A 72,089-nucleotide genomic window follows, 5' to 3' on the forward strand; every position below is an offset into this window, starting at 1 on the left:
ACATGTTAAAGAATTTGAATGGGATTTTACCCAATTCCTAGGGTTCAAACATAGAAACCAGTCTGACCAGAGTGATCAAAGAGTACACCAGGGAATTGAAATCTAGCCTGAGCATTCCAATCTTCCATTAGCCAACCTTGATTTACAATCACCTTGTCAAGCTTTCACCAAACTCTTCCGTTGGACCAAGTGAGAAAGGACCCAGTGGAATTTAAATCACATAGCCCAGCTTCATTGAGACAGTCTGTGTTGAAGAATGAAGGAACCTGAACCTAGTGCAGGTAGCTGCGCATAACCGTTCCTGCACAATTCTTGTTATTATTTCATTTATTTAATTTGTTTTATTCTTTCTCCATTCTGTTACAGGGATTAGTTAGCAATAACTGTTTCCTTTATTCTTGTAGTTAGCCTCTAACCATTTTGATTCTTTCATTTTACTGTATATATACTTTGCTAATTCAAACACAGTAGGCATGCGAGAGAATTACACTGCCATCTCGTCTTCCCTCTGTTCTGCATTTCCTTCTTCCCTTCTCTGTCTGATTCATTGCAGTTCAGCCCCACTACCAACAGCAGAGTCAAATTCTTACATGGTATCAGAGCACGATGGATGAATCCTTCAATACCAGCCAAACCACTCCTCCAAATCCACCACCAAACATCAATTTACCAGCAGCTGTTCCTCACGACCCAACGCAACCCCCCAGTCCCTATTTTATTGGCAGCAGTGATGGTTCAGGTGCCATGCTTGTCACACACACTTTGGACTGCAGCAACTACCATTCTTGGGCTAGATCCATGAAGAGGGCTTTGCGGATCAAGAACAAACTCGGATTCATTGATGGTACCATCTGTGAACCTTCTGACCCCAATGATCCTCTGATGGAACATTGGCTGAGGTGCAACGATATCGTGATAACGTGGATGCAGAATACAATGACGGTTGATATCAAATCCAGCACCACGTATGCAGAAACTGCGCATCAACTTTGGTTGGAGCTAGAGCAACGCTTTGCTCAGCAAAATGCTCCCAGAATTTTTGAGGTGAAGCAGGGCATCACAAACCTCAAACAAGTTCAAGACTCAGTGAGCATTTACTTCTCTAAACTCAAAACCTTGCTTGATGAATTACTCAACTATGAATCAATTCCTAACTCTACCTGTGGAAGGTTAAGGATTGTCGTTCAAAATCAGAAAAGGGACTGCGTAATGAAATTCTTGATGGGGCTCAATGATACATACAAAACTATTAAAGCACAGATACTGCTGATCAAGCCCTTTCCCAGCCTAAATGAGGTTTACTCCATTATTCAGCAAGAAGAAAAGCGAAGGGAAATCTCTACAAACAACCTTGGGAGTGACTCTATGGCTTTGGTGAGCAAAGGAAATTTTGGCAAACAATCTGCTGGGATGCAGAGGAAGGATAGGTATTATTGTACCTTCTGCAAGATACCAGGGCACTCTCTGGAGACATGTTTCAAAGCAAATCCGAACAAACTCACATATTCTCATTGCCAAATGCCAGGCCACACAGCAAATAAATGCTACAAATTACATGGATACCCAGCAGGGTACAAAGGACAAGAGAAATACAGATCTGTCACAAATCTGTCAAATGTGAATGCAGCTGTTGGTTCTGAGCAAGGGGTTTTGAAAGACAAATCTCAAATGTCATTGACACCAGAGCAGTATGCTCAACTTCTAGCTCTTCTCAAACCTATCTCAGGCAACCAAACTTCCATTCCCTCGGCAAATCATGCCATATTCACACCTTCATCCTCAGATACAAATAATCACAAAATTTCTCGTATATCTCTATGTTCTTCTGTTTTACTTCCAAAGCTAGCAATGTCTCAGAATTCCCTTGGATTATAGACACTAGAGCAACAAACCATATGATCTGCTCCAAATCTTTATTTCATTCCATCCAGAGCAGCATTTCCTCATCTGTAGCTTTACCAAATGGTCAGACTGTTCCTGTTACTCATATAGGAACAGCCAAGGTCACCAAGAATCTTACATTGCACAATGCTCTTTCTGTACCCAGTTTTTCTTTTAATCTGATCTTAGCAAAGAAAATGACTCAAGAACTAAACTGTTGCTTTGTTTTCTTTTTTGATTGCTGTTATGTTCAGGACCTTCTGACTTGGACAATGACTGGGATGGGTAAAGTGAAGCAAGGACTCTATCATTTGCTGCAAGAGGAAGTCTCTCCTTCAGCCTTATCTGATGCTTTATCCAAACATGACCTCAAAACTGGCCTCTTAGCTTCTGTCAGCAACAGCAGTGATCCCTTTGACCTTTGGCACTATAGATTAGGTCATTCCTCTTATTTTGACACGGATACCAAAACCAACATATCAAAATCTTCTGATGATAATCCATGTCTCATTTGTCCTTTGGCTAAACAACACAAACTACCATTTCCAACTAGTCAACATCAATCTAAAAAATGCTTTGAGCTGATACATTGTGACATATGGGGTCCATGTAATGAAAGTAGTCATGATGGCTGCAAGTATTTTTTGACTATTGTGGATGATTTCAGTAGGTGTACCTGGGCTTATATGTTGAAGTTGAAATCAGAAGCAAGCACCAATTTACAAAATTTTTGTGTGATGATAGAAACCCAATTTGAAACAAAAGTAAAAATCATTCGAAGTGATAATGGAGGTGAGTTTGACATGAAAGAGTTTTATCTAAAACATGGAATTTTGCACCAAAGAACATGTGTGGAGACACCTCAATAAAATGCTACTGTTGAAAGAAAACATCAACATATTTTAAATGTTGTAAGAGCCCTAAAACTTCAAAGTGGCATTTCATTGAGATATTGGAACCGCTGCATTCTTACGGCTGTATACCTCATTAACAGAACTCCATCTCCATTATTAAATCATAAAAGTCCTTTTGAAGTTTTGTTCAAAAAGAAACCCAGCTATGACCATCTAAAGGTTTTTGGGTGCTTGGCTTTTGCTACGACTTTAGTTAATGGAAGACAAAAATTTGATCCAAGGGCCAGAAAATCTGTTTTTATTGGTTATCCTTTCGGAGTAAAAGGATATAGACTTCTGGATTTAGACACTAAGAAGATCTTCATCTCTCGAAATGTCGTGTTTCATGAAAAAAATTTTCCATTCGAAACGAATAAAATCAGTGATCCTAATGCTGGTTTTAGCAACACCGATTCACCACCAAGTCCAAATGAGTTAAGCTTCACTCAAAACCCTGTCATTTCCATTCCTACTTTGCCCATTCATAGCCAATCCATAGACACTGTTAGCCCCCATGTCAATCCAGAAGTTGAACAAATGCCTGCTGCATTATCTAATTCACAAAGCAATGAACAGATCAGTTCCCAAAACAACTCTAGACCAGAAACAGAAGCTGGTAACAACACTCATACACACTTACCCAGAAAATCGACCAGAACAAGGAGAGCACCCAGTCATTTGCAGGATTTCATATGTCAACAGTCATCCTTCATTTCCCCATCTCAGAACTTGGACAAGCAGAAGGACCAGATCTCATCAGGTAAGCCTTCTCCTCTAAATGCCACTATATCTTATGATAGATTGTCTACACCTCACAAGATTTTCGTAACCTCCATAACTTCACACACTGAGCCTACAACTTACCTAGAGGCAAGTACATCATCCAACTCGGTCGAAGCCATGAAGGCTGAAATTGCTGCCCTTGAACTCAATGACACTTGGATTGTTATGGATTTACCTCCTAACAAGGAACCAATAGGCTGTACATGGGTCTACAAAATAAAATTTCTTGCTGATGGTAGCATAGAAAGATATAAGGCCAGACTTGTTGCTAAAGGGTACACACAGCAGGAGGGGTTGGATTACCATGAAACCTTCTCCCCAGTGGCAAAAATGGTTACTATGAGAACCCTGTTAGCAATTGCAGCAGTAAGAGGGTGGTTCTTACAACAATTAGATATCAATAATGCCTTCTTACATGGGGACTTGGAGGAGGAGGTGTACATGGAATTGCCCCCGGGGTATCCCAATGAAAATGGAAGAAAAGTATGCAAGTTAAACAAAAGTTTGTATGGCCTCAAACAGGCCTCACGTCAATGGTACTCAAAACTTTCAAATTTCATAACACACCAAGGATATGTTCAATCCAAAGCAAATTATAGCTTGTACATAAAGGCAGCTGAGGGCTCTTTCACAGCCATTCTTGTATACGTAGATGATATAATCATTGCTGGAAACAACATGGATGAAATTGATCAATTGAAAAGGTCTCTTGATGATCGATTCAAAATTAAAGACCTTGGCAAGCTGAAGTATTTTCTGGGTATTGAAGTGGCAAGAACAGCAAGGGGGATTCACTTATGTCAACTCAAATACACTTTGGACATTCTAAGAGACTCGGGTACCATTGGCTCCACTCCAGCAAGGATTCCCTTGGATCAAAATGTGAGACTGTCCAAAGAAGAAGGGGAATTACTTCCTGAGCCTGCTCTTTATAGAAGATTGATCGGTAGATTATTGTATCTGACAATAACCAGGCCTGAATTAGCTTACTCAGTCCAAATTCTAAGCCAATTCATGAAGGATCCAAGGGTGCCACACCTGCAGGCAGCCCACAAGGTACTGCGGTTCATCAAAGGATCACCAGGACGGGGTTTGTTCTATCCAGTGAACTCGAAAATCCATCTTAGAGGTTTTTCTGATTCAGATTAGGGGGCTTGTCCAGACACCAGAAGATCTGTGACAGGCTATTGTGTGTTCCTTGGGAGATCCTTAGTGTCTTGGAAATCAGAGAAACAAAGTGTGGTCTCTAGGTTTTCTGCAGAGGCAGAGTATCGCGCGATGGCAAATGTGAGCTGTGAATTAACTTGGCTGAGGTATCTACTCAGCGATTTGCAAATTACTCATTCACGGTTAGCTTCCCTGTTCTGTGATAACAAATCAACTATACACATTGCCACAAATCCCATATTTCATGAGAGGACAAAGCATATAGAAATAGATTGTCATTTGATTAGAGACAAGATTCAAGATGGCTGTATCTCAGCAAAACATGTGGAAAACAAGTTGCAAGTGGTAGACATTCTCACAAAGAGTTTAGATTCCCAGGCCTTTTATTCATGCTTATCCAAGATGGGAGTAGAAGACATCTACTCTCCACCTTGTGGGGGGCTGTTGAAGAATGAAGGAACCTGACCTGGTGCAGGCAGCTGCGCATAACCGTTCCTGCACAATTCTTGTTATTATTTCATTTATTTAATTTGTTTTATTATTTCTCAATTCTGTTACAGGGATTAGTTAGCAATAACTGTTTCCTTTATTCTTGTAGTTAGCCTCTAACGATTTTGATTCTTTCATTTTACTGTATATATACTTTGCTAATTCAAACACAGTAGGCATGCGAGAGAATTACACTGCCATCTCGTCTTCCCTCTGTTATGCATTTCCTTCTTCCCTTCTCTGTCTGATTCATTGCAGTTCAGCCCCACTACCAACAGTAAAGTCAAATTCTTACAGTCTCTGAAGTCCTTTACCTCATAATCTGAAGGAGGAATTCCATTTCTTTTCTCCTTTGCATCTAGGACACAATTAAAATCACCCATTAGTAGCCACGGTCCTGAGTATCCACTTCCATAATGAATTATGTCTCTCCACAGTTCCCTTCTTCTTACCACTGTATTAAACCCATATATAAAGGTCACAACAAACACCTTCGAGGTGACTTGACATTTAACTCTGCAGTGTACAGCTTGAGGGTTCATCTAGTGTGCTAAGACTTGCACTGTCTGTGGGTTCCACAACACCACAATTCTCCCTCCCCTATGTGCCTCAAAGTTATTTATTTTTCCAATCGTTGAATTTTCTATTCATCATCCCCTTTAGCTTATCATCAGATAACTTGGTCTCTAAAATTCCCATCATGTCCAATTTATTTTTCTTAATGAGATCAAAGATCCCATTTTGTTTCAGGGGCCTATTTAAGCCCCTGATGTTCCATGCGGCTAACTTCATTGATTAGGATGGGAGCCAGCCCCCCCTCTTGTTCTGATGTGTTTGCCCTACCCCTTTCTTGATGCTCTTCTTACCTTAAACTACTATGAAGCCATCATTTTCCTCCCTCCCAGCATGTCGAGCTCTTCTTACAGTAGAGCTACCTACCTGAGCACCCTTAGCCTGCAGTGCACATATCACTAGAGGATCCTTATTTCGAGATAGCCTAGATGTATTGTCTCGAGCCTGTGTTTGTGTGTTTTCGGAAGACTGAGCATGGCCGGCTAAAGGAATACAGACCTCCAATGACTCCACAATTCTTTCACCCTCTGACATAGGATAATTGGATTATTTTTGTTTACAACCTCCCTCCCCATGACCTCTTCTGCCTCTATATTTCCTTTAGCTCCCCCAGATTGCCCCACACACCTTGAAACACTTGACTTACCCCCCAGCCTGATCTTATTTATCTCATTTCAGGTGGTTATGATCAGGGATCGTGAAGGTCGTTCAATTTTTGGCTGCAACAGTTGGCGTCGTTTGTTGGAACTTCTTGAGAGGTTTTCTCTTTCAATTCTTGATCATGACTAATCAAATAATTGAAGGTCGGCGTATTGGCTCGATAAAGATCGTCCGAAATGCCACCGTCCGACACCTAGACGTACTCGATGCCGTCCAATCCATTGCCGATCGGGACCCTACCCAGTGTAAGCTCTTCATTCACGGCCTTGGATGGGACACTACCATCAAGAACCTCCGCAATCTCTTCTCCACCTACAGTGACCTCAAAGAAGCTATCGCGATCCTTGGCAAGGTCACCGAGAAAAGTAAAGAGTACTAGTTTATCACGTTCAAGCACTTCAATGGCACTTTGCTCGAGTTGAAGACGCCAAGTAAGAAAATTTACGGACGAATAACTGAGACCCAGCTTCCGATATTAGGAAATTATGGATCTAATGCGAATCCGACTACAATGGATATTTCTATGTGCAATATTTTTGTAGCCAATGTGCCTATTCTCAAGGTATGATTTTTTCTCCATTATACAATAATAATTCTAAAAAAAAAAAATAGATGTCACAGTTTCAACGCTTGAAGAGATCCATCTTGATGGCTAATAATAATTAATAGAATGTTCAAGTTATTTAATTGATTGAACAATGACCTATGCCCCAAATGCATAATGGGGTCATGAGAGTTGCACTTCCAGTCAAATAAATGAAGTCAAGTTTTGAAATTCAAATGGGTTGACCGAATCCACCATGGGGTCGGCAATAATGACTCTTGCATATTCATGTGCGCTGAACAGTAAATTTGAAATTGTAATTGGAAATTTGAGTTGAAATTTCAACGCACACTAAAATTGCACTATTGTAGTAACTGCAATAGGCAAAACCCCAAACAGCAAAATCGAGCTCCTTAGTGACATTTTGTCGAGCACCTGGAGCCCAATCAACTGAACAATCCATACCATAATCAAAACAAACAGTAACAAAATCACCGTTGTCAATGGCAGACATCTCGCAAATCTCAATCTCAAACTTCAATCTACCACGGGTATGACTTCCAAGTCTGCAACCCCATGTCCTAAAAATCCAACTGAGAATAGCTTTCGATTGGAAACAAAGGCAGAGCAACCATAAAGTTGGTGCAACAAACAATCGGACATGAAATCCAACAAGAAAAGAAACTGAAACATCTACAAAACTCAAAGCTGCAAATGGTCGAACACATGGTGCACACACAACCATCGTACACACAACTTTAACCCCTAAGAAATCAAAACTATAAATACTTCTCGGATTGAACAACCATCTCGGCATTAAAACCATCAAAATATAAAGCAAAATCAGATTCAACAATTCCACGGTCCCCAGAATATCTGAGATGGAGAAAACACCGTCATCCTCATCCTCGGAAGACAACTTACACTTTATCTCCATCAACAAATTGGAATTGGAACTCAAATGAATCATCCACCCCTCATCGGATGACGCAAAGAGCATCCAGCACCATCAAACACTGAATCTTCAACTTTGAAATAAAAAAATCACCCATTTGTTCATATCGATTTAGGGTCCGGGAGCTCGCAATTTTCAGACTAAAAAATTTTTGTTGCTACCTTTTTCAAAACCCTAGAACAGTAGAGAGAACGAGGAAGGGAAAAAACCCTAGGTAGAAGTGGAAAAACAGGATCTTGTTGATAGAATTAGAGGTTTTGGAAATGGAGTCTCAAGAACTGAACGGATCGATTAGGCGATTCTCCCTTGATTAACCTCAACTGTTGAAACCATACTCGCAAGAGATGCATCGATAAAAGCAATACCTTCTTTGTGAGGTTCACAGACTTGCAGGATTTGCGTCCTATAGTCCGCAAAATCAAAATTTAGTGAGCGTGGAATCGGCCCATGGGGAGCGTCCCTCCCAGATAGGTTCCTTTGATCAAGTTAGTTTGTCAGAACAAAACCATTCTTCTGATGCAAGAATGCTTGTCAAGCCTCCTACCAAATCCAATCTTATTTGACAATGCAAGATGTCCATGGTTTGTAATAAGTTTGTTTCAAATCCAATATGATTATCACACTTCAACATCTTCAAAACATGAGTCTGGTATTTCTATTGGAGAAGACAATGTTGCTACACATCCCAAGGACCTACAGGAGGAGAGATGCATGGATGTATTGAAGTGTTGAGGCAGTCATCCTTGCCTGATTCTCAAGGTATGGACTTTTCTCCTTCAAACTAGTTTCTTTTAGTAAGAACCTTTTTTTTTTATGTTGATTAAATAATGAATAATGGGAGCAACTTGTCCTATCATTTTAAAATCACAGTAAAGTTCTCTATAGTAGGTAAACAACCCAAAAAATGAATACAACTCATTACAAAGAAAAATCAGCTCAACTGAGGCCTGAAGACGGCCCAACAGATGAGCAATGCTCACGAGGCCTGAAGATGCTCAGAAGATGAACACGACTCATTAGGCAAAGAAGACCAACCCAACTGATGATCAACGCTCATAAGGCCAGAAGATGCCCAAAAGATGAGTACGGATCATTAGGTAAAGAAAATCGACCTAACTGATGAGCAATGCTTATGAGGCTTGCAGATACCCAAAAGATGAGCACGACTCATGTAGCAAAGAAGACCAGTCCAACTGATAAACAACGCTCATAAGGCCAGAAGATGCCCAAAAGATGAGCACGACTCATCAGGCAAAGAAGGCCAACCCAATTGATGAGTAACGCTCATGAGGCCCAAAGATGAGCACGACTCATTAGGCAAAGAAGACTGACCCAAAATAGCTGCTCAACACATATGCCCCACGAAGAGTTGTTCGGCACAAATGTCCCATGAAGAGTTGTTCAGCACAAATGCCCACGAAGAGCTACTCGACACAAATGCACCACGATAAGCTGCTCGGCGAAAATGCCCCATGAAGAGCTGCTCGGAACAAAGGCCCAATGAAGAGCTACTCGGCAAAGCCAAAATTGCAGTTGGATCGACTTGAGTAAGCTGAAGCGCACCCTAAACCCAACTCGGCAAGATGTAGATAAATAAGCAACGAATTAGGGTAAAAAACAAAAAAAAATAAAACACGAAACATTATTTCGGATCAGGTCATCATCCGGATCAGACATAATTAGGCTCCACAAAGCCTAACAAGAACAATTTTCGAACTTTGGAAACGAATTTTGAAATTCGAAACTAAAAGGGGGGCAACCGATATACCCAAAATATATCACCTACCTAGAGGAGACCAGGGCACAACATTAATTAAGGGAGTTACTACCCATGTCAACAGCCACACTAGATCAATTGACGCCTGCCTTATAAAGGCCAGAGCGATCCACACCAACGGGGTAATAACATGAGAGATTCACGCCCACGCTATGTGTAACAACCCTCAATAAAATCTAACATAATAAATAAAATGGTCAATCCGAACCCGTGGGTAGCGGGGACACCTGTCAATCACAGCGAAAAACCTAGTAGCAGTAACATAAAATTTAAATCATCCATCCATAAAACTTAACATCAAAAGCATAACACCAGAGTTTACTACATTTCCAAATATTGTACATATATACAACCCTCAAAATATCAAAATGACCCTAGGACCATATAACAAAAATCTACTGATCCTAGTACCAAGCTTACCCTTCTAGTAGGGAAGCACCAATCACTCAACGGTGGTCTTGACTCGCCGGTCTCTCTAGGTTTCCTGAAAATCATTTAATGTTAGGGGTGAAACACTTCTTAGTAAGGGAAAATAAACTAAATACAGCCGTGTGACTACATGAACATTTAAAATGCTTATACATATACAATACATTTCATAACTCTGGAAATAATCATAATATCATACTGGATAATCATGTACTTTCATATTGGTTAATAAATCATAACATACATAAGCATCCGTTATAACTGTAATACTGAAAATAACTCAGGATAAATAGCTAGCTAATGTCATGTATTACCTCCCATGACGGGTTGTGCAGCCCGAAGGCGGGACCCGACAATGGCTGACCGATCACTACGGAATCAAATATGTCTGTAAGTACGATGGGCCCGCCACACCCTAGTTCGGACTGCCAGGTGGACGTCCACACTCTACTGAAAGTCACATCGACTATCCATCTCCCATCCCCTCGTGGGATGGTTAGCACTAATCTGACGTAGATATATGATCTACAATATAGCTACGGTACCGAGCCCTGAACTGAATTAAACTAACATCCTAGTCGTAATAACATATAATACATGAACATACATAACATCATCACGGCCTCGTGCCGAAAACATAGATACGGCCTCGTGCCGAAATCATAAATACATGGCCTTACGCCAAAATCGTAAATACGGTCTCATGCCGATAATATAAATACATGGCCTCGCACCAAAACACAAACATAACCTTGTGCCGATAACTTAAAATACATGGCCTCGTGCCAACATCGTAAATACGGCCTCGTGCCGATAATATAAAATACATGGCTTCGTGCCAACATTGTTTCAGGTATATATATTCTGAAAATAATTCATTTATCATACATTCGTCAAAATGATCATAACATAACATACAACAACAACAACAAAACCAAGCCTTAGTCCCATTAAGTGGGGTCGACTATATGAATCCTTTTCCGCCAATTTATGCGATCATGGACCATTTCTTTTGATTGATTCAAAGATATTAAATCCTTACTCATTATCTCCTCCCGAGTTATTTTAGGTCTACCCCTACCCCTTCTACTGCCCCCCACAGTAACTAAGTCACTCTTCCTCACAGGTGCACTATAAGGCCTACGTTGCAGGTGTCCATACCATCTGAGTCGTCCTTCCCTTATTTTATCTTCTATAGGAGTTACACCTAACTTACCACGAATATGTTCATTCCTTAATTTATCTTTCAATGTTATACCACTCATCCATCTAAGCATCCTCATCTCGGCAACTTTTACTTTTTAGATATTATGTTTCTTCATCGCCCAACATTCTGATCCATATAGCATAGCTGGTCTTATATCTGTTCTATAAAACTTCCCTTTCAATTTTAAGGGTATTCTACGATCACATAGAACACTTGAAGAACTTCTCCATTTTACCCAACCTGCTTTAACTCTATGCATTACATCGTCTTCAATTTCTCCTTCAGCTTGCATAATAGATCCAAGGTATCGAAATCTACAAGTGCTATTTATTTCTTCATCATCAAGTTTAACTTTGTCTCCAATATTCCTCCTATAATTACTAAAATTACATTTCATATATTCTGTTTTATTTCTACTTATCTTAAAGCCTCTAGATTCCAAAGCTTCTCTCCATAATTCTAACTCAGCCTCTACTCCATCCCTAGTTTCGTCAATTAATACAATATCATCTGCAAACAACATACACCATGGAACCTCCTTTTGAATACTCTTAGTCAATTGGTCCATCACTAAAGCAAAAAGATAAGGACTCAAAGCAGATCCTTGATGTACACCTATGGTAATTGGAAATTCTCTAGTTTCTCCATCTATAGTCTTTACACTAGTCATTACTCCATCGTACATATCCTTAATGACATCGGTATACCTACAACATACACCCTTTTTTTCTAAAACCCACCATAAAACTTCCCTAGGTATCCTATCATATGCTTTCTCAACGTCAATAAATATCATATGCAAGTCCCTCTTCTTTTCTCTAAACTTTTTCATTAATCTTATTAACATAACATATCTTTTCATAATACCTGAAATCATACTTTGTTCATAAAATCTTTTATTTCATAATATATTCACATAACATAATATTCATGCCACGCGTGCACTATATAAAATTATACTTTTTATTCTAAAATCGTAATTCTCTGGCATCTCATTCATACATATATGTTTTAATCATCATAGCAGTATTTTCCCAATCATACATTTCATTCATAATACACAATATAACATATGCTTTTTCTGAAAATAGATTTACTCATAATCAATAATAATTTGCATGGAAAATTACTGCTTTAGTTTATTCCCTTACCTGGCTACTAAGAAAACCCCTAGAATATCCTAGCCTAACCCCCGTATGACTTCCTGATCAATACCTTGAAACTCAAAACTCTCAGCATTAAATATCAGTATTTTCATGCGTACATCAATTTTTATAACTACCATAGAGTTTAATTTGGCTTAAAAAGTCTTACCTCAACTCAGGGATGATTTCCTACTTCGTTTCCCCAACGATCCGCTCTGACAAACTTGTAGGGAACTTCGCCAGGAGCGTTGTGGTAACCTCAGATTTTTGATCCGGCGTACAACTAGCCCAAAATCAAAGAGAGAGAGTGAGAGGGCCGAAGAGGAGAGAGAGAGAGAGTGAGAGAGGAAGCTTCAAATGAAATAAAAATTGGATTTTTCATATATATATAGACAGCAGAATTCATTGACGAGCCCGATCTTCGTCGACGAGTTCTTCATAAGTTTCGTTGACGAGACCCTATATTCGTCGACGAAATTCAGGCTACTTTAGAACCCCTCTCGGTACTTTCTTGTCGACAAAGCCCTGTGTTCGTCGACGAAGTTTACGGCCTCCTTCTGTTTCTGTCTCTATTTCCCTCTCTCTTTTTTACTCAAATTTCCATTTTAAATTCGGGTCGTTACACTATAACTCACCAATAAATGGTGTATCACCCTTGGGTCAAACTGCTTCACTATAAATAAGGATTCGAAGAAGAAGATAAGATATCACATTCTAAACTCTACTTTACTATTATATAAAAAATCTCTCTAACCAATCCCTGCCTTAGGCATCAGAGAGATCCCCCGGAGTACACCTTGGGTCCTCCAAATCTTACTTATTTATCTCTTTTCAGGTGATCATGATCACGGATCGTGAAGGTCATTTAATTATTGGCTGCAACAGAAGCCAACACTTGAATGAGGTAGGAAACCATGTTCCATTGACAGCACCATAAACTTGACCTAAGAATCAGCATCAATGAACTCATTAGGTATGACAAACTATACAATAGGAATGTTTGAAGGACTTTGGATGTCTTAAAACATTAATTTCCTTTCTTGTATTGTCTTTGAATTGAGTATTTATAACTCATTCTTTGTCTTGGTTCATTGGTAGAGTGGACTTTAAAATGATTTTCTTTCCATTATAGTGAAAGACATATATGTTCTCGTGTCCTTGAGTCACACCTAAATCATTCAACCAAGGAGAACCAAGGAGCACCTGACCAATCTTCATAGGTTGGATATCACACCGAACATTAGCTAAATATTCATCCATTTGGACGGGAGCCAAACATCTTTCATCATGAACATATATAATAGAGCTATCAACCCAAGATATCACATAAGACTTTGGTTGAGGTTCGAATGACTCCATTTATGAAAATCATTCATTCGACATCTTCCATCAATGATGGTTTTACAAACCTTTTCTCTACATTTGAAAAAAGTGTAGAAAAGCTTGAGATTGCACTTAAAGTTTGACATTCTTTTTTTCCAATAATTTGTCACCATGTTGCTGAATTATGCATACGCTGCAACTATACAACATAACCCTTTAACACAATTTCCCACATGCCTTACTCCTAATTTCTTAAAAAACAAAAAAAACTATCTTTAATTCACCTTGATATTGATTATCTTGCTGAAATGAAACAAATTAGCGAAGAAAACTTACAAATTACAGTAACAAAACATAATATTTATTGCTACCAGTGACAATTTCTAGGGTTTCATGTGAAATTATCACCCTTGCTTGCAAAATGTTGGGTCCACAAGCAAAATTATCTCCTTGCAAATCAAAATTTATGGAGAAAACCCAAAATATCATGGCTGGGCAATTTTTTGTGGAGACCGAAAATTGCAGAAAACTGTGGAAGTTTCATATAGTCGCAGGTCATTGGCGCATGGGGTGCGTGCGCTGCTAGGAGTTTATCGATGGTGGCCGTGTTATGAGAGAAACACAGGAGATGAGAGTTTTCAAAGTGCCGATGGCTGCAGAAGTTTTGGTCGGCGCGTAGGGGTCTTCTGATGGTCAGACGACAATAAAATTTTGAGGGGAAGGATTTCGGGGGGTTTTTGTTTTGGTGGTGTTGTAGGATGGTGGCTAGAAAGTGGTGTTCGAAATTTGGGACACGATTGAAATTTCTAAAAAGTTTAAAAACTGCAGAATTGCTTTCTAGTTTCTTATTTTTTTTTTAACTGAAATTATGTATGTATATATATATATGAGAAAGTGAGAGGTTGGAGGTGTTGTTGGACAAAAACCGCCACAAGACACCCATAGAATTCAGAAATGAGAGAGGTGAGAGAATTAAGAGGAGAAGAAGAAGAGAAGGAGAAGAGAAATAGACAAGAAGAAGAGGGCAGACTGCTGCTAGGCTGCAGGGACTTACAGACAGAATAGGAGATTAGAAATAGAGAAGAAAGAAGAAGAAGAGGAAGAGAAAAGGAGAAGAATGAGGGAGAAAGGGTGGACTGAAATGGAAGAATGGAGACTGGTGAGGCTCTGATACCAAATGATGTAGGGGCAAAATCAAGGTTCTACAACCATGGAGAATTTAGAAAAGAGGAAGGGGAAGGGAGGGGAGAGGAGATACTAGGGGGAAACTCATGTTCAATTAACAATTCAAATTCATCAACTGCCTCCAACATAAATTCCATACACTATTTATAAGAAAGACTCTTTACATAAAATTACATTTAAATCCCTAAAACTATATTACATTACAAATATACCCCTCCTTCACACAAATATTACAAACAACCCACAAATTCATATAATCCCATACTAATTTATACTGAAAACACACCTAATAAACTACAAACTTAACCTCACAATTCCTTAACCCCCAACTCTTCTTAATTATTTTCGAGCAAGGATATTCCCAAGGCCGGCCTTGTCCTACATCAGGTGGTCTCTTCAGAGCATCACCAATGAGAAGGCAAGCAATTGATCAAGAACATAAGACGCACCATTAATTACAACGGCCCATAATATTTGGAGGATATGGTAACGGGCACCATGAAGACATTACCATTAGGAAGGAAAAAAAGAAAAAGGAACAATTAAGAACAAGAATTCCCTCCAAAGGGGAAGGAACCCAGGCAAGGAACAATCAATCTATTAAAGAAAATGTCTCATCCCTCCTCCTCTTCTTCCTCACTTGTCGACTCCTCGTCTTCCTCTTCCTCTTCCTCTTCCTCTTCCGTCCAATATGTCTTGAGAATCCTTTCTGCATTTTTGTAGTTGCCAAAGTCATCGTGATGGTATAGGAGGTTTACTATCTTCTCCGTCCCATTTACATCGTCGATCAACTGAGCATAGTAATTAGTATCTCCAGTTCTACCCAAATTCTTCTCTGCCTCACCAGCCTCTAAGATGTACTCTAGCCCAGCAAGTGAGACACTCACAACACTCTGATCAGAACATTCGAGGAGATCGCACAATGGCTTAATACATCCTTGACTCACCAGGTGCCTGTTAACCATGAATATGATCAAAATCCTACATTGCACACTAAAGTTGGAAGAACTGAAGCAAACAAAGAAACTTGAAAGATTACATACTTCATCTGCTCTTGAGTGCAGCCAAAGGCAGCGTTTGCTATTGCCAATGCAGCCTCTTTCTGTACATCCAAATTGGCATTTTGGAGAAGATTCACTAGAGGGCCGATCAGACCAGCATCAATAACAGCCTGTGTGATTTTAAATTTCAAAATATGAGCATTGGTATAACATTCTACCAATAGATCACAGGAAATGTTATGTCTCAAGAAATACTTTTAAGACTTCAATAGATACCAGACCAAAATAGGGCTGATCAGATATTTATGTAACCTCAGTTGGCAAGTGAAAAAACAAACCATTATTTAGAAAGAAATCAGAAAATTTTCTGCAGTTGGCAGAAGGGCAGTCTAGGAGTACGCATTTTGATTAAATCCTGCTAAGATTTATCTCACCTGTATCTGTTCTCTGTTTCCAGCTGTAATGTTGGAGATTGCCCAGCAAGCACTCTTCATGATGCTCATCTCGTAATTACAGGTCAGCAGGTTCAGCAAACATGGAAGTGCACCGTGATCAATTATGCACTGGATAGGCAAAAACCCAATTACTTGGACAAACTCAGTGTTTTTTCTTAAAGAAAGAAAAAAAAAAACATAATGGGCATAGAGCAAATAGCAAGAGCAAGATTAATAGCCTTTGTATATATCTAAATTCATTAAAAAATAAAGAAACAAAATCGAGCCGAATGTCCATCTATGATGAGAGATGCACATATCAAAGTTTGTTATTTTTGTTTCAGGCTATTTTGGCAGAAATACTTCATTTTGCTTTGAAAAGAGATAAAGTTACAAGTCTATTTCACAGTAATTTTACGGGTTTTCAGCCATTGCAGTTCATTTGAGCTGATGGAAAAAATACAGCTTCATCAACTTGAGAGCAAAGCCAAGGGAAACCCGTCTTATTGAATTCACACTCTTCATACATACATACAGAGAGAAAGAGAGAGAGAGAGAGAGAGATCAACTCCCATGCTGCAAAAGTGCGCAGCACACAGATCCCCAACCCTCCAAATAAAACAACAACATGCTTTCAGTTTTTTTTTTTTTTTTCAAAAAAGTATGACATGATGTTTTCAAACAACACCATGCTTTCCTTTTTCCATTTTTAAAAATAAATAAATAAAATGGTAGTGTGATGTTTTTGGTAAGACTTCAGAACTGCCACTGAAAGAAATTTTCAGAATGAAATCAAGTTCACAATAGGCTAGGCAGATTTCTTGGGTTGTAGAAAAATATAATAAATGCAAGGGGCCGCAAAAGGCCTCCCACAAGCTCATACCTGAGTCTGGCTGTCATCTCCAGTCACAATATTTCCAATAATAAGAAGGACAGGAGACAGCACTGAAGGAGTTGGGTGACTGAAACAAAAGATTCATATCAAAACTTACAGGTTTAAATACATTCAATAGATAATGAAGGGTTTAATATATATGTCATACAGGAGGAGCTCAACAAGATGAGGACAGAAACCAGCCTCAATTATAGCTTGAACATTTTTGTTTTGGCCACCAGAGATATATGACAGTGCCCAGCACGCATTTGTCAGGACGACTTCATCATTTGCATGAACAAGATGCTTTAGTACTGGAATTGCAGGCTTCACCTGGGCGCCCAAGGAATTTCAAATGGTATAAAACATTAGGGCCTTCAAAAGATTCACTAGAAGCAAAGGTGGAAAAAACAAATGGAGTGATAGAGATGACAACCCGCTCAAATTCAGGCTCTGGCTTGCCTCTGCAGAAGTTTGAGAGCGTCCATGATGCAGTTCTCAACATTGAAAGCTTATCATGCTCATATAACTGTGCCAATAATGGCATCAAGGCACCTTGGCTGAGTACAAGATCCCGGGTTCTGGCAGAGTCACCAGCCACATTTCCCAATGCCCATGCAGCCTACAGTTTTTCAGAAGGAAATGTTTCACCTCAGATTACTCTTTTGCGATCACATATTTGGTACAGAGCATACGGTTTACGAAGAGGTCCATTATCTCAGCAAATACCTGCTCACGAACATCATCATTTGAAGAAGCAAGAAGCTTAATGAAGATTGGGACTGCCCCATGATCAATCACCACTTTAGTGTTCCTCCAGGTTCCAGAAGCAATGTTTGTGAGGGCCCAAGCTGCCTCATACTATACAAGATTCAAATGATTACTGAAAAGATACAAATAAATAAACATACTCATGTAGTACGCACAAATGTCATAAAAACAAGACTACGATGGCAAGAGTATGAATTCAGACCTGAAGCTTTGGAAAATCTTCACTGGAAAGAAACTCAACCAAGCGTGGAACAACACCAGATTGTACAACTTCCTCAATTGGAGGGTTTAGTTCTAATAAACGGGTTGAAAGAATATGCTTATTATTGCAATTGTGAGAGAGAGAGAGAGAGAGAGATCATTAGTATCACGTTGATACCTTTAGAAAGCAATCTGCGGATCTGCATAGTTGCCTCTAGCTGCAAACTTCTCTCATCTGACTGTACCCCAGCAACCAATGAAGGAAGACTTTCTAACTGTAATTTGCATCAATTGACAACCATAAAAGCTAAAATCAAACACAAAAGCAAAATGCACCAATGACGAGACTATGTAAAGAATGCACAAATGACTCAATGTGTAGCCCAAATGAATCAATGTGTACAGCAGATCAAAATAATAATAATAATAATAATAACTGCAAAATGCACAATCCTGCACTTGCAGCAAAAGTCAATGTGTTTGGGAATGTTTTGATTTGCATCATTTCTATTCCTATGTTTTTATCAGTGTCGTCTTTGATATGTTTTCATTTCTTAAAAATATTTAAAACATAGTTGATGACTCTTGGAAACATGTTTTTACATTTTGGGAATGGAAAAAATCGTTTATGTAGGTCAAATACTTGAGCTTTAGGCCTCCTTTAGAACTTGGAAAATATGATAGAAAGGAAAGGAATAGGCAAGGGAATCCAATTTCTTATGTTTGGTTATTAAGAAAAGTATAAAAGAGAATAAAAAATATACCAAATCAACAAAAAAAAAAAAAAATTTGGTTTATCATTAACATTTAATTTTTCTTTATTTTTTATCCTATTAAAATAAATTTATAAAAAATATATATATAATCTCATTTTTCTTTCCTTTCCTTACAAAAATCCTTCATGCAAACATACCCTTAAAAAAAATGCAGAAATGAAAATGAAGAGAAAAAAGCCAAAAAAGTTCTTCAACACATCCTATTTTAAACCTCACGGACCTGCTTAACCAACCAACCTGTGCACCTACCATCATGATTCGTGCATAAGACGGTAGGTATGAAGAGGAGAAAGGTACCTGCTGGGCTTGGAGGCCTTCTATATGCTTCTTCTGTAGACTTTCTTCACCTATGCTCTTCTGGGACTCATCTATGTTGATCTTTTCTCCAGTCCTTTGCTGGCCTTCCTTCGAATGGGTAGTTTTGGCAATGAGATGCAGAATGAAGCGAAACAGGACACAGAAGATTGTCAAGATCACGAGAAAGGCTCCTACTTTGTTACCAAGATTGGTGCTTCGAGGACTCGGTGCAATATCAGTATGTGCCATTGCTACAAAGAGACTGCTTCAGAAAAGATGGCTTTGACAAGCTCAATATACATGGATTGGGAGAAATGAGGCTTTTAAGCCTTTAGCTAGCTTCTCCAAGAGAGAGAGAATTTTAGAATTGCTTGGCACAAATTTTGCTTTGAAGATAAATATTCCAAGATACCAGTCTCTGACTGTAAGATTTCAAAACAGAGGCAAGATTAGGGCCTGTCTAGTCGTGGAAAACATTTCTCATTTCCCATTTCTAGTTTTCTAGATAATTTTACAAAGCGACTGCAAGAGGGAGAATTGAAGATGATGGCTAGAGAAGAGATACGATACTAAACATGAGCAGATCGATCAGGGCGTCTAGATCGACCTTGAGGAAGCCGGCGACCCAGGACTTCAGATCGTCGTTGTCGTCGGCGGCGGCGTGCTGTTGTGAAACTTGAGATTGTTTCACTTAACTTTATCACAGTTACAATTGTACAGGTAAATAGAGAGTAAATAATTGTGCAAAATTACACTAGGTAAATTCCCAGGAAAGTGGAGGGTCACAACGGACCGCTTAAATCCCTCTTTCCTAGACAGAATTTTCGTTAGACATGTAATTAACACAATATATTACTACAACTATACCCGACAAAAGTTAACTACTGAATAGATAAAAGGAAGAACACCAGAATTAATGAGGTTCTGCAAATTGTGCCTACGTCTTCGGACACTATCAATCAATATTTCTCTATTGTAGAAATATTACAAAATGAGAGAGAGAAGAGAGAATGTGCCTAAGAGAGAAATAGGCAATTTTGGGGATGAGAATACAAATGGAGGTGATGGGTTTATATAGGTTAGGAAAAACCACTATTACAACCATTAATCACCTACCTTTGAAAAATTAGCCCACCATTGAAGACTTCAATGGCAATTGTAGGCTTCTAGAATGAGCCATATTTCAACAAATCTCCACCTTGGCGAAATTCCATCTCTTAACATCTCTCATAGATTCCATAATGTCTTCAAACGCGCTTGTAGCGCAAATCTTTCAATTTTTAACAATGTTGATCAAGTGCAAGCAATGTTGAAACTTGACCACTGTTACCACTTTTGTTATCATATCAGCAGGATTCTCAGTGGTTCGAATCTTCTGGATTACTACTCCACCTTCTTCCAGAATTTCTTGAACAAAGTGATATCGAACGTCGATGTGTTTTGTCCTTGAATGGTAGACTTGGTTCTTTGCTAGATGGATAGCACTTTGGCTATCACAATGCACCTTGATGTGCTTCTGTTCAATTCCCAAATCTTTCATCAATCCTTGAAGCCAAATTGCCTCCTTCACAGCCTCTGTGACTGCCATATACTCTGCCTCTGTAGTGGACAAAGCAACTGTTGACTGTAAAGTAGACCTTCAACTAACTGGCGCTTTTGCAAAAGTAAAAACATAGCCAGTAGTTGACCGACGCTTATCCAAATCACCAGCGTAGTCGGAATCACAGTATCCAACAATACTATGATCATCTTGCTTATCCTGCTCAAATATTAGTCCAACATCTACCGTATACAAAATGTATCGTAGAATCCATTTCACAGCTTGCCAATGTTCCTTTCCAGGATCATGCATATACCTGCTCACAACTCCAACGGCTTGTGAAATATCGGGCCTTGTACACACCATGGCATACATCAAGCTACCAACAACACTTGACTACGGCACTTTTGACATGTATTCTCGTTTTGCTTCAGTTTTTGGAGACATAGATGCATTCAACTTGAAATGAGGAGCAAGCGGAGTACTAACAAGTTTTGACTTCTCATCCATACCAAAACGCTTTAGTACTTTCCTCAAATATTGTTTTTGAGTCAAACAAAGCCTCCCCAATTTCTTATCTCTACTTATCTCCATACCGAGAATTTTCTTTGCTTCGCCTAGATCCTTCATCTCAAACTCCCTATTCAATTGAGCCTTCAGTTTTTCAATTTCTGTCTGACTTTTGGAGGCTATCAATATATCATCAACATAAAGAAGAAGATATATGAAAGATCTATCTTGTAACTTGCAAAAATACACACAGTGATCATATTTGCTTCTTCTGTACTTTTGCCCCATCATAAACTTGTCAAATCGTTTGTACCACTGCCTTGGAGATTGCTTTAATCCATACAACGATTTTTCAAGTTTGCACACCATATTTTCTTTTCCAGCAACTTTGAAACCTCCTGGCTGAGTCATGTAGATTTCCTCTTCCAAGTCTCCATGTAAAAATGCAGTTTTTACATCTAATTGAACTAGTTCCATATCCAATTTTGCTACCAAAGCCAATAAGATTCTTATGGAGGAATGTTATACTACTGGAGAAAATACCTCATTGTAATCAATTCCCTCCGTTTGTGCATAGCCTTTAGCCACCAACCTTGCTTTGTAGCGAACACTATTCTTGTCAGGAAATCCATCTTTCTTTGTATATACCCATTTACATCCAATTGCCTTCTTTCCCTTCGGAAGACTAACAAGCTTCCATGTTCGATTCTTATGAAGGGACTGCATTTCTTCATTCATGGCTTCCCTCCACTTTTCTTCTTCCGAACTTTGGATTGCTTCATTGTAAGTAACAAGAGTATCATCGTTTGCAATTGAGATGCGTAAGCCACCATGTCAACAAAGCGAGCAGGCTTTCTAATTTTTCTCTTTGGCTTACTCAATGCAATAGATTCATGTTGCTGTGGAGGTTCTTGGGTTGAAACCTCTTCTATAGGCGACTCTTCTTCTACCATAGGAGAGTCTTCATTTTCTGGGTAAACAATTCTTCTATCAAACTCCACCTGTTTTGGAGCACCATCTTTTTGCTCAACACTTTCTGTTGTCACCTTTCTTAAAAAAGTAGATTCATTAAAGGTAACATCCCTGCTGAAGATTATTTTCTTTGTTTCTGGACACCAAAGACGATATCCCTTTACTCCAGAGGTGATTCCCATAAAGATTGCTTTCTTTGCCCTCGGATCCAGCTTTGATTCCTTGACATGATAGTAGGCAATGGAACCGAATACATGTAAGGAATCATAATCTGTAGCAGGCTTTCCAAACCATTTCTCCAATGGTGTTTTACCACAAATAGCAGTAGATGGTAGGCGGTTGATGAGGTGGCAGGCATATGTTACAGCCTCAGCCCAAAATTCTCTACCCAACCCAGCATTGGATAGCATACACCGAACCTTCTCCAACAATGTTCGATTCATACGTTCTGCCACTCCATTCTGTTGTGGTGTACTTCTCACTGTGAAGTGCCGTATAATACCTTCATCTTCGCAGACTTTAAGAAATGGATCACTTCTATATTCTCCACCATTATCTGTACGGAGGCGCTTGATCCTTCTGCTTGTTTGAGTTTCCACCATATTTTTCCATTTGAGGAAAACTCCTAACACTTCATCCTTAGTTTTCATAGTATACACCCATACTCTTCGAGAAAAATCATCAACAAAGGTCACATAGTAGTGTTTTCCTCCTAGTGAAGTTGTCTTGGAAGGTCCCCACACATCAGAGTGAACATAATCCAAAATATCCTTGGTATTATGGATTGCAGTACCAAATTTCACTCTTGTTTGCTTCCCTTTGATGCAATGTTCACAGAAATCTAGCTTGCAGGTCTTTGCTCCCTTTAATAATCCTTGATTTGTAAGAAGTCCCAAGGATTTTTCACCTGCATGCCCCAAGCCTTACATGCCATAACCTAGTTGCTTCTATTGCTTTATCATTAGAAGAAACTGTTGCTGCCGTCCCAATAACTGTACGACCTTGATAGTGATACAAGTTATTGTTCTTCCGAATTCCCTTGATTACCACAAGTGCACCAGAGATGATCTTCATGACTCCATTTTCTGCTGTTACTTTGAATCCCTTTGATTCTAGGGTTCCCACAGAAATAAGATTCTTCATCAAACTTGGTACATATCTAACGTCCGTCAATATTTTAATTGATCCATCTTGATTCCTCAAGCGGACTGAACCAATCCCATGTGTGGTAAGAGGGATATCATTTGCTGTGTAAACGACTCCACCCTCTAGTTCTTTAAAATCAAAGAACCAATCCCGATTGGGACACATATGATGGCTACACCCAGAATCTAGTAGCCATATGCTCGAAGAACTAGTTGATGGCGTAGCAGCAAGCGAAAGATCTGAGCTTCTATCTTCGTACTCAGCCACATTTGAGATGGCCTTTCCTTTATCAGGTTTGCCTTTATTCTTTAGCTTCGGACAGTCTTTCTTCCAGTGCCCCTTTTCCCGACAAAAGGCACATTCATCTTTGTTTGGTCTGGATCTTGACTTGGATCTCTCTTTCTTTCTTCTATTCTGGCTTTGTGAACGACCTCGTACTACTAGAGCCTCGTTGGCTCCATTTGTGCTTTCAAGCTTGTCCTTCTTCCTCAATTCATAGCTGTACAAAGCAGCACAAACCTCGCCAAGAGACACTTTATCCTTTCCATGGAGCAAAGTAGTTTCAAGAAACTCAAACTCCTCAAGAAGCGATCCCAACAACATCAAAGCCAGGTCTTCATCTTTAAAAGTCTCATCCAGATTAACTAGATCACTAACCAACCTATTAAAGTTGGTGATATGATCATTCATAGTGGTACCCGAGACATAAGTGAAGCGAAATAGTCTCTTCTTCATATGGAGTTTGTTCTGAGAGCTTTTCTTCAAAAACTTCTCCTCCAGTGCCTTCCACAACTTGTTTGCAGAAGTTTCCTTACAGAATGCATACTTCTGCTCTCTTGAAAGACACGATCGAATTGTACCACATGCTAATCGATTGATGGTCCCCCATTCTTTCTTCTCAATATCTTCTGGTTTCTCTTCTTCAATGGCAATGTCTAGACCTTGCTGAAAGAGAGCGTCTAGAACCTCACTTTGCCACATACCAAAATGACCGGTGCCGTCAAAAATCTCCACTGCAAATCTGGCATTTGTCACAGTAGTTCTTGCCAAAATAGACGAGTTTGATGTGGATGCTTTTGCACTATCTGCCATCTCTGCCATAAATGCTATTCAATAGTTGCCGATGCGGAATGCCAATAGCCCAAGGAAAATTTTTCTGATGTGGAAGATCAGACTAAGCTGCAACCACAGAGCATACTAAGAATAACCTTGGCTCTGATACCAATTGTTGTGAAACTTGAGATTGTTCCACCTAACTTTATCACAGTTACAATTGTACAGGTAAATAGAGAGTAAATAATTGTGCAAAATTATACCAGGTAAATTCCCAGGGAAGTGGGGGGTCACAACGGACCGCTTAAATCCCTCTTTCCTAGATAGAATTTTCCTTAGACATGTAATTAACACAATATATTACTATAACTATACCCGACAAAAGTTAACTACCGAATAGATAAAAGGAAGAACATCAGAATTAACGAGGTTCGGCAAATTGTGCTTACGTCCTCGGACACTATAAATCAATATTTCTCTATTGTAGAAATATTACAAAATGAGAGAGAGAAGAGAGAATGTGCCTGAGAGAGAAGTAGGCAATTTTGGGGATGAGAATACAAATGGAGGTGATGAGTTTATATAGGTTAGGAAAAACCACTATTACAACCACTAATCACCTACCTTTGAAAAATTAGCCCACCATTGAAGACTTCAATGGCAATTGTAGGCTTCTAGAATGAGCCATATTTCAACACGTGCCTCTTGGAGTACTCGAGAACCCTGGAGAGGGGGGCGGCGGTGACGTTGTGGATGGGATGACGTCACCGGCGCAGTCGTCCTCGATCAGGAGCTCGATCGTGCCCGCCTGCATCGCCGCAGCCTCCTCCATCTCGAAGATTTCGCCGTCGGAGGTCTTTAGGGTGATCGTCATTGTGAATCAAACAACGAATCGATCGATCAATTGAAAAATTGAAGTATGGGAGACAATGTGTAATTCTGGAATGCCGTGAAGGTGGCCGCTGGAGGATTATAATTCTTTTTAATATTTTAATTTTGTATAGCATTTTAATTTTTTTTAAAAAAATTTCTTCAATATTCCCTCTAATGGCTCATTGTATCTTCTTGGATAAACTATGATTTTTGATTAAAATAATTGTATTTTTAGATACTGTGAAATGTAATTATAGCAAAAAAAAGTACACGAACAAAAATTGAAAAATTAAAAATTCATCATATAACGGAAACATAATTTTTAAAATATTAAAAATCTTACAATTTTGGTAAAAAAAAGATATTCAAGGTGAGATAATGCTCTAAAATCTTTACTTTATTTTTCAAAAAACTAAATTTTTTCATTCGTTAATCTGGGAATTTTTATTTATTTATTTATACTATGTATACAAGTAGAAATTGTATAAATTATTTGAGGTGTCTCTTTCTTGAAATACTTGGTGCAATAATCTTTAATATAAAATTGAGTCAATTAATGCACTTATTCATTTGTTTTACTATATTAATTTTCATCGTAAAATTACATGATTCAAATTTAAAACGTGCACGTTTATTATTATAAACCAAAACCTCATAAGTTGGCTAATGAACTCATTGGTTCACTTTAGAGTATGAAAAATTTTAAAAAATTAATCTTTATTGCTAAGATTTACTTAAACACCGATCTAATCCAAAACGTGTAAATTTATCAATAAATGATCATTAAGATATAAAAAAGAATGAGCTCTAGACAATATGAAAGTCTCCTAATCTCATGGAATTGCAAATTAGAATGTACCCCTTGTGACATTTTTGCCAAAAAAAAATAAAATAGTACCTATGGATTTTTATTACACAACTCCTATCTAGACATATCCTTGGAATACCAAATTTATGATGCAAAATTATTATTACTTGTATATGTGAAGAATCAAACCTAACACCCACCTTGAGATTTCTAAAGCTCAATTTCATTCTTGTCACTTGAGCAAACTGGTTAAAAGTACCAATTGACTTGTTCAAAATAATAATAATGTTTTCTTTTTTGGTACAAAATTAAAACAAATAATCCATTTCCGGGAATGTACAAATTATCTACAGTTTCTGCAAGCTCTTTTACCACTCACTGCAGAGAGGCACCAATTAATCCCTCCTTTGAAATTGCTTTAAACTAAATTGGAGTACTGCTTGCCGAAAGCACTCATCGTGGATTGCTGCAATTGGGACACTGATGTTGAAGACGGCCTCTCCTCACTGCGACCATTCATATGTCCGATGCGATCGTGATTCTCTCCGGCAATGGGCGCGAGGGGGTGGCGCCGAGGGGACGCGGGCGGGGAGGCATAGAAGGCGGACGCCGCTAGCACCTCCTGCCGCACATTTTCCTGCTCTTGGCACATCCTCTGCACCCGCAGCGCCGTTATGTACAGACCGGCGGCGAGGAAGACGGTGGCCAGCCCCAACACGCCGGCCGCCGAGAACAGGCCCTGCCGGAGCACCAGGCAAGTGGGTCGTGGGGTGGACCATCCCTTTAGATGACCCGACTCCACGCTCACTCCTATCAGCAACAGTATCTCCCCCACCGCAAAGCATGCCCTGCATGTGTTCGAAGAAATGACACAGTGAAAGAAAGAAAAAAGAAAGAAAGATCAGCCGGAGTCTAATTTAACCAATGTTCGGCATTGGTCTGGTCATTACAGAATTTTTTTTTAATTTTTTAAAATTTTTAAAAATTAATTAAAATTTTATTTTAGTGAAATAAATGAACAATTATTAACAGTTTCAACACTGTGAAATTTTTTTTTTAATTTTTAAATAATTGAAAGATGTTGCTTTATTTAATAATTTTTAAATTTATATAAAAATAAAAAAATATTTTTTTCACTATTTTTTTTTTAAATATTTCTAACTCTCAGTATGCCTATGGAAATATGAAATTTAGATCTTGAATTTCAATTTGTACGGATTATGTATAAAGTTTTTTCTAAATTTACAAAAATTCATATTTAGTGCCTAAAATTCATGATTTTAAATATTACCTTATATTGATATTTAAAAATTGGGAGACAAGCACTTTTTGTTATTATTTTTATATCTAAAATAGAAAAAAAAAAAGAATTTTTTTTTAAAAAATATTCTCTACTTTTTAATACAAATCTTGAAAATTTTAAAAATAAACCAAAATTTTTATAATTCAAAAATTAAGAAACAAAAAATATTTTTCAAAACTAAAGGACTAGGAATTGTATTCCAACCGGGCACACATATGGGAGTAGAGACATGCTTACCATACAATTCTCAAAAACCTAATAAAAATTAGGTAATGTCCGATTTGTGAGACGTTTTAGGGAACATTAGTTCTTGCATCTTTCAAAATTTTTGGTAATTTGATGCTCATGATATTCTATTCCAATGTTTGTTTGAGCATGAGAATCTGAAATGTTCGTGTTTTTTGAAATGAAATCATTCCTATAAAACGTGAGAAATTATTAGGGTACACCAATATCAATATAATTTGACTATATGTACAAAAAATAATTATAACTACTTAGTTTAATTAAAATACAAATATATAAATGAAATCATATTAGTCTTGGTGTTTATGTTCATTGTACTAAATATTTTCTAATGGAACATGGCATCCTATTAATTCTCATCCTCCTCCATAGTTAAATTTCGTGAAAATTCCTTTCTTAAAAGAATTATATTTTTTAAACTAAATTGCCCTTACTATTTTAGAGGGTTAGAAATAATACCCCTATAATACAATATTATCACGCTCTATTATTATATTTAAAATAATAAATTATTGAATAAAAATAATATTATACTAGCCATCACATTGCCCTTAGTTACTTCATGTAATTGATTATTTAAGCATTATAATTTTTAAAATTTATGATTGTTGAAAATTTTAGGACATGAACCTTTAATTAATTTATTTTTTATATATTGATTAATCATTTGTCAATTAAGGGTATAATGGTCATTTTCATAAATACTTGTTAGTTCCTATATTGAACTAAATATTGTCCAGGAATCTTATGCGCATCCTTAAAAAATCTAGCAATGCGAACTAAATAAAAATATTCACATGACGTAGACATCTTAAAAATAAAATTTCCAAAAATGTCCTCTAAGAGTACCTTTGATTCGTGAATAAAACGCCCCATTAAAATTTTCAAAAATGTTATCGGTAACATGTTACTCTCATAATTATTTTGGAGCTATCGTGATATTCTCTATCTTTGATTTCTCTCTCTTAAATTTGACAATGTTATTACACCTTAAAGTAAAAAGTGATTTGAAGTGGCGTGTCAATGCTCTTAAATGTTGTTAGAGTAAGTTGTGTTGTGTAGTTAAGCTTTTTAAAAAGTTGAAGATAACAAGCTTATGAAGAATACTATTTTTTGATAAACCCTACATTTTACTCAAAAACTACTACAACTTTAAGCAAAACCCTTGATGATGGAATTTAAATTTCACAGGAAACAACTTTAAAATTCTTCACTATAATATAATATTATCATATTCTATTATTATATTTTAAATAAAAATAATAATATTATTATGTTATAATAATTTAATATATAGTTAATATCTAGACATAATATTGCCCTTTGCTATTTCAGTTAATTGATTATTTAAGTATTATAAGTAGGACATGAATTTTTAATTAATTTATTCTTTATATATTGATTAGTCACTTGTTGAGGGTATGATAGTAATTTTACTAAGACGCTTGTTAGGGTTAATATATTGAACTAAATATTGTCATGGGAATTTTGTGCACATCCTTAAAAAATCTTACAATGGGAACTAAATTAAAATTATTTTGGGAAGGTTAAATAAGATAGTGTGGGGACCCAAAGGTCATTAATGTGTAAAAAAAAATGGATGTCAATTTAGATATTTTACTGGTTCATCAACTAGTCCAAATTTTGAGAGGAGGATGAATTAGAGATCTTGGGCCATTATGTTTCGTATCATCATAAGAATATACATCTCAAGAATAAAATTTTTGAAAATGTTCTCCTATGATAATACTTTGATTCGCGAATCAAACGCTCCATTAAAATTCTCAAAAATATTATCTGTAGCTTCTTATTCTCGTAATAATTTTGAAGTTGAAATGCAATATTGTAATAATATCACATTAACATTATTGCACCAAGGTGATTTGAAGTAGTGTGTGAATGTCCTTACATGTTATTAGAGTATGATGTGTTGTGTAGTTAGGCTTTTCAAAAAGTTAAAGATAACAAGCTTTCCAAGAATGCTAATTTTTGATAAACCCTATATTTATCTCCAAAGCAACTATAATTTTAAGCAAAACCCTTATTGATAGCATTTAAATTTCAAAAGAAACAACTTTAAAATTTTTTACATTAAATGAGTGAGAAAGAATTTTACTCAACTTTACCTAAGTCTAAAAAGTTATAAAAAAAAAAAAAAAAGGCACAACAATATTAAAGGGATAAAAGGAAAGAATATAATTTTTTTTCATTTATTTATATTTTTGTTGCTTGATTGAGGAGATTGAAAGGAAAAAAATAAAATTTCACTTAAATTAGCTTAATGTTTCAAATGTTTAAAACTATAAATTTAAAATAAATAAATTATATATATTTTCTATTTTTTATGGATGAGACTGTTATTTTGGATACAATGATTTATACTTATAAATTATTCACTGGAAAAATGCTTGACTAATTCAAAAAAAATTTAAAAAAAATAAAAAATAACAAAAGGAATTTTCTAATAATTATATAAAAAAAACTTGAAAATTAAAAAAATAATAATAATTTCAACATGGCAGAAAGACCCTATTCAATTTCTTACCAGGTGGCAACGAAGAAGAAGCCAGCTTGCCAAGAGAGAGCCCTGGCCGGAGCGGAGGTGGGGTCCCAGGCAAGGAGAGGCGGCGACGCCGATTTACTGACGGCGACCAGCAGGTAGAAGTGCTCTACCACCATCGCCGCCGCCAGGACCAAGAACGCACTCGCCCCGCACACCAGCGCCGTCTTCCCGCTCCCGCTGTACACACATTCATCCACGCCCCCCTTCCTCCCCACCATCCATCTCACCTGCAAATGCAATTCATCATATAACTTATTAATATACATGAGAGAGAGAGAGAGAGAGAGAGAGAGAGAGAGAGAGAGAGAGAGAGAGAGAGAACCTGGGAACGGGTGGATTCGGCGATGAGACAGAGGATGAAACAGAGGAGGCCGCAGAGGATGGTGAGGATGATGAGGAAGGCTCCCATTTTGCTGCCCAGTTCGGTGCTTCCCCTGCCCGGCGCCAGGTCCGCGTGCGTCACCGCCATTGCTGATCCGTCTGAATTTTCTTCTTTCTTTAATCAGTCACTTTATACATAATAGGCAGCACTGTTTCAGAAAGACTGTAGATTGAAACAGAGGATGATGATGAAGAAACAGAGGAGTTGCTCTGGCTTTTAACAGAGAGAGAGAGAGAGAGAGAGAGAGAGAGAGAATTGCTTGGAGCAAAGGTTGCTTAAAAGGATGAAGATTCGAGGAGATGGAATAGTAGGCTTTCATTTTAAGATTTCAACATAAATAAGTGACTAGAGAGAAAGGAACTAAGGTTAAGGTTGTGTTTAGTTTACAAAAAGTTTTCAGTAGGTTAAATATAATTAGTTATACACAAAAATATTTTATTATCAAAAAGTGGGAAATATTTTATGACTTCAAATAATTATTCTCAAATTTCATCATGAAAATGGTTATTCTTTTTCTATTATATGTTAAATCAAAATAATTAGGAATATATAAGAAATAAATACTCTCTTGATTTTTAAAATTTAATTATATTTCATCTTATTTCAATAAATAGTTATTCTCATATTCGGGAATGAGCTCAAGAATTAAGATGAATTTAGTCCTATTTTTTTAAAATAAAAATAAATTTTCCTCTTTTAGAAGGAAAACTTAAAAATAATGCATTTGATAAACAACCTTTTTTTTTTGCTTTTAAAAAATTTATTTTCAAATTTTTTGATCAATTTTTTAAAGCATAAAAGTTTAAATTTTTTTTTTCCTAATAGATTATTGTATTTTATGAATGTCCTTGTGTGAATCTTGCAAATTATCTATACATTAATTCTTTTACCTAAAATGAATTATTGCAAAGATTTTAAGCACCTCACAGCTTTTTGCCAAACGGCTAAGATTAGATCAACTTTTTTCTTCTGACAATTCATTTATTACAGAGGAACCAAACAATTTTTAAGACTTGAATCTAATTGCTTTCATCAATTTCTCATTTAGCAATTTTTTCATCAACCATAAATAGCCAAACCAAACTTTAATAGAATAAACTTTTCACATTCCCAGTCATGTCATTCGAGAGACTGTTGAACCCATCCAAATGGGTATTTTCCAAACTCAACAATAGTTAATGCTCACATACACATCCTGCCATATGAAGGACAAACAGTCTTCAAGCATCACACTAGATCAAATTTAAAAGGGCAAAACACATTCACATTTGCTAAGATTTGATAAAAAGATAATAAGATTTGGTAAAAAATAATGACATTTCAAACATTTCAAGGATCTTCCTTAAGATTAAGAATTCCACAAATATACCTTATGAGATATGTCAAAAAGATACTAACATGTTCTTGTATCGTGCAAAAAAATAAGAATGTTGAGTGTTATGATTATCCCAAAAATCAAATGTTATGAGAGGTCTGTAAGAGTCTTAAAATCTTAGGAGAGGTCTTTAAAATTTTTGAAACCTTAGAGGGGACAAGTGCCTTTTTGTTAAACTTCAAGGAAAGTCAGTATCTTTTACCTAATCTAAAAATACCCAAATTGAGGTTGAGACGGTTGTTACCTCAAACAACCATTGATTTGAGCTACTTAGGAGTGTTCATGACTCGGATATCTTTGCTGAACTAAATCGAGAGTTTTGATTCGGTATTTTTGTGAACCAAAACCGATTCCCTTCGGTAAATCGATGGTTTGGTTAATTGATGATTTGGTTCAGTTATCCTATCCAAACCAATTGTTAAACCATTATAATTTTTTTAAAAGAAAAATGAGATATTTAATTGAGTTTCGATTTAGTACGTGCCTTTACACTTTATTTATATAAATTAATCACTGAAAAAATATCTATACATACTATTTTGTAACTTTATCATATATTATATATATTAGATACAATAATATATAACATAAATCAGGTCGGTTCGAATAACTACCGGTTCATGAACACAAAATCAAAACCAAAACCAAACCAAAATCTGAAAACCATAAAGAAAAATAAACCAAAACCGAACCAAACAAATCGGCTAACTGAAATTTTAATTTTATTAAGCCCCCCCAGAACCACTTCTACAGTCTTCTGCATATGATCAGCAGGGAGTGAAGGTTCTAACAACTGCCTGATGAAAGGTGCTTTGTTAATTCAAGGGAAGTTGTAAGCACAGCAGCCTGCCTTTTTTGGTTAGATGCCTTACTCAAATAAGGTAAGCTAGTTTTGGAAGATGGAAGGTTATGATTTGTAACAAGGGCCTACCTCATAATAAGTGAATGTGAACCAACACATAATTGGAAGGAAAATCATTTTCTAGGATGCGCTCCAGCTCTTACTAACCTATGAAATGTAAAAAATAGAATGAAATTAATCACAATAGAATCAAGTTTCCCAGCTCGGCTCGACAGGTAGGAGAAGGTTTTCAAGAGAAATGATCACACAAGGTGAGATCCCGTTGCGTAGCCAAGCCCGATATACCTTCCAATGAACTAAAATAACCATATATATATATATATGACATGCATTTAGTAAGAAGTGAACATATGAGTAAAGTTGTAAAGACCTGAGTGTGATTCTAGGGGATAGATTCAAGATAATACTCTTGATTTTAGATCTCTGGCTCAATGCTATTATGCCATCAGCGCCGGTGGGGATAGGGTTTGGTTGTGGATGAATGCTCTCTACAGTCTTGATTCGGTTCAAGAATTTTTTAAGGACTCATTTCAAACTAAAAAACATCAAGGGAAAAAATAAGTTAATAAATTCACTTTTTTATATTTAATCATAAAAAAAAGTTAACAATAAAGTATTGCAACCCATTGAATAAAAATTTAATTTTAGACTTCATTCAATATTATTTTTTAAAATAATAATTACATTTCAACAAACATTCTTTCTGCATAATATTCGATACAAAGAGAAATTAATTTACTTTCTATTTTCTTTCCTTCTCTCTTCTCAAACAAAATCTTGATCCACATGGAGCCTGAGGATTTCTAGATTTCTTCATACGGTTCATTTTCCCAACGTACAGAGTTCTTTGGAAATTCATTGTACCTACAAAGCATTTCCATCTACTTACTCCAAATTCTTATGGGAAGGACATCCTATTCCAAGCATAAGATTCCCAAGCATGTGATTTTCTGCAGCAAACACCAGATTTGGGTTAACCCATTCATCTTTTTCATCAAACCAAGCAAAAGAGAGATCATATGGAAGAATGTTCCCAATTTGTGGAATCCCTTGATTAGCCATGGGGAACCCATTTAAGTTCCTCCTCATTAGTTCCTGGAAGGACAAGATATTTTGGCCTCTAAAAGGCTCAAAATGCCGTAGGTCATTCCAGGCCGATGCCAATCTTACAATTGAAGGAAATGGATCTGCCACCTTAGATCAACTTAAAATTGCTGCAATATGAGATTGCACGGTCATTATTTTATATAACATTAGATTATTTGTCACACTCCAAAGGTGCATTTTGTCCTACAGTAGCTAGAAAAAAATCTAGAAAAGACGAAAGTTCTTCAAGCTAAAGAAGCGACAGAAAGAATTGACAAGTCAGGAGTATGTGTATGTCAATTGATGGATGCCTCCTTGTATTCAACATACATTTTGATATTCCTAAGATTCCTGCATGATGATCATGGGAAACAAACCCATAGAGTATGAAAACATCATGACTTCTTCTTTTACAAAGCTGAATGAATCCCTGTATAATCAATTATTCGTTTGACAAAATGCTCCTACTCATACATGGATGACACTAATCTAGGCTCCGGTCTGTTTCGTCTTGTGCTTCTGAAAATTGTTTCCAGGTTTCCATAAAAGATGCTGTGATTCTTGTCCCACCATTATTATGAAAACTTTCTTCCCCTAAAATGTTCCATTATTGCATAGTGTACTGCAAACAATAGAAATCGATGATGAATGATGCTGCACTTTTACAGATACCTTCAGGTCTTTTCAACATATCAATCTCAAGTGCACGAGTAAGAGCGTACCTAAAAGAGTGAATGACAATCTTCCTAAATTCTTTGATGCAAGGAATGAGAGATTGAAAATTGCTTTTGGGAACCTTTGGTTTCTTGATGCAGAAGCCATCTAAAACTTCTTTTCCAGGGAAAAGAGTTAATGAGGAGATCCTTACAGTCACCTATAAAATGCCTCCTCCCTACTCACCCCCATGATTGATCCACCATACTCTGTCTGCAGCTTCCCTTGGCCTTATAATTGTTCTGCTGATTGTGTTCTTGACTAATTAACCATGTAAAGCCAGACCACTTACTGATTATTTTTGAAGACTTCCAATTGCCTTCTCACTTGCAAAAAGTTGCTTCCCCCATTGCAATTCTGTATCTTCAAGATATGGCTTCTGAGAAGGCCAAAGCCAAGGTTCCAGATGCTCGCAGCCAACAAGCAATTATCCCAGAGGAAACACCAAATAAAAAAGGCACAGCCAGCTCCAGCTTTGGGAAAGCAATTGCACAGCGGGCACTTTTCAGATCCCATCAACGGAGGGTTGGAAGCAGAAAGGTTGGAAACAATGATATTAGGTCATTGCCAAGCAGGCTAAGCAAGGTTTCATTGGCCGAAGATTCACCAAATTAAGTTGTAGTCTTGTACCATATGTGTAGAATTTCTACAGCAAACACCCCACCCCCCTCAAAATCTTCATTTCAAAATTTTAAGTTGATGCCCAGTTACATAGCAAGTCAAATCTGCTGCCGCCTAGTTTGCTCCTTTTCAATTTTCATATGTCCCTTGCTTGATATTGCCTGAAATGCTTTCCCAAGGCAGTCCTGAAACATTGGACAATATGTAGGCCAAATCCTGCAGGAACTGATTGTTTACCGACAAGCGCACAGATTAAAATTAGGGTCACCTCCCATTTAGATGCCCTTGTATTCCTGAATTATTATCTTATTAGAATGATCTTTCAAACCTTAAATTTCATTATAGTTAAAAACCACACACTGCAAAAGCTTAAGGCTATGTTTAGTTCACTGAGTGGAATGGGATGGGAAGAGAATAGTGAAAAGTGACAATATAGAGATATGATGGTTGACAAAAAAAAAGACAAAAAAGTTGGTATCATTTTAAGCAAATGAACATAAAAACGTTGGCATTATTGTAACCAACATGGAATAAGATTGTGTATTACTACTTCGTGTTGAAGACCAACTTTAACATGGTTAATAACCTTAAACTGATGATGCCTTATTATTGTTGTTCTAATTATTTTTGAAAACTATTATATCTTTTCACAATTGCTATTCCATTTCCATGTCATTCCGTTGTCCAACCTTAATGTAAGGCAAATCATGTAACAATGGTAGCTAGACTTGAAAAGGATTTTAGATGGAGCGATGGACAACTAATGAGCATGGGCCAGCCAAAAGAAAACAATGAACAAAGCTGCCCAATTAGGGGCATAATGGTTTCATCCACTCCAATGGTAGCTAAACTTGAAAAGGATTTTAAATGGAGTGATGAAAAATCTGTGTAGATGGACAGTCAAAAGAAAATGATATTAACAATGTAAAGTCATCAAATCGCCAAAACCTTGAAGTATTTTTCAGAAGTTGACAAATATCAAGCAAAAAAAAAAAAAAAAAAGCAATGTTGAAGAAACAGCAAGTGAGGCCACCGAAACAATCCCATTGCACTAAACAATTGAGAAGAACAACTCTCATTCATCACTTGAAATGTAATTAATTATTCTACATGTTTAACATAGCATTTAAGATGAATGTATTCTGTGTTTGTGTTTCAACCTTTCTTATTATATTTTCAAAAATATAGCCCTTGTTTTAATTAATAACAATAAGAACAAAGCAGCTCTGCCAGCACCACCAAGAATGCGAAGGACACATACAATTTTATGCAAAACACAGCAAAAGATTCTTCTTTCATGATATGACCAATTATTCCAACAGAGTGCAACATGTCAGGGAAGTGCAATTTTATGTGACGGTGGATATTGAAGGAATTGGAAATATATATAATGTGATACCGGTTGTTTAATTTCAGGAATGACAACAGGAAAATGAGCTGTTTTTGTTTAAGTTATATATATATTTGGGAATAACAAAAGTTTATTTTGTTTATGAACACCATGATAGAATAGTAAAACTACTGTTCAATCTGTAATTGAAAAATATATATTTTTATTCGTGAAGCAAAAACTTGTATGAAGGGAGAGCTTCGACAGATGATTAGGTAGCTAAAAAATTATAGACGTTTCAAGCAAGCTCTCAAGGTCTCTCTCTCTGATGCACTCTTTTATTTGTCAGGGATACATATAAATTGCAAATGTATGCAGAAATTAATTATTTTCCTAATAATGAAAATCCCTCTTAGCTCTCTCCTTCCCACCAGCTCTATGTAGTCCCTTAATAGTCATGGGTGGTTGAGATGCTTAAGTGGTTTGCCCCACGTTATTCGTTGATCAATTATATCCTATGTCAACAAATTAAAGAAGATGGTCCATCAATTGTATTTTGTCTGATAGACTGATAGTAATTAAGTTGGCAGGTGTGTGTGTGTGTGTGTGAGAGAGAGAGAGAGAGAGAGAGAGAGAGAGAGGGAGAGAGAGAGAGAAAGACTACTGCAAAAATTGATGGCCTAGGAGCAATTAATTTATATTATTTGATATTATTCATATGATAGTTTTGTTTGACTTGCTACATTTTATTCTCATATGTCCTATGATGTCCTAATTGAAAGACTCAATGGTTGATGTTAATCTACTCTTTTAGTTTGGAGGCTGTTTATACGTGTAGTTGATTTATGTCAACAGAGGAGGCTATGGATAATGTTGACCTTGAGCAAAGCAAAGCAGTTAGCACAAAGTGTGCTAAAAAAATGTGAACTTCTCAAGTGTTAGATGCATTTGACAAGTTGCCAAGTGTAAATGGAAATCAACGTGCTACATGTAGGCATGTAGTCATAATGGGCAAATGGTGCAAAATGATTATGGGACCTAAGAAATTGGCTACACTATCTAAATGGCCATTGTAAGAGAAAACTATTTAGATTTTGGGCGATTCATGCATCCTATAGATCAAGAGATGTAATGTGAGATGTTGACATTTGCCATTATTAGGCATAGATGTGCATACTCATATGTTGAACAAGAAAGATAAGGATGTACATGTGTTCCTCCATTTGAATGTCAAGCCTATTTAGAGGAACACAAATTAAGTTAATATGATGAAGTTATATTAAGGAGAGAAAATCCAACATGATTTGGAATTATGTCATGGCTCGATATACTTAAAATCTAATTTGTGGCCACCTGATATTTCATTATACTGATAAAGATTAGTTATTATAAAAAGTTTTGTCAAATGACCCTCCAAATACAAGTTATAAAGAAATTGCTCAATTTATTAAAGGGATTATGGAATAAGAGAAAGATTTTCACTATTACATTAGATATTGCTTTTTATACTAATAGCATTTTGACTATCTTGATGTATCAACTTTCTTTTGAGAGCTCTTTGCAGTACAATGGAGAGTTTTTCCATTTACAATGTGAAGAGCTCATAGCTTGAATCTTATAGTTCAAGATGGATTGAATATCGTTGAGGAGTTAATGTATAAAGTTCGTGGAAGAGTGAATTGTGTTATAGGGACGCCATTAAGGAACGCAAAACTTACAAAAAGCATTGGCAATATGCCGGTAAGTGCGAAGAACGAGTGGCAAGATTTGCCATTAAGATTTCCTTTTCTTATATAATGCATGAGAGCTTATTTCCCTTTCGTCACTCATCTGATCACTAAAGGACTCGAATTATAAAACATGTCCTTCTCAGGAAGAGTTCAGAATATGGTGAGAGGATACCAAGGATATTGAATCCCTTCATACCAAGGATATTGAATCCCTTCTATGAGATTAATATTCTCTTTTGGGTTTGCTATCCCATTGCCAACCTTTACTTTCTTGGTGCGTGTGGAAGATTTAAATGAGAATAAATAAGGGTTAAAAATTAATGATACATTGATAAAAGCAAGATGAAGGAAATTTTCGATAAATGCTAGAAATGCTATTGTACCACGTTATCAATTGCAATAATTCTTGATGTGGAATTTATAGAGTTCTATTGTAGCACAATCTATGGAAGATGTTAAGAGGTTATTTATGTCTTTTAGTATTATTATTAAGTTTGTTAGTATGCTAATTAGAGATAGTAAAGGTATTGTTGTCATTAGAACGCATTTGATTTGTATTATAAATAGAGGGGGAGACCTATTTTCAAGTTAGGTCATTCATTTTAATCAAAATCTCAACATGGTATCAGAGCATGATCCAACCTAAACCCTATCATACTCGGTCGTTGCTGGAAAACACCATCCTGTCGCTGCCCTTCTTAGATCCATTTCCATCCTTCATTATTTCACAAAACTAACCATATAGCCAAAAATAGAACCCTTTGAAGCCTACCCCCATAAAACCCCATCGCCAGCAACAGCCCCACAAGCTGGCTAACTGCCAGCAATGCTGACCCCACGCACCGGTGCGTGAGAGTTTCCAGTCCCCACCCCCCCCCCCTTTTTTTTTCCTCTGCCATGTTCTAGTTCCTTCTCTAGACCATATTATCAAGTTGTTGGGCATGTTTCTTGAAGTAGTGGCAGTGTTTGTAAGTTGAGTTGTGAGGTTGTGGTAGTGCTATATCAGTTGGTAAGTCGTTTACCTTGTCCGTGATTGTGTCGATGGCTGCTTCACATCGTTTGTGATTGTACCGATTTGTTTTGATTGTTCTTCTTGTTTGACATTGATGTGGCTCCTAGTTTGTGAGTGTTGCGATGGAATTTATGAATCCTAAAAATATGTTTCTTTCATTCAATGGTCTAAAGTTGTTTGCGTTTATTTAGCAAGATTAGGAAAATCTGACCACTTGCTCCAATCTGATCCTTCTGATGAGAAGAGAAAAGAAGTGTGGATTCAAGAAGATGCCTTGATTGTTTCTCTTGCACAGATGTGCATACATCTAGATATGTGCAAGGAGACTTGGGATTATGCCAAGCTTCTATAGTCTAGTAACATTACAAGAATGTATGATTTATCCCAGAAGGACTTTCAGTTACAACGAGATAAAAGTATTGCAGATTATTTTGCAGAGATGAAATGCATTCATAAGGAGCTTAATGTCGTGCAACCTATAACCGCTGATGTTCGTAAGATGTAGAAGTAGAGGGAGCAGATGACAGTTCTTCGGGTTCTAGCGGGCTTGAGATCCAAATTTGAGGCAATCCAATCCTAGATATTTAGGGGTCGTTTGGTATTACTGTCAAAAATTAGAGAAATGAAAGCTAGAAACAAAAACTAAAAGCTAGAAACCAGCAACTTGTTTGGTTAACATTTATAAAACTACTACAAATTAAAAAATTAATTAAAAAAATTCTCATTTTCATCTTTAAATCAAATAATATTATAAAAAATATGATTACAATAATAAAATTACAAATAATACGCATTAAAAAAGTACTTTATTAAAAATAAAATTTATTATAACTATTTTACTCAATTGTCCTACTTTCAAATTTTACTTTACAATAAAATTTTAAAATTTCTAGCAACTGGTTTCCAAAACAACTAAAAACCATAAAATCTGGTTTTCAATTTTTTGGCAAATAGCTGAAAATTGACAACATAAACAAACACGTTTTTATAATCTGTTTCTTCACTGTGGAGAAATAGAAACACAAAACAGAAAACAAAGATGATACCAAACATGCCCATAGTCGTGCAAAGTTGCCATCATTTTCTGATGTTTATTCTTGTGTCCTTTATGCTCCCTTTAACACACATTCTCTTGCTCTTGTATCTGGCTCTGATAGGACAGTCTTTGCTATACAAAATGAATATAGTTCTCTACCAAACAATTGCATAAGTTATTGAGGTGGTTCAAGTGATCATGGTGGTAGAGATGGGCAAGGTAGAGGCACTCCTCACAAGTGCACTCATTGTGGTCGACGCAATCATGCCATTGAGTAGTGTTGGGATCTCCATGATAAACCTTCACGTGTTACCAATGTAGCCGCCACCAACTCCACCCTTTGGAGCTAAGTGGGGGGTAACACACTGTATCCATGTCAAAGGAAGAATATTCCAAGTTCTAGCACTATCAAGCATTACAACAATATTCTCCTCCCATTCCATCTCTTGCCCAAACAGGTAATCCCATGGTATGCCCGTCATCCAATACTTCTTGCCCTACTCCTCGGGTCATAGACTCTATTGCCACTAATCATATCACAGGTATACCTAATTTCTTCTCTACTCTTCAGTATCCTGCAAATTTACCTCATGTTACTCTTGTTGATGGATCCACCACTGCAATCAAGAGAATTGGGACTATGAATCCCACTTCTTCCATTTTCTTCCTTCACTTTTGTATATTCCCAAGTTTCCTTTCAATCTTATGTCCACTAGCAAGATTACTAAATCCATGAATTGTTCAATAACATTCTTCCCTGATTCTATGGTTATTCAGGATTTCAAGGCGAGGAAGACGATTGGTGGAGGGCGTGAAACTAGTCGACTTTATTACTTTGAGCCACTATCTCCTTCTATTGCCTGCACTGCTGCTGCCACACCTCTTCAAATTCATTGTCACCTTGGTCATCCTTAACTAAAAAAGTTAAAACGTCTTGTTCTTGATTTGAGTTTTGTGTTTAGTCTTGATTGTAAGTCTTTGGGAAAGCACCATCATGTCCCTTTCGCTTCCCGAGTCAATAAACAGATTGTAAGCCCTTTCATGTTAGTCCATTATGTTGTTTGGGGTCCTAGTCGAGTTGTGTCCAAGTTGGGTTGTCGGTACTTTATAACATTTGTGGATGATTATTTAAGAATGACTTGACTATATTTAATAAAAGATTCTTCCAAGTTATTTCATATAATTTGTGCCTTTTGTTTCGAAATAAAGACTTAATTTGGTTTGCCAATTCGAATATTTCGAAGTGATAATGCTAAAAAGTATTTCAATTCATAATTCACCACTTAAATGACTCAGTTTGGTATTGTCCATCAATCATCCTATGCCCACACTCCTCAATAGAATGGGGTTGCAAAGAGGAAAAATAGACATCCTTGAAATCACTCGCAACTTACTTTATCAAATGCTTGTACCTAAAGTGTTTTGGAGTGATGTCATACTTACTGCTTGCTAATCGATCAACGGGATGTCATCCTCTGTTCTTAGTGGTAAGATTCCCTACTCCATTCTATTTCCTAATTCACCTTTATTCTTTATCCCTCCTCGTATATTGGAGTGTGTCCTTTATTCATCAACTAACTCCTGGGGCGAATAAGTAGTATCCTCATGCTATAAAATATGTCTTTTTGGACTAACTTTTGGGGCGGATAAGTAGTATCCTCATGCCCAGAAGTAGCATCCTTCTACAATTTCGATAGGAGTTTTGACAATTTCGTGGAAATTTAAGACCATGTTCAAGGGTTTGTTATCCCATTATCAATCTTTATTTTGTTGGTGTATGTGGAAGATTTCAATGAGAATAAAGAAAGAGTTGACCATTGATAACACCTTGATAGGAGCAATTACATGGCAAATCAAGGAAAATTTTGATAAGCATCGAAAATTATTTTTTGAATATTCCATACTCAAGTACTAGAAAGTAAAGATTGAAAGTGAGATAGTGAACCTTGAGAAAGAGCATTAATCTTATAAACAGGCTTTATGACTTCAATATACTTGTTATCCTCTCAAACATATTCTATTTTTTGGTTGTTAAAGGCGTGTTTTATAATTTGAATCCACAATCCTCTAGTGGTAAAATGAATGAAGAAGATCTCTAGCATAATATAAGTCGAAATCCACCTTGTCAACACATCTTACCACACTTTTTAGCATTAAACAATTAGTGAGTAATTCAATCAGAAAATTCGGGCTTCTTTCCTGATGTCTGACATATTTTATACTTCTTTTAAATTGAGGTTGACGTAACGATTTTCAATCTATCTTAAATTATGAGGTTCAACACATGTACTCTACAACACATACGAAATCTTTCTCTGGATCCCTCATTTCGTAAATCAATTTAGCATATTTTTGCCAATATATGACTTCAATTTGGGAGGAACATACAATAAAACTTTTGATGTTAATCTTTACCAACAAAATTGGTTGTTCATATATACTTGTTGAATTACCGCAAATCAATTGTTACGCATATCTAGCGAAATACAAGTTTAGCCTTAAAACATGCGTTTTTTTTTTCTAGACAACTTCAGCACATTAGATTTAGCTTTGCTCCTCAAAATAGGCGCAACATCATATGTAAGAACATATGTATGTTCATATCCCCTCATGGTCAACATATTAGTATGGATATCCATGCTTTGATAATGAATGTTGACTTCTGCCAACTCCTTAGATACATCTCTCAATCTATCATATGCATTACACCCCTAGAATCCTATTTTTTGTTTCTACAAAAGCAGTAATTTTTTTGGTTTCGCATATAACATGTAGACAACAATAATATTGCCCATAATGTTTACATCTAGCATGTTGACTTTCATCTGCACCTGACAACTTCTCTCAAATTTATACAAAAGTTGAGAAGTGCATTTTCAAGTACATTTTTCATAATACTAGCTATTCTTTGCTCAACATCAACATCATCAAAAGTTTGCCCTTCCATTGGCATAAATCAAGCAAAAATATAGAAAACCACCAAACTAAAAGAGCATTTTAATATTAACCAATTAGTGTTGCAAACAAGACTAATAAGAGTTCTATGTTATAAATCAAGCACAATGAGCAGATCAGTACCATTAGATAACAAAATACTAATTGCTAGCTCATTGCCACTTTCAATGGTCTCTCTCTCTCCCTCGCTCCCCTTCCCTTTGTCACATTAATTGTTGTTATATAACATACAATTGATCATCCATGCTTTTTAATTCATGGAAACAGAATATAATTGATCAATTAATAACATAAGAAAAACAACTTGAATATCCAAATAAGCTAGGCAATCGCTTGCTTGCTCATCCATGGGCACACATGAATGTGCACACATAAAAACAATAAGAGAGGGAGAGAGAGTAAAAGAGAGATTTTGACTATAAGGAAATGTTTAATTTCTATGCTCATTTGCAATTTATGCATGTCCTCGAAAAAATGAGTAAGTGCATGAGAGAGTCCTCTAGAGAGTACTTGAAATTTATGTCTTTTCTAAGTGATAATTCAGTAAAGAACATTCTGCTCAACTTGTCTCTCTTTTCAAACCATTGATCAAGCACAAGAACAATAAGGATGTAAGGATCTCTGAGCAATCTAATCCTTAAATATAGATAAACCTCCAAGATCAAGAACATTGGTGTTTCAATAGAGAATAATAGAACCCTGAAACCCTACATGACAATGTTGTCATGCGGTACACACACCTATATCTCCCTCTCCCTCTCCCTGAGCAGTGAAGGATTGCATATAACCCTTTCTTGGGGTTTGAAACCCTTGCATAAATTAAGAAAAACCTCCAAAGTGAAATCTTTGCTGAGAAGGAGGGACTATGGGAGAGAGCTTTGAGAAGAGGGACTATGGGAGAGAGGGGTAGCATAGAGAAATGAGATAGATGGAGTTTGCAAATGGGATAATTGGATCAATGAGAAATAACTACTTCAATCCTTACGAGTGGAAATAGGTGATCCATTAAAATAAAATAGTTTATCTAAGTCTATTTATTTAAAATGGGTCTAGATGGATGTTGCCACCCCTAACCCACTTGCAAATTGTACATAGAAGGGGGGAAAGGGGGGGGGGGGGAGCTATTACTAATATAAAGGAAATTTTTACTTCTAGTTTTTCAAATTAAAAATATCTTGCTAAGTGTCAAGATAAAGACAATGATGCTCCTTGAGATCTGACAAAAAATGAGGACCTCATTCGAATTTTCAAAATCCCATGAACTTCTCATGACACATTTAGCATAAAGAAGCAAACCTACTTAGACACTTGATTTTTAAAACAATTAAATCCCCATTATTTTTATTTCAAGTCAAGAAGTATCTCAAAAATCAAATAACCAAGGAGGTATTACTAATATAAAGGAAATTTTTTACTTCTAGTTTTTCAAATTAAAAATATCTTGCTAAGAATCAAGATAAAGACAATGATGCTCCTTGAGATCTGACAAAAAATGAGGACCTCATTCGAATTTTCAAAATCCCATGAACTCCTCATGACACATTTAGCATAAAGAAGCAAACCTACTTAGACACTTGATTTTTAAAACAATTCAATCCCCATTATTTTTATTTCAAGTCAAGAAGTATCTCAAAAATCAAATAACCAAGGAGGTCAGTGAATTTTTGAAACCCCAAGGGAAATCATTATCTTTTTTATCAAACCTCAACAATGTCCTGGATTTTTAAAATCTTTTCTCATCTTTTTATCAAATCTCATGAGATATTAATGTCTTTTGTCCAAGAACATAATGACAAAAAAGATGTTCAAACCCTCTCATGAGGGTGGTAGGTAGTGTGGTTGGGCGGGTTGCGGGAGTGCCTCTCATGAGGTCAGGTGTTCAAACCTCTCGGGTTCGTTTCCACCCCTAAACTCCTCAATTTACCCTCCCTTTGAAGTTGTGGGGTTCACTTCAAGAGACGCAAGATTAGTCACGTGGATACCCGGTGCATAATCCAAAAAAAAAAGAAAAAAGGACAACAAACACTGGCAGTCTAGCCTACACTAATGTTTGACAAAAAGATGCAGGTATTCCTTTTCCAAAGTTCTAAGAACTTTTATTGAGATTTTAAAAATCTTGAAGACATCTAAACTTTAGCTAAAGATGGCAGACCACATCTGACAAAAGCTAACTAAGGATATTAGTGGCTCAAAAATCAAATTTGCTTTGTGCAATTCTTAAAATCTCAAGAGAAAACCACGTGTCTCTTATTCAAACCTCAAGAAAGGCCAATGAAAATTTTAAAAGCTCAAGCTTGGCATCTTTTACCAAAGGAAGGATAGTGTTTCTGCTGCCCTATAGTTATTTTTTGAAGTACAAAAAATAATGGTGAATCGGGATTCAGGAAATGAGTGCTAAAATCAGAATGGTGAACTATTCAACACTCAAGAATCTAATGAGAGGAACAAAAGATGGCTTGGATGACAAAGAAATTACCTGACAGTAAACTTTGTGAATGCAGCTCTCTCCATGTCAGTAGAAGCCCTTGAAAACTCCCAGTATCTCAAATGGGCAACTCCAAGGGATAGAACAGTATCTCTCACTCAATTCAAGATCGATTCCCATAAAACCCAGAACATATCTCATAAGGTCCCTTGAATTTCAAAGCACTTTGAAACTTTTCTGATCTCCTTGTTGGGTGACCTGAACAATTCAGTCTAGGGCTTTCTGAACAATTTAGGGTTCCTTAACCTGGATTGAGTGGAAGAAGTAAAACAGAGCCCATTGGGCTTGCCTGAACACCCATAAATTGAGTGGCTTGGGCTTTTACTTGAACAAATTTCAGTTCAAGCACGACAATTTTCCATGACTCTTAATTTTTTAGAATTTTAAAATATATATATAAAAAATAATAATATAAGGGTATTTTGAGATAATTATAAATAATTATAATAATATTTTGACATAATTATGAGCAATTATAAGGATACATTTGATATATATAATTATAAAGATATTTTGAAATAATTGTGGATAATTAAATTAGTATTTTTTGGAATAATCATTCGTAGTTATAAGAATAAATTTAATATTTTAGAAAGATGATACCAAGAGAGCATTTCCTTTATAGTATTAGAGAATAGAGATTAGAGAATAAGCCCAACAAATTTTAAAAATTCTTGGACAAAAGTATGTGCGTTCTCCACGCATTATGTGTATGCTCCATGATTTTTTATTTTTTTAAATTTGTTTTAAAAATATGAAAGTTAAATAGTATGAATAAATTATGGGATAATTGTAAATAGTTATAATTATGAGTAGTTATAGAGATAAATTTAAAATAAAAAAAAATCATAAATATTCACAAATTTTCAAAAATACAAACATTCATAAATTTTCAAAAATATTAATCATTGTATAATATTATATGGAGATACAAAATATTTTGAACTGTCTCCTAGTCTTACGAAAAGATAATTTCATATTCTTCCTTTCGAAAAAAGAGGGTTACAAAAATATTTTAGATTATAGATTGCAAATTTCTCTATAACTCTAGGAAAAACATGAAAAAAAAGGTTTAAATGGTAGAATTCCTTCTCATGCCTTTTATTCTGAGATGATCTTGTAGTTCTTGGTATATGAAGATACATTGTGAAGAAGGCAGTTGTAGTGGTCTCCCCTCAAACCTCTTAGATCTCACGAGTGAATAGAAAGTTAGATGATTTCTCTTAAATCACTTCATCTATCCTCAAAGAAAAGTTTGATTTCAAACCTCAATTCAAATACACATTATTAGAATATTAATAAGAATATATAGGAGTTTCATTAGAGACTTTCCAATATTAAGTTTTGCATTTTGATCTTGAGGTCACATGTTGGAATCCTAGAATAGATGAAAAGAAATATTGGAAATATAGAATGGGAGTTGTGCATTCTCCCATGAGCACAGCCCAGTGTGACATTCTTCCAATCAATTAAAAACACTATAAGAGAGAATAATATAAATTGTGAAAAAAAAGGGTCAATCAAGATGTATGTTTCCCCAATTTTAGAATAAGAGATTATGCAAGTATCCTAGGAAAAATTTTGGACTTAGATTGCAACTTAATATTTTGTACAAATCTATGTATATGGATAATGAATATTTTCACTTGGAACTTTGATTTGAATTTGAATAAATTTTAATACAATCTTATATTACATTTTATGCAAATCCAATATAACTTCAAATCCAAGATATCTCCAAGCATAAGGTCATTATAGTTTTGTACTTAATTTTAACCTTGATTTTGTGATGAATAATGCATATGAATATTATGTGTCGCAACGTTTCAGAAAAGGTTCCGAAATGGCGGGTAATAAAAATATTGTATTTTTTATGGATCTGCCGCTAACCTATTATTTATCTAGGTGCAGTTAGATCACCTAATTACTACTCATTGATTGGTCTCAGGTTAATCTTAGACCACGGAATAAGTAGTCTCAATATCTAGCCTTTTACTAAAGTTGAGATCGGGAATGTTGTTTTGCGAGTAGAAGGTACTAGCACCTCCTACACATTCGTTCTATAAAGGATACCTAGTTAATTATAAATTATCCTTAAATATAATGTAATGGTCTTTAATTAACCCATTTTTGAAATAATCAATTAAATAAATAAACAAATAAATAACTAAATAAATAAATAATAATAAATTTTAAAAAGAAAATAAAAATCAAAGTTCAATTAGGAATATCTAATAAGACTTTCAAATGAGGGGATCTTGTTAAATAAATCCCCCTCAGAGTTAATACATGTGAGGTTTGAAATACCTTTTTATCATTTTTAAAATCATTTGAACGCACACACACAAAAATTAAGTAAAATCATCAAATTTTAAGCAAAGTATCTTTAAAAATATTCCCATATTTTCTTTTTCATAATTTTGTAGAAATTTTCTAAAATTTTTTAGCATTTTTCTAAAAATTTTCTAGGTTTTTAAAGATTTTTCCACATTTTTTTTTTAGTATTTCAATTTCTGATTTTTTTTATTTGAGCCTAAATAACTCAAATATTTTCTCTTGATATTAAAAATATATTTTTTTTCTGATTTTTAATGATTTTTATTATTTTTCTGAATTTTTGAAAAATTAAAAACCAATTAAAATTTTAAAGAAAATAAAATAATAAACAAAATATATGAAAATAATAAAAAAGTTGTTCAGGAAAAACCGACCGGTTCAGTTTAGTAGGTCACATGTGCACTCAAAGTGGTGAAACATGACATTTTTATTCACTCTTTTTTATTTTTATTTTTTAAAAAATTCACTATAACAGGGTGATGTCAGCATATCGTCACCTTGCCACATGGCATCACTCGGTTCGTCTCCTCATTCTTATTTCCATTTTTACTTTATAAGTCGGATTTATATAGTGGAAACAGGAGGCACCATGCCTCCCAGATTCAAACTCGGATCTAGATTTTCTCATATAAGCTTCCTCACACAACTCTCATTTTTCTTACTTTCCCTTATAGTCTTACAAACCAAACAAAATCCATTGATTTCAAATTAACCTGAATTAAGTTAAAGCTTGAGTTAAGTTTTGTTTGGCTCGGGATTGAATGGGATATTGTTTGGGTTGGGCTTGGGCTTGGATTTTGGGCTCAGCCACTTGGGCTTTGGTATTTGGGCCTTGGAACTTGCGCTTTAACGTTTGAGCTTTTGAAATTTGGGCTTTAGCATTTGGGCCTTTAAATTCCAATATTAATGGACCCAAATCCAAAATGGACTTGGGTCTCAAGTCTGTGGATCCACCAGCCGAATAGGTCGAGTCAACCCAGGTTCAGTGGATTGGGTCAATGGACCCAATTTAATAGGTCGGATCCATCAATTGGATTTGGATCTTTGGATCATTTTCAGAACATTTTTTTTTCTCACTGGATTGAATATGAAACATAAAACACAAAAGTAAAATCAACATTTGGTCTCCAGTTCCTCCAATCTTCAATTTTAGTTTTTTTCTGCAACCCTTCACCATGAATTCTGACTTTCAAAACCTCAAGCTTCAAATCATGGCTCTGGAGCTCCCTTCTGCAGCTTTTAATCTTCAATCTCACCTTTCAATTGCTTATATGAATGTACTCTCATATGAACTTTTCATTGTGCGTTTTCACAAGCCACTATTTATAGGACTTGAGGAGTGATTTACATTCAGTTTGATTAACTAATCAAATTCAAATCAATCAATCTAAAATAAAACTAATTTGCTAATTTAGGTTGATTAATCAAAATTTAATTTGTTAAATCAATCTTAAGTACCTAATCAATTTTAAATTTCGATTTCCTAATTGAATTTTTATTGTGCGTGTGTTGGTGTCAACATGAAGAACTGAAGATACTTTCCCCTAATTTTTATTTTTTTTCCTTTTTCTATTTTTTTTTCATTTTTCAATGTATAATTTAGTTCTGTGTATTTTTATTTTCTTTGTATTTCCTTTTTTTTTTTTTTTTTGCATTCGTACTTGTATTTTTCATGAAATAAATAATTTTTTTTTTTATTTTGGTTATATAAGGCCCGGACTATTTTGGGTGTCTACATTATGATTTTGGGTGTCTACATTATGTGCAAAACTACGTCCTCATATAAATTATGATTTTATTATGACCTATATTGACACTATAGAGAACTTGTTGTGTCGCTAATTATGAGCAAATTGTTCAATTTTCTAAGTGATTTCAAGCTAGGCGATGAAATATGAAGTTTCGAAAACATATTTACTTTTAAAAAAAATCTAATAATTCTATTTAACCTTCCATTTAAAAATGTAAATTTGACGTCGTGAAGATGAAATTAAGATTATATGAAAATATGGGCTTCATGCCTCAAATTTGACTCGTACAAATTTAGATAAAATTCAATATAAATTTTTTGTTGTATTTTAAATAAATCCATCAAAATCTAAATTTAAGATTTGAATTCCAAACTCCCAACCTAGGTTAAATGTATTTAGACAAATTTTTATACAAAATTATATAAATTTTTATTCAAAATAACACGATTTGGATATCCTAAACTTTATTACCAAACACTAACACACCATTTGCTAATATGGGTGTTTGGACACAACCCATCATTTGCTAATACTGGTGTTTGGCTGAGTGGGTGGTAAATCCCACCTAGTGGAGGTAGTCAAAGAGGGGACATGCTTGTTTGTAATGTGCTTGACTATTATGGTGATCCTACTTTTAGGTGTCCCTTTCCAAAACAAGAAACGCTTATTACTAAGAAGCTAGCTCTCTAGGGCACCAGCCATGAGGTCCATACTCTCTCCTTCAAGATTTATGGAAGAATCACTGATTAATGTACTGGTCTTTTTAAGGTAATGCAAAAATCACTAACTAATATATCATTGACAATTACGCTGTTTAAGAAAATAATGGAAAGGTCACTCATTAGTGTATCACTTTTGCGAGAATCATATCAGTCAAAGCAATTTTTTCAATAATCATGAAAGTTTTGTGCCATTACGATCGTGTTTGATTGTCAAAATCGTGTTAACTTTTAAATTTTAAGTTTTTATGTTTTGAAAAAATTGTGGAAATATCATACTATTTTTAATCTTAAACAATTGCATGTATAATTTAGAAAATAAAAAAAAATTATTGTAAGTTTTCTATATAATTGTTGAAAATTTGATAATTAATTTAAGACATTTGTAATTTTTTAGAAAACTAGAATCAGAAATAAATACTTTTAAGTAGACATCTTCTTTTCATACAATTATTTGATGCTACCATGTTTGTCCCACTTGATGCGGTGTTGTAATCTTAATTAAATGTGTATGTGTGAAAAAAAAAAACAAAGAATGAGTATGTGCGTTAGAGCAAAACATAAAGACTCCCAGTGCAAAAATGCTTTTAAACTTCATTAGCAAACAAAAAGATTATGGCAACTTTTTCAATGAAAAAAATGTGCATTATTGTTTGGACCATAGGATTTTGAGTGCATAAAGAACAAGTCAAAGGAGAAAATGTATTTGGAAATTAAGCATAACATTCACTTTTAGTGGGACTTAAGTGGTCACCAACAGAGATGAAGTTATTTTCAACAAAAATAAGATAAAATTTTGTCTTAATTAATCTCAATTATTATGGGCTCGATTATTTCCACATTGAAAAAAGTACTTTCTTGTACTCATATAAAAATTGTGAAAAAGAAAAACACTCCTTTCATATCCATTTGTGAAAAGTGTCAATTGTTTTAACCGTAAACAATGTTGTTGACAAAAGGGATGCAATTGTTCAGATATGCGTTAAATATTGTGAACTTGGTAGACTATTAATATATTTAAGTGATTTATTAATAAACCCAAATGTTTTTTGTTATTTTGATAATTTTAAAACTTTTTTTTTAGGAAGGTAAATGTAGTAACACGAACCAAGAAAATAAAGAAATAAATAAAAGAAATGAGAAAGGAAAAGGAAAAAGAGGAAATTGGTTTGGCACAGGACCAAACCGTCGACAGTTTTAGGAGGTTTAGAAAAATCGTCTGCTGTTTCAATTGCAGGGAACGGTTTAAGTGCGAAACCACCGACGGTTTTGTCAAGCTAAGGAAAACAGTTATGTGGGCCTACTTACTTAAAAGCAAAGTTATGTTTTTGTTTTCATAACTCTCACACTCAACTCTCTTTCTTTCTCTCTCTAAAATTAGGGTTTTGACCCTCTCTTTCTCTCTAGCCCTTGGAACTCTTTGTAGGTGCTCTTCAACTCTCTCTCCTTTCTCCCGGCACGTAGGCCATTGATATTCAGCATGTAAAGACTTGAAAAAAAAAATTAATATTATTAACTAATTAATTATTATTATTAAATTGAATTAATAAAATAAATAATAGGATGAATATATAAGTATACATACATATATATATATATATATATATATATGTATAATATTAATATAATGTTATAATGGTTAAAGTAAGATAATAAAGTAATAATATAATATAATTAAATGTTAGTGGAATGCATTAAATGCATGAATGCCATTTGAAATTAAGTTTATAATAATATAAATAAAAGTTAAAGTAGATGTTATATATAATATTATTATTGTAACGACCCAAAAAATAATGGTATTTAAATAATAAAGAGAGAGGGAAATGGAATTAGTAAGAGAAGGAGGCAGCTGATTTCATCGACGAACATTGCATTTTGGAGGTGATAATTTCAAGAAATTTCCCCAGACATCGTCGACAAACACAGGGGTTTCATCGACGAGAAGATACTAAAAGGGGTTTTTGGGACAGACTGAAATTTGTCAACGAAGGAGGAAGTTCGTCGACGAAATTATTGAAGGACTCCTCGACGAGGTGACGTGGCTCGTCGACAAATCTCGCAGTATAAATTGTGCTTAAACTCAGTTTTACGCAGAATTTCAGCGCCGCTCTCTTCTCTCTCTCTCTCTCTCTCTCTCTCTCTCTCTCTCTCTTACGGCCTCTCCCTCTTTTCTCTTCGATTTCGGCCCCGTCAGTCGCCGGATTGACGATCTAAGGCCACCACGACGCTTTTGGCGGAATTTTCTCCAAATCTACCGGAGCAGATCGTTAGTGGAACGAACTTGGGATTCATCCCAAATCCAGGGTAAGGTCTTTCATTTGGAATTTGAGTTTTCAGCAGTTGTAAGAAATATAATAGACGTAGAAATATTAATGTTTTGTTCTGAGATTTATGGTTTTCAGGGTATTGAGTGGAGAACCCTGCAGGTGTTTGACCCATTATAGTAGGGAATTTTAACAGGAAACAGGTAAGAGAAATATGTTATGCTAGGTTATTCGAATATGTTTTCAGTATAAAATTATAAATGTTCCATCAGAGTATTGTTTACAAAAGAGACTTATACAGTTTATCAAATATGATTAATACGTTTTAAAATTACTGTGTAGCTTGAGAATATAAACATAGTATAGAAACATGCTTTATAGTATTTTTCAAAGATGTGTTTTACAGAATATACATACAGTAAATATATTTCACAGCAATGACAGAAATACCATGATTATATAGTTTTACAGAACCATGACATACAAATTTACAGTTAATTACAAAAACACAATTGATATAGATATAGTTTGCTACAATGTCATGGTTTATACAGTTATTACATAATCATGGTAAAACAGATAGTTGTATATAAAGATGTATTATATAGTATGAGACCCTATTGGACCATACAATTTACAGAGTACGGTACCATAGCTACATACAGTTTATAGATGCAACCACCTATTCAGATAATACGTGGTATAAAGGTTGATCACATAGAGCCCATGAGTGGATAAGCTCCCCATTAGATATGGGTTTAGGAGGGCTGATTAGACTATGGAGTATAGTGATTTATTCCTGGTTGGCCAACCAAGGTAAATCCTGCCTACGAGCCGCACAACCCTGTCAAGAGGGGTTAAATCATGACACACAGTTATCCACAGGGAAGTTTACAGTTATTACTATGTTTATACAGGTTTACAGAAACAGAATATATGTATATGTATTAGCAGTATTTTGTGTAGAAACCTAAAGTACATAAATGTTAAGCAACAGGTAAAAGATGAAGATTATATTACTGGTATTGTACTTTACAGATTCAGTGATACATGACTATATAGTAATAGATTTTCACAGTATTGTAACTCATTTGTCACACACTAGCAATAACATATTTCGTCTTACTGAGCGTTGGCTCATCCCAATTACTTTAACATTTTTCGGGTGATTCAGGTAAGTGAGCAGATCAGGCTCGCAGATAGAGGGGCCACGGTATTGCCCTGACAGTAGTGTGAGTATCTTAGGGAGTATTTTTGTATAACCCTAGCCAGTTAAGGGTATTCTAGAAAACAGACATATGTATATTTTGGGAAACAATTTAGCACTCTGATATTGTATGTAACTATGTATGGTTATGTTTATTTGATTTCTGCTTCTTGCTGTTTAGGTTGATGATTGGACTTAATCCAGTATAGTATTAGAGCATTTTAAATGTTATAGTATATATATAAAAAATTTTCCCAAGTTAAATGGCAGGTCGTTACAATTATAATAATGTTAGTGGTTAGTGGTTAGTGGATATGTAAGTAAGATTGCATGCAATTCGATTTAGAAATTGAATCTTCACTACCAGTGTCTCTTATTTCTCTCTCTCAACTCTCACTCCTCCACGACCACCTCTCTTTCTTTCTCTAAAATTTCTCGGCCAATATTCGGCCGATCGAAAAATGGAAGGAACCGTTGGATTCCTAACTTCGCCATCGATATTTCTATTAGAGTGGATTTGTCGTGGGAGCGATGTAGGCACCACTCCTAGGGAAAGGTAAACCCTCATTTTTTACTCAATTTCTCCTTAGATCTTCAACTAAATCGACGATCGGGCACCACCACGGGGTCCTAGTTTTGATCATCGTCATTTTGGTCTGAGTAAATTTTCAATTTGGGTATCCTAGGCACCATTCCAAAGCAAGAGTGTGATTTGGGGAATTAAGTAAATTGATTATATTTGCAAGTTTAAATGTTTATTGGAAATTTTTGGGGCTAGAAAAAGTTAAAATAGTATTTTATTTAGGGTTGATTTAATGGAACTAGGATTTGTGATTCAGGATTTGGGTGAGTGTCGCAGACATCTTTTCGGGATCCCCGTTGGCATAGTTTAAGAAACTAGGTAAGGGGAATATATATTAAACCATATTTTTTATGAATTAAATGGATAAATGGATTATGTTATGAATATATGTATATGTTTCCGTGTGGGTTTAAAATGCTAGCTATTTAAATTATGATTTCTAAGTCTAGGGCTGTTTTATTAGTTATGTATATGTGAAAATGGATTGATGAAAGTGAAAGATTTTTCAGGATAATTATGTAAGAAATTAAAGATATATTTGCAGTATATGAATGTTAAATGTAGGTTGACTTATTTGACCGGAAATGTATGAATTTTTACTACTAAATTGTGTGGCATGAGTAAAATGGAAATTCTGTGTAAATTATGTTATATGTATAAGAAACATGTTATACAAGGAAAGCAATGAGAATGAAAATGTTATATGAATTATGCTGCATGTGATTGTTAATGTAACCATGTAAATGATGAACAACTAAAAGGAGTTGTAGACTAACTGATGTATGGCTAAAAGGAGTTGTAGTACGACTAACTGATGTACAACTAAAAGGAGCTATAGTACGACTAACTGATGTACAACTAAAAGGAGCTATAGTACGACTAAATGATGTACAACTAAAAGGAGCTGTAGTACAAATGCATGAAATGAAATGAAATGAAAAGAATGAAATGAAAGGGAAATGAAATGTGAACGATGTAAAATGGGAAAGAGCTATGTAAAGTGAAATGCTACGAAATGTCAAAGTTAAGAACATGAATAGATGAGAGATACAAAATAATGACGGACAAAATAATGTATTACAATAGTATCAGTATGTATGCTAGTATAACATGGTATGTGTATGGGCAGGGCAAACTCTTTGCCCGAGGGTTTGCTGAGAAAGGCGAGTGCCCTAGTAGGTATAAAATATAGCAGTAGACTGCATATCGTATTAGAGCAGAGGAAAATTACTTGTATGGGTGGGTAAATTTCCTTATTCTCGGAAGCCTTTGCTAGTAAACCATTGTATGAACTATGTAAGTATGAGATTACTTCTTCACCTGAGGGCTTACTGAGTAAGGTAAGTGCCCCAATATGCTTCAGTTGTGACCATTGGTTGCCTAAAGTATCATAGTAGAGAGGTACTACTTGTATGTGCGGGTAATCAAGCAAATTCTTAGGAAATCTTATTGGTAAAATACCTTGCATGTGTTTCATTAGACTTAGGAAATGATTTCAGAAATTATGTTAATGATTTGCAAATAATGATTTTATATGTTATTTACAAATCTCATGTTGGCCACACGCTGATTTAATATATTGTTTCTTCCCTTACTGAAATGTGTCTCACCTGAATACAAATTCATCTTTTTCAGGTCCTTCATGTGATCGAGCTTAGAAAGCTCAGGGCTGTTATAATATTTTTGAGTTAGAAAGAAAGGGGTATAATCTTGATGATATTTTTGAGCTGTGTTAAGTTTTTATGTTTTATATTTTATGTTTTAAGTTTTCTGAGTTAAGAATACTAGAAGTTGTAGATTATATTTTTGGAGATATATATATATATATATATATATATATATATATATATATATATATATTTATGTAGATGCAGGTTGATGGATGGATTATTTGGGATGTTATAGTTAGAAACTCTCGTATTATATTGTTGGAGAATTATGTTTATGTTTTTTGCTGCGTAAATGATAATAGAATGTCAGGTATTAGGTAAATGAATGGATGACGTGGCAGCCAGGTCCCACCAGGCGGGTTTGGGGCATTATGAAGCACGATTTATTCAAGTATAATGCATCGAACCGAGTTTTCGGGTTCAGGGCGCTACATGACAGGTTCGAGTGGTTAATGTTTTCGTGGTTTTGAAGGTTTCATACTTTTTCTTCAAGAACAGGTAAGGGGATTAGTCTATGCCAGTTATTTTGGAATTATGGACCGATTAAATTGCAATCTATGTTTACTGAAATCATATATATGATTTTCTGAACGAATCGGATATATGAAAATGTTTTTTTTTTATTATACATTTATACGTTTTTTGGGAAAACTAACGTGGATAGGTTGAACATCTCCTTTTTTCCATAAAATATATAGTTTGAATTAAATTAAACCTTGGAGATGCTCATACCTCTATTTTTAGTAACTTATACGTTTCCCAGGTAGTTGAGTACATTTATGATTTATCAGATGAAAAGATTGTGTGGCATGAGTACGATTTTTAAATGGCATAGATGAACAGAGTATGTATACAACTATGATATAATACGATGTGACAGCTATATTGTTAGCTTTACCGTGATCCCAAGAGGGGGGGGGGGTGAATTGGTATTTTAAAAATTGAATCCCTAGGTAAGTATTCTAACACTAGTAAATTCACAACCCTATGGCCAATCTAGTGCAGGTAATGGAAATGTATATCAGAAAGTAAATAAAACAATTTAATCGAACACACATGCACTAGAAAGCAGTAAAGAAGGGTGACACGCATAAATGTTATCGAGGTTTGGCTAATTGCATACGTCCCCGACTTGATTAACAAGCACAAGGATTACCACTATAACTTGCTCACTTAAACAGGTGGAGCGGCACCTAAACAAACCAGGTCAATTAGCACATAGCTAACCTCAACCTTTACAACAATCCTTACTGGCCTAGATTACCACCCCCTTAGGCCACGCCTGAAAACACTCAGATTTTACAATCAAAGAATTAACGGTACAGTGATTATGCTTTCATGTAAGGCAGATATATACCCAAATGCGCTCAATCACAAACACCACAGAATGATTTAATATGTAAGCTCAGTGTGGTCTAATACTTCAACTCTCAAATATATTTACTATCTATGTAATGTGTACGTGAGTGTCCACAAGCAATTTTTGTATCTCAAAATGTTCAATCAGTTGGGTTCACACAAAGATATCACTCAGGTTTCAAATATTCCGAAGATCAAAAAATATCAATCACGTCAATAGTGTATATGCTTGGCTTGCAAAAGATATGTAATCTCTGTATTCAGCAAATGATATGTAAGTGAATAAGTATTGCAACAAAGATTAATATTACAAACACAAATATCTTTTCACAAGTATGTCAATATAAATCACACAAGATATTTGAGTATGTTTTTTAAAATGTTTTGCAACCCAAAAACAAATACAAGCTTCTTAACATATTGCAACACAAATGCAATACTCAGAAGCTTAGGCAAGTCTTCTTAGGATAGGATTATGAGCAAAGCCCCCTAAGAGCACTTAGGTTGAGCTTTCTTTGAAAATTGATTCAATCACACAATAATGAGAGAGAAAACCTATTTGCACAACACTAAAGACACTCACAGAGGATTTAGAAACTTGAGAGGGTAAGTTTGAGTGATTTTGAGTGAGAGTATGAGCAGTAGAGAGTTTTTGGTTTGAGAGAGATTTTTTAATTTGTTTTGCTAATCATCTTGCTAATTTTTTCAAATGAAACGGATATTTATAGACACCTCATGAATTATGACCGTTGGGGACAATACTGGTATTATTAGAGATTAATGACATTTTAATTATTTTAACCCTGTTAAAAATATTTAACCACTGTAAAAAATACAAGGCAACCCGAGAAACCCAGTTGACCAAAACACTTTTGGTCGACCAAAGTTCATATGGCTCGGTCGACTGGGCCAATTTTGAACTTCAAGGTCAGTCGATCAGGATGGCGATTTTTCAAAATCAGCATGGTTCGGTCGATAAAGGTGAAAATGAACTAACTGGTCGGTTGACCAGACCATTGCGATCGACCAGGTTGGTGTAGTTCAAAATCCTCTCGGTCGACTAGGAAGTCAAACTATTGACTTCCAGGTGGTTCGGTTGACCAGGGTTAAATAACCTTTAAGGACTCGGTCGACCGGATTGTGTTCAACTTGTTGACTCAGATCGGATTCGGTTGACCAGGGGCATAATGAATTGCATGCGCCGGTCAACCAAAAAAGCATAAAGTGTGCATTTTGATCCTATTTTAATTCACAATCACCCTATTCAAGTGCTTAACACATATAAGTGCCATGGTGAGTGTCTTAGGTCTTTTCTAGGTCCAGTTTTTAGTTATGTTTGAGTTCTGAGCTTTCTTATTAGACCATGCACGTGAGGTGTGTGGTTATTACAAGTAAAACACCCTAATTTACTATTACAGACCAATTTCACAAATGAAATATATATTACAACACAATGGAATTTGGTCTTCAATCTTCACTTACTTTATGTGCATTTTGATCTTGACAATTTTAAGTTTCTGCATAAAGTTTCAAACACCCATTAGATACAATGAGTATTTGTCATAATCAAAATCGGGTGTGACCTATAAGGTCAACATATATGTCAAGATGTGATGTAATGGCTATATGCCAATATGTGATACGACGGCTATAAGCCGAGATTTGATATGACGGCTAGAGGCTGGGTTATGATATGCCATTTTTTATTCCGAGGCAAGATATGACAGATATGTTATAGAATAACGAACAACGTATGTTTTATACAGATTTATGGAAATGAATTATAATTACAATTTTTATTGTGTAAATTGCCATATATGATTTAAGAACCTTGAGGATTAGATGTTGTATTATGAGCACGGTATCGTAGCTAGTTGTGGGAGGTGGTGCAATCACACTAGGATGATAGTGTGATGATGGATAGTGGATTGGAGACCTAGGTATAGTACTACCCAAGGCAATTCTGGAGACCCCATGTAGAGACCCAAAAAATAAAATAATAATAAAAATAAGAAAAAGGAGGAAAATTCGATTTGGAAAGCCCAAACCGTCGACAGTTTGGTGAGGATCGCAGAAAATCATCGATGGTTTTCTTTTTACCGCAACTTGGTAACAGGTAAAACGTTGAAAAGGGGCGGGTTAAAACCCAAATCATCGATAGTTTTATGAACAGTGCAGAAAACCGTCAACGATTTTCTCTGTAGTGTGCGTTATAAGGGAACCCGCGAGCCTCATTTCATTAATCAAATAAAATTCTTCCCTCTCTCTTTGTCTCTCTAAAACCCTATGAAACCCCTCTCATTCTCTCTTTGATTCCGACTCCATTTTAACCTGGATTGACGATCAAGAACCACCATGAGGTTTTTGGGAAGATTCTCTATAACTTAGGTGGAGCAGATTTTCAGTTTGGGGTTTCGGGGCATCATCCCAAAATCAGGGTAAATAAGATATTTTGGGGTTTAATGGATTGTTTGGAGTATATGAAACCTAGGAAGTATTAAATGAAAGTCGTTTTGGGAAATGAGTTGTTGAACTTGGGAAAAATATGATTGTTAGGGTTTTGAGCTACGAACATCGAGGAGCGTATGTTTTAGGATGTTAGTGGACCTCTCAATAAGTCAGGTAAGGGGAATAAGTTATAGTAGCCTTTTCTAAAAATTATTGGTTGGGAAATATGAGAATTTGAATTATGATATTTTACTTTAAATTTATTATGATATGAGTATCAGATGAAAATTTGTGTGACATATGATTTATATTGAAATGTATTTGAAATTGAGTTAAATGATTTACATTGGAAACAATGAGACTATGAAATGTGTATTGAAATATGAGATTTGAAATGTGAAAGATGATGAAAAGTGATATGTATTGAAAAGTACCTTATGAGAAATGATGAAATATGAAATGTTTTATTGAGAAATGTTGAATAATGTGAAATGAGATATGTATATGTTATTATGAGATGAAATGAGTATTGAATTGATGAAATATCATTGAAATGATGAAATGAGATGTGAATGCAGAAAATGAAAATACTGTAAGGTGAAATCTACAATGTAAATCTTGAGATGTGATTACTGAAAATGTGAACATTGTAATGTTAGTGCTGCAATGAGAATAATCAAATGTGAATACTGATTTGTGAACTTGAAATTGAGAATATTGCAATGTGAATACTGCAATAAGGATATTGAAATGTGAATATTGTAACATGAATACTGCAATATGAATGTGAAATGAGAATACTAGAAATGTAAAAAATTGCATTGTACTGCAATTGAGAAATATTGAAATGTGGAAATGAAACCCTGATAGATGAATGTATTGTTGAAATGAGCACGGTACTGTTGCTAGTGGTTATTAAGTGTAACCACACGGACTTGTGGAGCGTGTGGCGTGACAGTTCGAATGAGCTAGTGTGAAGGGTTGTTTTGCCCCTTGAGTCCAGACCAGGGTATATGGCAGGCCACTTGTACTACAGACGAGTATATGGTATGATTATTTTGATCTAACCGAGTAGGCCAACCGCGGTTAGGTCCGGCTTTCGAGCTGCACAACCCTGACCATGGGGGGAAGCATGGTGTGGAATATGGAGAATGACCTCGATCATGGGGTGAAGCATGGCGTGGAAAATATCCTCAGCGCAGCCATGAGTTACAAACGCAGATGTACCGGTTACCGATGGCACTCATGAGCTAGATATGAAATGGAAATGAAATGGAATTTAAATGGAAATGGAAATAAAATGGAAATGAGAATGGAAATTAGAAATGAATAGCGTGAGTTAATAATATAAATAATTAAAGTGAAGTAAAACACTCTGCTTGAGGGCTTACTGAGTAAGGTGAGTGCCCTGATATGTATTAGTTGTAACCGAACCCAAGTTATTTGGGCAAGGATACGATCGATATCAGAGCAAAGGGGAGCTACATGTATGGGCGTGTGTTCTCCCCTATTCTTGGGAACTTCGCTGGTAAACATGGGTGGCATGGAAATGAATTTGGAAATGGAATTAAAGCTTGTAAAAGCTTATGTTTTATATTTATATGATTATAAGTAGAAATAGTATATTTTCTCAGAAGATATTATCACTGAAATGAATATATGTTATGATATAATGTAACTCATACTGCCACACACTGTAGATAATTTATTCTGTCTTACTGAGATGTGTCTTACCCAATCATTTAAATATTTCAAGAAATCGAGATAGACCAGGTGATAGAGCTTTGAGATAGAGGGGAGCTGATACCCTACGTAGACAGGATGAGTGTTTTGAGCTAGGGATGGAGGATTCCCCTAGAGTATTTTTGTGTTTCTTTTTGGGAATGTATTAGACATGTATTTATGGACGAATTAGTACTTTTGTATGTGTATTTACTGTGGTGTGTATATATATAATGACTTCCGCGCTTAAGTTTGTGTATATGAGAATGATTGTGTACCCGGTACCCACTTTGGGTTGGGTTATGCATAAATGGTATCATAGATGTTGACGTGGCTGATATGAGACTAATATGTTTTATTTATATTGGAAAAAAAATGGTATGAAAAATCGGGGCGTCACGGTTTGGTATCAGAGCCTAGATTGCTAGGTTCTGCAGACTTTAGTAAATAGTTGAATACAATACTAGAATATAGGAATGGATATTGACGAGATATAAGTTAGTTGTTGTTAGAGGATGAGATTGGAATTTAGGGTTTTATCTTATGACCTAGAGGCAGGAGTTTTGTGGTTGTTTTTGTGATTTTCCTAAGGTGACTATTTCAGGGAAACCATGGATACTATCGCCGGTTCTTGTTTCTAAATGGTAGAATTGAATCTTAAATGGGGATTAAGAATGTTAAGAGAAATGTTTATAGCAGAATATCTTGTGGGTTTTAGTATGCTGGGTGTGTTAGTGAATTATGATGATAAAGTTCTAAAAAAAATTTATACCATTTGCAAGATAGATCTAGGGAGTAGTAGTGCACATGCTGGGGATGATGATGCAGGGCCTTCCAATATGGGTGGTGGAGATCCTGATGCTGTACTACGTAGCGTCACCCAGTAGGTGATGGTAGAGATGGCTAGAGGTTTAGGGGAGCAGAGCTGCAACGATTGAGGCGTTCACGCATATGAGACCCCCATCATTCTCTGGAGGAGCTGACCCACTTGTGGTTGAGAATTGGGTCCAGGATATGGAGGAAATGCTGGAAGTTCTCCCGTGTATAGATGAGCAGAAAGTACTGTTTGCAAGTTGACATAGGATGCAAAGCGCTAGTGGAGATTGGTGAGACTATTGGAGGAGCAGAGACCTGACCCTAATTATCTACGTCAGTAACTCACACAGTTCATTTCTTATATTTAAATTCTTTATTTCTCAATTTTCATTCTCTCTTTCATTTCTCATTTTAGCCAATTTTATCATTCTTTCACTTTCCATTTCCATTTTACTTTCCGACTCATGAGTATCCTTGGTATCAAATACCAACATCGCATCTGTAACTCATGGCCACCCTAAGGATCTTTCTATCCACGCCATGCTTTCCCCTATGGTCAAGGTTGTGCAGTTCGAAGGCTGGATTTAACCGCGGTTGGCCAACCCGATTAGATCAAAGTATCATATCACATATAGCATTTGTAGTACGACTGACCGGCCTATAACCCTGATTCGGAATCAGGGGGCCCAACAACCCTACAAAATGGCTCAGCCAACTGTCACGCCACACGTTCCAAGAGTTCGTGTGGTTGTACTAACACCACTAGCAATGGTACCGTGCTTAATATCATAACTATCCATCAGGGTTTACTACAACATACCCGCAATCATTATGCAGTATTGACATCTCATCAATCATATTTGAGTATATCACAATTCAGTTCAATATAAATATCTCATCATTTTCTGTGCATATTTCATTATCTTGTAATAACATATATCATATTTCACATATTTTCACATTTTTCCAAAATACTCATGTCAATAATTTGTACAAACTCATTTCTCATGCAAATAATTTCCACTCACATATAAATACCACATTTCATTATTTTCCACTAATCACATCAATCATTCTCATTTCAATATTTTCTCAGAAAATACCCATCGTTATATTTTACATTTTTCAACACGTCCTGTGCCACACAGTTTTCATCTAATATTCATAATTGTTGGGAGTCCCAGCCCGGAGTATATAGTCTAGAGGGGGGGGTGAATAAACTCTTTTTGCAGAATACGTATTTTTCAACAAAATAAAAACTCTTGGAAAGATACAAGAAATTATATTGCAATATAAATATAAATCATGCACAGGATATAAAATAAAGAGTGTAAGGGAGAGAAAGAACAACACCGGTATTTTTACGTGGTTCGGCACCAAGCCTACATCCACGCCTTAGCACCAAGCCAAGGATTCCACAATCTACTAAAGATACTCCTTCACCGGTGGAGAAGCCTTACAACTTGAGAACAAATCCCTACACTTGGGAACAAACCCCTACCGTGCTTACCATGAGCCTTCGCTTCGGTTCACAAAGAACCTTACATGATATTAGAAATACACTTTAATGCTCCTTAAATGAGCCAATATGAAACTCAACCAAATCCTCACTTTATTTTCTCAAGGAATGAATCTTACAAGATAAGTGAGCAAAAGAGGATTGAGCACTTGTGAAGAATAACTAAAGTGCAAAGTGCAAAGTGCCTAGGTTTTGGATAAAATGATATTTTTCACAAATATTATCAACAATGCTCAAAACCATGTTAATACAAGTATAATAGCTTGCATTTATGCCCCAAGAACCTTAGGAGCCGTTAACTAGCCATTGGGGGGAAGAAAAAATATTTTATTAGGCAAACTAGCCGTTTTTCGCCCATTGGAGCACTTCTGCCCGTTGAATTCGTCAACGAAATTTAGAGAATTTCGTTGACGAGGTCCCTGAATCAGAAAAAAGTCACCAAAATGAAAGTTGTGGATTTTTGTCTTAAATTTCCAGAGACACCAAGATCGTCCCATTTGGATTTTTTTAGAAAAAGTGATGCCCAAAATATCGCAAGGTGTTCATGACTCAAGACTGCACTACAACAGTGACAATTACTTTGTTTTTCCTTGTCAAAAAGTGTTTTAATGACTCAAAACATTCTTGGACAAAATTATATGAAATATATTAAGTCTAATGAAGATTAAAACTTGTCCAAATGAGTTTACTTTTGAATATAAATATTTTAATTAATAAAACACGTTTGAAAACCCATTTTGATATCTTATATGCTTAGTATGTCCTTTTGTAAATATACTTGACTTTCTTTGAACCTTTAGGACATTAAACTTGTTTTAACACAATCGGGACTAAGTATAAAAATGTTCTTAAAATTAGGATGTTAAAAACTTGTCCCTTTGAAAACATATTTGAGTTTTACGATTCATTTGACAAACTCTTATTTTAACTTAGAAAGCCATGAAAGGTGAGTTTGTGTTTATGTCTTTAGTGCAATCGTATAAACTCATGTGTCCTAGTATGCTTATGCAATGGCTCAACTCTTACTCAGAAATCATGCAAGATACACACCGCAAAAGTTATAATACGCACTCACTCACACAACCCTCATTACAATTAATTTATACACAATAAAAACTCCAGGATGTGGTTTGGTGCTTCTGAGTCAGTGTCCTTCCGATCTTTTCTATTTGATGTCTAGTAGGTCCGATCTTTGCTTCTGATTTGGTACCTTTGTGTATCTGACACTTTGTACCTATGCTAGATAAAGTAGGTCCGATCTTTGCTTCTGATTTGGTACCTCTGTGTATCTGACACTTTGTACCTATACTAGATAAGATCTGCAAGGATGAAAAATACTAGAAACAACAAATAGGTTAATATCATTAAAACATATAAACCAAGATAGTGTAGCTGACAGGGCTAACAATAATATATTAATTTTAGACTCCAAAGCATCAAAAATTAATATTACTTAAATGCCACATAATTTATCTGATATTTATATCATAATAATTTTCAGGAAAAATACCATATGCTCATTTTCACATATTAATTTACACAGCAATTCTAAAAATACCGTTATAATTTATTCCCCTTACCTGACTTACTGAAAGTCTCATTAACACCCAGATCCTACACCCTTGGCGCTCGAAACTCAACTCCTGCAATTTGCATTTTTCCCATATTAATTAACTTATTTCCCTAAAATAATACCCATCTAACATTTCCTAGACTCCATATACCCCAAATTAACATTTAAACTAACATTTAACAGCCCCACTTAATTTCCTGAATTATGCCTGCGAGTCTTGAAATTACACTCGCGGAGTTCACCCAGGCCCTAAATTTCAGAAATAATACCTAAATCTCAGATGCTCAATGTTTTAGCATTTCTAAATTTATTCTAATTAATTAAAAATAAGCCCCTTAATAACCTCTGTACCCAAAATTTGGGGTTTTGCCCACGATGACCCCACGAGAATTCCATCCGGTTAGACTTGTGAAGAATCATTCCCAGATTCTCGTGGTGGTGTCCATTCTTTAATTGGGCTTATAATTTGTGAGAAATTAAAGAAAAAAGGGGAAATTGGCTTACCCCAGGAGATACGTTTATGCTGCTCCTACCATCGATCCGCTCCTGTAAAAATGACGGTAGCGGAGAATGGGGCTCAACGGCATCTTCAGAGTCTCGATCGGGTGAGAATCCACCACGTAATTGAGGAGAGAGGGAGAGAGAATGAGAGGAGAGAGAGAGAGTCTATCTGCGCGTAGGAAAAGAAGAAGATGAAGAAGAAAACAAACGAAAATAATAAAAATAATCAAACCTCCTGAAGCTGTAGCTTCATAATAATAATAATAATAAAAATAATAAAAATAAAAAATTTAATTAATAGTAATAATAATATATTTTATTAATAAAAATAAAAATAAATTTTAATTATTTTTTTATTATTTTATTATTTTTTAAAATTCGATTAATTAATTAATTTTTTTTTTGGGAATCACTCCACTAATCTTCTATATCCCTTTTTTGGGGTTATTACACTCTCCCTCCTCCTAGGACGTAGGCTGTCGATATTCGACAGATTCGAGTGGTTAGGATTTTCGTGGTTTTAAAGATTTTAGTCTTTTTCTTCAGGAACAGGCAAGTGGATTAGTCTATGTCAGTTATTTTGGAATTATGAACCAATTAAATTGCAATCTATGTTTACTGAAATCATATATATGATTTTCTGAGCTAATCGGGTATATGAAAATGCTTGTTTTGACGTTTATACGTTTTTGGGGAAAACTAACGTGGATGAGTTTAACCATAAAATATATAGTTTGAGTTAAATTAAACCCTGCAGATGCTCATACCTCTATTTTTAGTAACTTATACGTTTCCCAGGTAGTTGAGTATAATTATGATTTATAAGGTGAAAAGATTGTATGGCATGAGTACGATTTTTTATTGGCATAGATAATAGAGTATGTATACAACTATGATATAATACGATGTGACAAATATATGCCGAGATGTGATGTGATGGCTATATGCCAATATATGATACGACATCTATGAGCTGAGATTTGATATGACGGCTAGAGGCCGGGTTATGATATGCCGGTTTTTACACCGAGGCAGGATATGACAGATATGTTATAAAATAATGAACAACGTATGTTTTATACATATTTGTGGAAATGAATTATGATTATAGTTTTTATTGCATAAATTGCCATATATGATTTAAGAACCTTGAGGATCAAATATTGTATTATGAGCATGGTACCGTAGTTAGTTTTGGGAGGTGGTGCAATCACACTGGGATGATAGTGTGAATGGATAGTCGATTGGTGACCTGGGTACAATACTACCCCAAGGCAATTTCGGGGACCCCATCCGATGCAGTTTCGGGTGACCCTTCCCGATGCATTTCTAGGTTAAGGGTTTGCACAATCGTACTTACTACCTTTTCTGACTTAGCTATGGTCGGTTGACTATATGCTAATTTTAGCTTTTGGGTCGCACAACCCATCATTAGGGGAGACATGTCGAGGAGAAAGCGTGACGACGCTAGTTCAGCAATACAGGGTGTTTTCTTTTATGCATATATGGGAAAATTTACTATAAAATGGGTTGTATTGAGCCGACAGTTTATTATTATGAAATTATGTATTTTCAGATATATAGTGCAGTATTGTTTTAAAATGCCATTTCAGATACAGTTAAATCATGACAGTAATGTGTTTACATGAAACCTCATGTTAGCCACACACTGATAATAATATAATCCGTCTTACTGGGAAGTGTCTCACCCCATTATACAAATTATTTTTCAAGTCTTACAGGGAATCAAGACTAGCATACTACAGGGCTGGGATTAGATAGTTAATAGTAATTGTCAGAGCTGGTGAGACATTAGACATCAGTTTTGCATTCTTTTTGGGTTGTAATATCATGATATGGAGTTATGTATGTATGTATTTGGGAAGAGTTAGAACTCTGGTAATATGATTGAGGTATTTTCTTTCGCTGTATGGTTTTATTTTTAGTAATGACAGGTGCACCCGGGATTCCTTGGTTAGGGCAGGTTGTAGTATTTATGGTATCAGAGAGACTTATATGTTTTACTAGCACTCTGGGCCCACTCTTGGGTTCAGGGCGCTACAGTAAAGATTTTATTAAAACGAAGAAACCAACCAGAACTTACAAGCTCAAGCAAAAAGCTTGAGAAACGAAATGAAAAATAGCCAACACGAGAGAAATTAAAATTTCTACATGATAATTTTGGTTAGTATATTATTTTCAACAAACGAACTCTAGTAGTCCTGAAATAAACTATGATAGGTTCTTGCAAAACATAACTCAAACTCATGCTTTGCATTAATAGATTCATGGTAGGCCTAACAAGTCAAATATATGCAAGAAGCAGAATTATAATAAATAGTGGCTGAACCATAAATGGAAAAAAAAAAAACCCTATGTTTTGCCTAGTTTTGTTTCTCAATGTTTTTATTAGATATTTTAAAACACTCTTGTTACGCTTGATGCACTTTAATTAAGTTATATATGACTCGGGCATATGATTATGTATGATTTTTAATACTTTTAACCTTTAATTGCTTCAAGCTAAGAATTGCATACAACCTTATCTGTAGAAACCTGAACTCGGAAAATAAAATAAAATAAATAAAAGAAAAGAGAAATAAGGAAAAATAAAAGAAAAAGAAGGAATTGGTTTGGCAGGACCAAACCATCGACGGTTTCACTGATCTAAGGAAAAACCGTCGTCAGTTACTGTCAACCGAGGACATTCAACTACCAAACTGTTGACGGTTTTGTCAAGCTCCAAAAAATCGTCGACGATTTTCCTGCAGGCTGGCTTACTTAAGGGTTAAGCAAGGTATATTTTTCATAACTCAAAAATTTCTCTCTCTCCTCTAGGTTACTCTTGGGACTCTCTCTCTCTCTCTCTCTCTCTCTCTCTCTCTCTCTCTCTCTCTCTCTCTACTCTCACTCTCTCATGGCTCTCTCTCTCCCGTAGGCTCACCCGAAGCCAGTGTTTACTCTCCAATCATCTCTCCCTTCTCTCTTGGCTTCCCGATTCGTTTTTGGTGGCGGGATCGAAGAGCTAAGGTTTTTCGTTTTTCAAATAGAATCAGTTTCTTTTCAAGATTAGGTAAGGAGATTAAGTTAAGTTAGGTTTTTATCGAAATTAAAACGATTAAACTGCGTTATATGTATGTAGAATTATGATTTCAAAAGTTATTTCGAAAACCAACTGTTCAAAATGGACTTTACAAATATTGGGTGTATTATACGGTAATTGAATAAAATGAATGGTGGAAGGCTTGGTTTTGGCATGTGAACTATATATATATATATTGTATTTTCCTGGTTGTTCATTTGACTATGCCTTAATATTGAAATCGTGTGGCATGTGAATAATCTATATGGTTTATTGTATAATTAAATCTAAGTGTGGTTGTGAAAATATATCGTAGAATGGTGATTTACACTGGTTGTGAAAATACTGGAATTGTTTGTGAAAAATACTGGAATTGCGGGTGTAAAATACTAGGTTTTGATATGACAGTTGTAGGACGGGTTTTATTTGATGGTTGAGAGCTGGGTTTTATTTGAGGGCTGAGGGTCGAGTTTTATATGACGGCTGTGTGCTAGGTTGTGATATGGTGGCTATATATTGGGTTTTGATGTGACGACTGTATGCTGGAATTGTGAAATGGTAGGTTTTACACGAAATGAGACTTATACTACAATTTTTATTGCTTAAATTATATGATATGATTTAAGAACCCTGAGGACTAGTTGTATTGTGAGCATGGTACTGTTGCTAGGGGATTATTTGGCCAGGTGCACCCATACTATAGTGGAAGTGTAAGGGGGTTTTAGCCGATTGACCTATGTAGAGTTGTTGTACCTTCCTTGGGATCCAGACCAGGAAGTGGTAAGGTAATCAGATCTGCAACAAAGTTGTTGATGCCTGCAGATGTACTTGCAGATGATTACTTTGAGTTAGTTTGGGTTGATCACCTAGGGTAAGTTCAGCTTTCAGGCTGCACAACCCGTCATGGGGGTTAATCATGTCGTTTAGTCCTAGGGAGTGTCTTTTACGCATATATTTTAATTTATGTAAATGATGTTATTTATTTATTTATTGGAACTAGTTTATACTATGGAAATGAAGGGGTATTTTCAACTGTGTAGGGTGAGTATAATGTATAAACGCTATTTTTGGTTAAATGGAGAATTCGATATTTTCTGTATACTCTAAAACTCATGTTGGCTACACCCTGATATTAATTTAATCCATCTTACTAAGAGATGTCTCACCCCAACGATCATTTTTACTTTTTAGGAAACACAAGGGATCGTGCTTAGCAGGCTAGAGGGGCTGAGTTTAGTTGTATAGTTTATGTACGTGGATTATATGGACAAAGTTTGATTATGTTTTTTATGTTGGTTTGTAATATGGGTGTTGGAGACTTCTATGTATGATGGTAGTTTAGAATTCTAGTAATGTTTTGGGGAATGTTTAAATTATTTTCGCCGTTTTTATATAATATTTATGGTATCAAGAATACAAATGTTACTAAAGTAGCACCCTGGGCCCCATGTGATGGGTCGGAGCATTACATTATCTCAAATGTGCATTAATCAATCTTGGCATTTGAATTTTGAATTATTTATCGAAGTCATTGGAACCCATTCGTATATACAATTGTTATTTTATTTTTAGATTGAATATTTGAATTCTTGAAATAAATATAAATTGACTGGAGATATCTCTTAATTGCGCGTTATGTAGATGTATAATAGCCACAAATTTGATGGGTGGAGGGGACTTACTCAATCACTGATTGTGATTGAACTCAATGAGGAGACACTCAATTGCACACAAAACACTTTTTGATTTCAATAATAATTTGAAAATTACAAACACTCTCAAAATACAATTTTTCTCTCACTGGTTACTGTCCCTCTTCTACACAACATACATTACACACACACACACACACACACACACACACACACACACACAACTCTATATATATAGCCATGAATGGGATGGTAGGTGAAAATCAAATTTAACATAATTAGCTGGAGTTGGTAGAGGTGGCTACCGACCAAGTTCAATATTCAACAAGTTTGTGGAGGTGACTGACTTAATTTCAACCAAGGTGGACTGAGGTTGGTGGAGATGGATGCCATCGTCAAGTTTAATTTTTAACAAATTGACATGTGAAATTTCTCAAATATTTATAACTTTGATCTCACATGTATTTTATTAAATTGATATTTTGTTCAATTTTGTGAAATTTGATTTACTTGTTTTCTTGGTGTAATCCTGGATCGAGTATATATTCGTAAATTGTTGTTCGTTGGCAATGTTAGATTAAGCAAACCACGTGATTTTTTCCGGGGGATGATAAACAAACTAATATTCACGAAGATTTGGATCATATAATGCGACTCATAAATCAAGATATATGGAGGAGTTAGATTGTGCTTTCAATGAACATCCTTAAGAAGGAGGAAGCAAAACATATAAAACGGTTTTTATTTGTACATTGATCTTACCTTATTCATGATCATATCTCTATCTTGCAAAACGTAACTCTTCCATGTCCTTTTCATGCTCCCAAATGGTTCTTTAGCCCCATTTATAGGCTTCAGAGAGGAAGAAAATGACAAGAAAGCACCAAGTTTTGGTAGTTGGAGCAATGTGGCAAAA

General features: G+C 35.6%; 3 protein-coding genes across 5 annotated transcripts; all 3 read right to left on the reverse strand.

Moving 5' to 3' along the window:
* Positions 1-15,120: 15,120 nt before the first annotated feature.
* LOC131151052 (importin subunit alpha-1a-like) lies at positions 15,121-19,867 on the reverse strand. The gene is made up of 10 exons (XM_058102226.1): positions 19,366-19,867; positions 18,471-18,567; positions 18,294-18,385; positions 18,050-18,181; positions 17,757-17,942; positions 17,490-17,653; positions 17,330-17,408; positions 16,447-16,575; positions 16,055-16,182; positions 15,121-15,965 (listed from the first exon to the last, which is right to left on the reverse strand). The coding sequence occupies exons 1-10, from the start codon at positions 19,612-19,614 to the stop codon at positions 15,626-15,628; spliced, it is 1,596 nt and encodes a 531-aa protein (XP_057958209.1). The 5' UTR covers positions 19,615-19,867; the 3' UTR covers positions 15,121-15,625.
* Positions 19,868-19,915: 48 nt separating this feature from the next.
* On the reverse strand, positions 19,916-25,460 carry LOC131151225 (SKP1-like protein 1). The gene is made up of 2 exons (XM_058102479.1): positions 25,289-25,460; positions 19,916-20,040 (listed from the first exon to the last, which is right to left on the reverse strand). Exons 1-2 carry the CDS (start codon positions 25,458-25,460, stop codon positions 19,916-19,918), a joined length of 297 nt encoding a protein of 98 aa, XP_057958462.1.
* A 1,008-nt stretch (positions 25,461-26,468) lies between these two features.
* On the reverse strand, positions 26,469-46,334 carry LOC131151053 (uncharacterized). Of its 3 annotated transcripts, none has more exons than XM_058102228.1 (4): positions 45,959-46,334; positions 30,702-30,909; positions 30,362-30,606; positions 26,469-27,115 (listed from the first exon to the last, which is right to left on the reverse strand). In XM_058102228.1, exons 2-4 carry the CDS (start codon positions 30,846-30,848, stop codon positions 26,686-26,688), a joined length of 822 nt encoding a protein of 273 aa, XP_057958211.1. In that variant the 5' UTR covers positions 30,849-30,909; positions 45,959-46,334; the 3' UTR covers positions 26,469-26,685. The 3 variants fall into 3 exon arrangements, with proteins under 3 accessions (XP_057958211.1, XP_057958210.1, XP_057958212.1); XM_058102227.1 differs by having other exon boundaries at positions 30,702-30,923; positions 45,959-46,201; XM_058102229.1 differs by lacking the exon at positions 45,959-46,334 and having other exon boundaries at positions 30,702-31,108.
* Between the last annotated feature and the right edge of the window lie 25,755 nt (positions 46,335-72,089).

The sequence above is a fragment of the Malania oleifera genome, chromosome 3 (assembly GCF_029873635.1).
Source record: "Malania oleifera isolate guangnan ecotype guangnan chromosome 3, ASM2987363v1, whole genome shotgun sequence".
Taxonomy (NCBI): Eukaryota; Viridiplantae; Streptophyta; class Magnoliopsida; order Santalales; family Ximeniaceae; genus Malania; species Malania oleifera.

Excerpts from the sequence above, each read along its gene's own strand:
- LOC131151052 (XM_058102226.1), bottom strand. The coding sequence starts at position 19,614 with ATGGCACATACTGATATTGCACCGAGTCCTCGAAGCACCAATCTTGGT. Across the intron at positions 17,654-17,756 it reads CAGAGCCTGAATTTGAGCGG|GTGAAGCCTGCAATTCCAGT; the intron begins GTTGTCATCTCT and ends TTGGGCGCCCAG. Across the intron at positions 17,409-17,489 it reads CATCTTGTTGAGCTCCTCCT|TCACCCAACTCCTTCAGTGC; the intron begins GTATGACATATA and ends CTTTTGTTTCAG.
- LOC131151225 (XM_058102479.1), bottom strand. The coding sequence starts at position 25,460 with ATGACGATCACCCTAAAGACCTCCGACGGCGAAATCTTCGAGATGGAG. Across the intron at positions 20,041-25,288 it reads GTTCTCGAGTACTCCAAGAG|TTTCACAACAGCACGCCGCC; the intron begins GCACGTGTTGAA and ends AACAATCTCAAG.
- LOC131151053 (XM_058102228.1), bottom strand. The coding sequence starts at position 30,848 with ATGGCGGTGACGCACGCGGACCTGGCGCCGGGCAGGGGAAGCACCGAA. Across the intron at positions 30,607-30,701 it reads CCGAATCCACCCGTTCCCAG|GTGAGATGGATGGTGGGGAG; the intron begins GTTCTCTCTCTC and ends TTGCATTTGCAG. Across the intron at positions 27,116-30,361 it reads TTCTTCTTCGTTGCCACCTG|GGCATGCTTTGCGGTGGGGG; the intron begins GTAAGAAATTGA and ends GAACACATGCAG.